Source organism: Petromyzon marinus, unplaced genomic scaffold (assembly GCF_048934315.1).
Source record: "Petromyzon marinus isolate PM22_M1 ecotype Great Lakes invasive population unplaced genomic scaffold, UKy_Petmar_22M1.pri1.0 PM_G_Scaffold_11, whole genome shotgun sequence".
Taxonomy (NCBI): Eukaryota; Metazoa; Chordata; class Hyperoartia; order Petromyzontiformes; family Petromyzontidae; genus Petromyzon; species Petromyzon marinus.
In genome coordinates this window covers 2618938-2690821 of record NW_027422662.1, presented here as the reverse complement: position 1 = coordinate 2690821, position 71884 = coordinate 2618938, and the positions used below count along the sequence as shown (strand labels likewise).

Here is a 71884-nt window from a genome sequence, read left to right as displayed (position 1 = left end):
GTAAATAAATAAATTAGAGTATGAACAAATTATGTTAATGTACCTTTCGATATTAGTTCATTTTAGTTCATTTGTTCATTTATTTGGTATAGCCCTGTGAGCCATTCGGCTCTTGAATCGGGTGCAACCGCAACAAACAAAAAACATGAACAAGAAAACATCTTAAAATGATTATGTGACTGTGCAAACAGAAAATACAGGAAAAAAATATCAAAATATTCCTGAAATAGCACCGTACACCAACTCTGTGTGCAAAAATCCCAGTGGGATGCAAGTCAAATAACAACAACAACAACCACAATAGAATCAGAATCAGAAAGGGTTTTATTCGCTATGAAAGTTCACACCGACACGGAATTTACTTTGGCAGGATGGTGCATACATTCAACATATAGGAATCTAAAATCTTAAATAAGTTTTAAACAAGTCTTACTATAATAATAAGGGTTAAAAGTCTAACACCAAGGGGCTGAAGTATATAAAATTGAATAAATATCGAATATAAAATAGCTTTAAGATATAATTAAAAAATAAAAAATACAAATAGGTTAACATAGTTAATATCGGCAACGTGTCATTATGTAGATAACTCAGATTAAGGCCATCAGTCTAACTCCGTACTACAATAAACATTAACATGGCCTAAACCAAAAAAACTTTTCGAAATCACCAAAATAAAAGCCATAAATGCAATGTAACAGTGATCATAGGGAGTGTGACCGAATTTTTTACAATAAACTACATAAATAAATTATAACACCAAAATCTAGAGCCATATTTCAGGCCACTAAATAGCAGTGGCAGCTAGGGGTGTACAACTCCTCTAGAGCAGTTTTGAGTGAAGATCTCATAGGTGGTGATTCAAGTTGCAGTTTATTGGCAATAGCATTCCAGACCCTGGGGTCATGAATAGCAAAGGCCCTTCCTCCAGTTTTTGTACGGCAATAGGGAATGTGAAGCTGGTAAATGAGCGAAGACCTGAGGTCAAATTTGTTCTTTGAAACAGAGAGGAGATCCAGTAGGTAGTCTGCGGAATTTTTTGTAAGTACATCGTGAATAAATAAGATCTGGTGCACAAGCCGTCGAACATTAAGAGATGTTAAGTTTGACCCAATGTAGAGATCACAGTGGTGAGTCTATGGGGCAGTGTTGAGTCTATGGGCAGTGTTGAGTCTATGGGCAGTGTTGAGTCTACGGGCAGTGTTGAGTCTATGGTGCAGTGTTGAGTATATGGTGCAGTGTTGAGTCTATGGGCAATGTTGAGTCTACGGGCAGTGTTGAGTCTACGGGCAGTGCTGAGTCTATTATGGTGCAGTGTTGAGTCTATGGTGCAGTGTTGAGTCTATGGGCAGTGTTGAGTCTATGGACAGTGTTGAGTCTATGGGCAGTGCTGAGTCTATGGGCAGTGTTGAGTCTATGGGCAGTGCTTAGTCTATGGGCAGTGTTTATCAATTCTACAGAATCTGAGCCTCGCTCGCACTGCGTATTCGCCTATCCGCACTACGGTTTATAAAAGCGCCCTGCTAAGGCCTCACGTGATAACAGCCCCGCCGAGTCGCCTGCCCGTGATTCGAGGCACGGAACGTCGAATCTCCTCCTCCACCACGACCACACGAGGACATTGTTTTGTTTGTAACCTCACCACGAAGGAGGATATAGCTCAAGACCCCCTCCCCAGACACCTACGCAGCGTTGCGCTGGTGAGTGCCGTGTTGAGGCCTATTCCGGGAGTGTCACCGGTCTCGGCTAGATTGCCCAGCCGACCGAGGCGGCACTTTGGCCGGCTACAGATGCCGCTGTCATGCGATGGCCTCCATAGAGACCTGGAAGATGGTCTCTAGGTTATGTTGTGGGCTAGCAAGCTTCCAAAGGATGCGTGAAGGCTGCCGCTCGGCTTTTGTAACGAATCTTTGCTGCGTGTTTTAAACTTGAATTATTTGCAATGCACGCGTGTCAATGTGCTCTAGAGGAGTTGTACAACCCTAGCTGCCACTGCTATTCAGTGGCCTAAATTATGGCTCTAGATTTTGGTGTTATAATTTTTTTATGTAGTTTATTGTTAAAAATTCGGTCACAGTCCCTATGATCACTGTTACATTGGATTTATGGCTTTTATTTTGGTGATTTAGAAAAGTTTTTTTTGTTTTGGCCATGTTTTTGTTTATTGTAGTACGGAGTTAGACTGATGGCTTTAATCTTAGTTGTCTTGTGGTTGTTATTTGACTTGCATCCCACTGGGATTTTTGCACACAGCGTTGGTGTACGGTGCTATTTCAGGAATATTTTGATATTTTTTCCTGTATTTTCTGTTTGCACAGTCACATAATCACTTTAAGATGTTTTCTTGTTCATGTGTTTTTTGTTTGTTGCGGTTGCACCCGATTCAAGAGCCGAATGGCTCACAGGGCTATACCAAATAAATGAACTATGAACTATGCGTCGCTCAAAGACTTCACTCGAGCGCGTCGTGTTCAAGCTCGATTTGTCTACCTTATGAGCTTACAAAGTGCCACCCAATAATTTACCGTGCGTCTGCCTCTTAGACCCGAGTGAATCGCTTGAACAAGTGCACATTCAGAAGCGTAAACTCTGCGAGTATCTCGTTTTGAATCTTGATGTGAAGCTTTCGTGACTGCAGTAATTCATATTCTTAGCTCTTTCGGTAAAGTCACGTTGAAGGGAAACAATAAAATAAAAAATATATAAAACAATTGAAAATTCTCACGACGTTTCGACCTGATGACGACCGTTTGTGTTATGGTCGAAACGTCGTGAGAATTTTTATTGTTTTATATATATTTTATTATTTTATTGTTTCCCTTCAACGTGACTTTACCGAAAGAGTTAAGAATATCTCGTTTTATTCATAGTCCGTGTTTCCAAGGACAAAAAAATTGCACATTCTCATTACCAACACATCGACCTGGCTGGCGGTCACAGTTGCCAGGAGCCCCTTTCCCTGTCGGCTTGACATTTTTTTCAACTCAATTGTTTTTTTACACAGCTCTTGGACAGACGTGCGGCAGTGTTGGTTTATACCCTGGGAGGTGCTCTCACTTCAGGGGCTGTTTCATTGATGGGAAAAAAACCTGAGCTGGGGCTGTAATCAATGTTGTTTTATTGATCTAGTTTAAAACAATCAGCACGAACATCGGTGCCAAACTAACACGATGTGAGGCGCTAGATTTGAAGCTTTCGCGATGTGCAAGGATTCATACTCTTTGGATTTTTTTCGGTAAAGCCGCGGAGGTAAAAAAAATAAAGTTAAACCCAAGTTAAACTTTAGCAGCCTTATAGTTTACAGCAGTATGCTCTGCAAGACAACCAGTTTGTCAGCTTAACTACTGCCTCCTGCCTCCGGTTCACGTGTGTAACGCTCTTCAACCTGCACACGGCCATCTCTCCGTCCCCCCCAACCCCCTGCAGCATAACAGAAGGCGGCTTAACTTAGCCCCCCCCCCCCACGGCCCTTCTTATCCCCCCCCCCTTAACCTGTATACAATCTCGGGTGTCTTAGAGTTCTCTTCACCTGATGCAGTAATTTTGCCGTGACGGTTTCCACCTCAAGACGGAAGCTTGTGCTGCTGCCTCCGAAACGTCGTGATTTTAATTGAGTTGTTTTTTTCATTTATTTATTGTATAGATTTTTTTTTACCTACGTGACTTTAGCAAAAAAAACAAAGAGTCCGATGCGAGGAGGCGTTTCCCCCAACGTTCGTTTTCTGCGGTGGCAAAAAATGCAGCCTCTGCGAAACGATGAGAACCTAAACATTTTGCTCAACACAGGAGGAACGTGTCCATCAGTGAGGGAGCCTTAGGCATGCATCCAATTGTCCCGTTGTGAAGGAGGAGGTCTTTAACCCGGCATGGTTGTCACCTGGTGTACAGGAGGTCGTGGGGTTTGATACCGACCCTGACACTCCCTGCTCTATCTTTGGAGTTGACGTTTCTCGCTCCCCGCGGCCGTGTGGATTTCTCTCCCAGAGTCCTCCGGTTTTTTCCCCTCCACATTCAGAAACGCCACGCGTTTAGAGTATTTTGCCCTGAATGTCCACTTGATATCAGCCCACCGTTTATGGGCCAATGTCTCTTCTTAAAAAGAGCTATGTAGCACGGTGGTGTGCTTCGCGTGGCAAGATTAAACATTGGTTAGTTTTATTAGTATATATATATTTTTAAAGTGATTTGTTTTACTCTTCCTGTAACTCTGCACTCACGCCGTGTTTTTGTTTTGTGTTTGTCGTCATGTTTCTGACCCAGTGCCACAGTTGGACATCTGTGAAAAAAAGAGCTTCATAGCGCTTTGGATTCCTCCTCTTGCAGTCTAAATAAATATCATTCCCACTGCTCCTCCTACTCCCTCCCCTTCACCCCTCCTAGCCAAGTGAAGGAAGCCGCCAGGCCGACCATCTGCCACCTCCCCCCAATGGAGGCTTTCCCCACCACCACCCGTTTAGTGGCCTTGCTGGTCGTTGTGCTGAGCGACCGTCACAACCCCTTCGCCCTGCCCCTTGACCGTGAGTAGCAAACAGCGCCGCTACCCCACTTGAGACGATGCCCCCTCTCAACGCTACTCCCACTAAAGGCCATCGACTAAACTCGACTCTTTTGACTTCACCAGGCAATGCCCACTGAGCTTCGTGGCTCTTTTTTTTTTCAGAAGCGCCCCGGCTCCTGCAAATGATGGCTTCAACGAAGCACTTCGACGTTCAAGCGGGGCCGAGTACTCGAAACACTTGTGGGTATCTGTGTGAGTAGTGTGTGGGTCTCTGTGTGAGTAGTGTGTGGGTATCTGTGTGAGTAGTGTGTGGGTATCTGTGTGAGTAGTGTGTGGGTCTCTCTGTGAGTAGTGTGTGGGTATCTGTGGGTCTCACACAGAGACACACAGACTACTCACACAGAGACCCACAGACTACTCACAGAGAGACCCATACACTACTCACAGAGAGACCCACCCACTACTCACAGAGATACCCACACACTACTCACACAGAGACACACACACTACTCACAGAGAGACCCACACACTACTCACTCAGAGACCCACACACTACTCACACAGAGACCCTCACACTACTCACATAGAGACCCAGACACTACTCACTCAGAGACCCACACACTACTCACACAGAGACCCACAGACTACTCACTCAGAGACCCACAGACTACTCACTCACAGAGAGACCCACACACTACTCACAGAGAGACCCACACACTACTCACAGAGATACCCACACACTACTCACACAGAGACACACACACTACTCACAGAGAGACCCACACACTACTCACAGAGAGACCCACACACTACTCACAGAGATACCCACACACTACTCACACAGAGACACACACACTACTCACAGAGAGACCCACACACTACTCACAGAGAGACCCACACACTACTCAGAGAGAGACTCACACACTACTCACACAGAGACACACAGACTACTCACACAGAGACCCACACACTACTCACACAGAGACACACAGACTACTCACACAGAGACTCACACACTACTCACTCAGAGACCCACACACTACTCACACACAGAGACCCTCACACTACTCACACAGAGACCCACACACTACTCACACAGAGACCCACACACTACTCACACAGAGAGACCCACACACTACTCACACAGAGAGACCCACACACTACTCACACAGAGACCCACACACTACTCACATAGAGACCCAGACACTACTCACATAGAGACCCACAGACTACTCACAGAGAGACCCACACACTACTCACAGAGAGACCCACAGTCTACTCACACAGAGAGACACACACACTACTCACACAGAGACCCACACACTACTCACACAGAGACCCTACTAACACTCTGCTGTATTTTCGCCCGCAGCTGCGGTTATCATCTCTGGCCACGTACGGTACCAAAGAAGCTCACATCAGGTGTATGCAGCAAAGCAGCAACCTCCGGACACACGACGGAAAGGTGCACGGTTGCGACATCACACACACACACACGTACAGGGCCCAGTTGAGTACGCAGTTTGTTAAGGTGCAGCACTGCAAGTACTTGCTCGGCCCGGAGCGACCCCCCCCCCACCCTCGGGAGCGACCTCTGCCCGCTTGCTGTCTCTGCCCCCCCCCCACCACCGCCTCACACAGCCAACCCCCCGTCGATGCTGTCGGAGCAAGACAGGATGTACAGGGCGAGAGAGGGAGAGGCGGTGTACATGGAGTGCTCGGTGTGGCCACCCGCCACCATCCTGTGGTGAGACCGAACGCCGCGCCTGAGCGTCCGTCCCTCTCCGCCTCTCCTCTCGCTCTCCACTCGCTGGAGACTCTTTTTGTTTATTTCACCGCCTGATGCCCACCGAGCCGTGCAGCTGTTTTTCAGAAGCTACCCAGCCATGTCGCAAACGACAGCCCTGACAACGAAGAGGCTCCTCGTTCATTCGGCACGCCGTCATCGCGCTTCGACGCTCCCTGTCGCGAGGACTGTACGTGCCCTGAACTTCTTTCGCACCCTACGTGGCCAACCGTGCTAATCAGAGGTACGGGAGCTGAGTCTGTTTTGTGAATGCCGCCAGCGGGTTTGCATGGCTGGCCACGTACGGAGCGAAAGAAGTTCAACATAGAACACTCCCATAGACTTCAATGTTAAAGGCTCCCATAGACTTCAATGTTAAAGGCTCCCATAGACTTCAATATTAAAGGCTCCCATAGACTTCAATGTTAAAGGCTCCCATAGGCTTCAATGTTAAAGGCTCCCATAGGCTAACATTTATAATTTCGCGCACGCGGGGGCGGGGTAGGGCGACTGTCGATGGCCACCACGCGGACGTGGCTCAGAGCGAGAGAGGGGCACTCAACGCGGCGGAGGGCCGCGTGAACCTCGCCGCTCCAACGTCCCCCGGGACGTTCGCTTCCGCGTCTCCCGAAGCCGCCGACCCCGGATCTCAAAACCCCCGACGGCATCGCCGTCAAACCTCAACGGTTCACGCCCCCCGCCTGCCAGGTTCAGGAACTACCGGAGGTTGAAAGTTAAGGGCGAGCGCTTCCAGATCTTCGAGAACGGCACCCTTCACATCGTGGACTTGCGGCGCGAGGACTCGGACACTTACACCTGCTTCGCCACCAACAACCTGAACACAGACCAGCTGCGGGCGCACCTCTCCGTCGAAGGTGAGCAAAGTCGCCGCCGACAACAAACCCGCCGGCCGGAATCCCTCTCCGATCCGGCGCCGAGCCGTTAACCGCCACCGTCGAAGACGAAGATCCCCCGCCGTGTAGCCTCAACAGGCCGCGGGGGCGAGGGCCGTTAGCGAGCGGCGCCTGTGAAGGCCGGCACGGCGCACGAGGGGGTGGGTGGCCGGCGCCACGCCCGACCGCCTTTGTCTCCCCGGTGCTGGCGATGTTCGCCACACACCGCGCCGGGTGCTCGTTTGAGGCCGAGTCGACCTAGGGGAGGCCCAAGACCGGTTCAGATAATCGTCACCGCGTGTTGGTGGCCGTGAGCGGGAATCGAACTCGGGTTCGCCGGGTTCGTAGCGCGGCGTAGCGCGGCGTAGACCGCTACACCCGCCGCCGCCACCACCGCCACCATTAACTACCACCACTATCACCCCCACAACCACCCCCACAGTGGCGCCGGGCGGTGAGGAGGAGGACGAGGAGGAGGACGAGGACGAGGCGGACGAGGAGGAGGACGAAGAGGAGGACGAGGAGGACGAGGAGGAGGACGAGGAGGACGAGGAGGAGGGCCAGGACGATGGCAAGGAGGCCTCTACGTCCTCGCCATCGGCCCCCAACGCCGGTAGCGGCCGTGACGGCGGTGCTGACGAGGGCGAGGATGACGACGACGAGCTGTTAGCTACCTCGCCAGGTACGCGGGAGGGCGGCGGCTTGGATCGTCTCACCACCCTGACGATGCAAATGGCCGTGGTCAGCCCAATGAGGTCGGCGGCGCGGAAAGTCCTGGGTTTTAAAAAAACTGGGTTTCTGGCCACTCCGTGAATCTCCATTGGCTGCTCGGGTTCCCAAATGCTTGCCCCATTCATGCTTGGATTCAATGTTAAAGGCTCCCATTGACTTCAATGTTAAAGGCTCCCATAGACTTCAATGTTAAAGGCTCCCATAGACTTCAATGTTAAAGATTCCCATAGACTTCAATGTTACAGGCTTCCATAGACTTCAATGTTAAAGGCTTTCATAGACTTCAATGTGAAAGGCTCCCATAGACTTCAATGTTAAAGGCTCCCATAGACTTCAATGTTAAAGGCTCCCATAGACTTCAATGTTAAAGGCTCCCATAGACTTCAATGTTAAAGGCTCCCATAGACTTCAATGTTAACGGCTCCCATAGACTTCAATGTTAAAGGCTCCCATAGACTTCAATGGTAAAGACTCCCATAGACTTCAATGTTAAAGGCTCCCATAGACTTCAATGTTAAAGGCTCCCATAGACTTCAATGTTAAAGGCTCCCATAGACTTCAATGTTAAAGGCTCCCATAGACTTCAATGTTAAAGGCTCCCATAGACTTCAATGTTAAAGGCTCACATAGACTTCAATGTTAAAGGCTCCCATAGACTTTAATGTTAAAGGCTCCCATAGACTTCAATGTTAAAGGCTCCCATAGACTTCAATGTTAAAGGCTCCCATAGACTTCAATGTTAAAGGCTCCCATAGACTTCAATGTTACAGGCTCCCATAGACTTCACTGTTAAAGGCTCCCATAGACTTCAATGTTAAAGGCTCCCATATACTTCAATGTTACAGGCTCCCATAGACTTCACTGTTAAAGGCTCCCATAGACTTCAATGTTACAGGCTCCCATAGACTTCAATGTTACAGGCTCCCATAGACTTCAATGTGAAAGGCTTCCATAGACTTCAATGTTACAGGCTCCCATAGACTTCAATGTTAAAGCCTCCCATAGACTTCACTGTTAAAGGCTCCCATAGACTTCAATGTTAAAGGCTCCCATAGACTCACGGAGGTGCACACATCGAGGGCAGTCAACCAATTTGCGGTCAAACGGAGATAACAGAACGCTTTGACAATAAAAAGATTCTCAGCATCGCAACTCTGGGCAGGGGTTTGCTGTTTTGGCAAAGAGCGTTGTTGACACGTGGGGGGTGGTGGCGGTGGTGGTGGTCGCTCACCGCAGAGCGGTGAGCGGTGGACCACCCGACGTCGATGATGTGACTGTCGGCGTTTTAATTTACCAAATAGTTTTAACCGTAATGTGATGGATCGTCTCTCTGAATGAGTGATTGGGTGGGTGGGTGAGTGGCTGAGTGAACAAGTGAGGAAGAGGTTTCAGTCTCAACTACCAACAACTTCCAACAAATCTTCCATCCCCTAGGAGGTGGTGGCGGTGGTGGTGTTAGTGGTGTTGGTGGTGTTGGTGTTGGTGGTGTTGGTGGTGTTGGTGGTGTTGGTGGTGGTGTTGGTGGTGGTGTTGGTGGTGTTGGTGGTGGTGTTGGTGGTGATGTTGGTGGTGTTGGTGGTGTTGGTGGTGATGTTGGTGGTGTTGGTGATGATGTTGGTGGTGTTGGTGGTGGTGTTTGTGGTGATGTTGGTGGTGGTGTTGGTGGTGTTGGTGTTGTTGGTGGTGGTGGAAATGGAGGAGGAGGCGGAGGGTTGTAGGAGGCCCCCCCGGTACTCGTACATCGCTCTCATCGTAGCGATGGCGACTGACGTCTCGTTTCTCCGCTTGCCCCTTTGCAGCGGCGACGACGTCATCAGCAGCGGCGACGACGTCAGCGGTGACGACGTCAGCGGGGCGGGCGTCCGCCACCAGCAAGGCGTCTTGCTGCCCCGGTGCCGCTTGGCCCACGGCGCTTCTGCTCACGCTGGTGCCCTCGTTGGCGCGCGGCGGCGACGTCTAGAAGGAAGCTTTTCTTTCTCGCTCTCGCAAAATCTTTACGATTTGCGATGCCCCGTTGCGTTCCGACATCGTTTCTCGTTTCCACGCATTCACGTTGTCCCGAGTTTTATTCGGGGAAAAAAGTAACGCGCCGTGTGCCCGCGACGTCTCGCGGAGAGCCGTCTTGCGTGACGATTTTAAACGCGAGTTGCGACTGAGTCATGCCCTGAAGTTGTTCCGTGCTGCTGCTGCCGTGCTGAAGACGTAATCATAAAGGCGCAAAGTTAGCTGTTGCTGCTGTTGTTGACACAAATGTTGCCGTTGTTGTTGGTCCAGCTGAGGCAGGGAGAAGGTGCCAGAGTCTTGCGGGGCGAACGCTGTTGTGGATCTGGGGGGGAGCGCTGTGGTGCTCTTTGAGTGATGTACAGCAAAGGGAGACTAGAGTCTTGTGCGTCCGTCTCGTCTCACACGCTTAGGTGAGGACATCACTCACGAAGAATAATATTTTGTTACCAGGTTAAGAAGGGCCCACAACTGGGGCCTATCGTTTGGCTTCGATTTCACCGATTTTCCTCGAGTCGAAATAAAAAACATCTGATTATGAATATAACAGCACGAGCTTTAACTACCCGGCTTCGCCCGGGACTTGGATTCACCACGCCCGGCCGCCTTTGTCTCCCGATGTTCACACCACAACATTTACTCGTTTGAGGCTGAGTCGACCTAGGGGAGGCCCAGGACCGGTTGAAATAATCGTCACCGGTGGTGGCCGTGAGCGGGAATCGAACTCAGGTCGCCAGGTTCGTAGCGCAGCGTAGCGCTAACCGCTACACTACAATGCGTTACGCTTCCACACACACACAGACACACACAGACACACACACAGACACACAGACACAAACACACAGACACAAACACAGGCACACAGACACACACAGACAACGCTAACCGCTGCACTACCGCTCCCCCCCCCCCCCCACACACACACACACAGACAGACACACACACAGACACACACACAGAGACACACACACAGACACACACACAGACACACACCCACAGACACACAGACACACACACAGACAACGCTAACCGCTACACTACAATGCGTTACGCTTCCACATGCGAGGGTCACGTGACAGATTTGACGTCACAGCTCACTTGCCATGCAAAAAATCTATACATTACTGAGCTCCCCCCCCCCCACCGTAAAAAAACACAAAAGTGTTTTTGTATAATGTTTGCACGGTGTACAGTCTGGAAAGTACCCACATGGCAAATTTCAAGTGTATTGCATGTCGGGAAGTACGCTAAACATTTTGAACAGACACACACATTCACAACTTTGCCTTTTATATACAGTATATGGAGATAAGGGAAACTACCGTTCGCAAACTATCACGGTTTGAAAGAGACGCATAACGACGCCTCGGTGGTGTTTAAAGAAGTTGTTACCACGTTAAATCTCCACATTCTATGGGGAACAAAATAAACACATCATGCTCCAGTTTAAATGCCCCGACCACCTCCACAGCCTGAGAAGCCATTCAAACACCGCCCGTGAGATCACCACGGAGCTTAGGCCAAGTTCGCTGACAGGTCACGGGACAGACCCAGATGCCATGGGTTGACTGAGACAATTGGCAGATGCATCACAGTACACATCCACACCCACCCTCCCACTCACCCGCCGACCGATTCACCCACCCTTTCACTCAATTACCCACCCACTCATCTACCCATCCAGTCGTTTGCCCACTCGCCTACCCACCCACTCATCTACACATCCAGTCATTCGCCCACTCACCTGCCCACCCACCTACCCACTCACCTACCTACCCACTCACCTACCCACTCACTCACCTACCCACCCACTCACCTACCCACCCACTCACCTACCCACCCACTCACCTACCCATCCACTCACCTACCCACCCACTCATCTACCCATCCAGTCATTCGCCCACTCACTCACCTACCCATCCACTCACCTACCCACTCACCTACCTACTCACTCACCTACCCACTTACTCACCTACCCACTCACCTACCCACCCACTCACCTACCCACTCACTCACCTACCCACCCACTCATCTACCCATCCAGTCATTCGCCCACTCACCTACCCATCCACTCACCTACCCACCCACTCACCTACCCACTCACTCACCTACCCACTCACTCACCCATCCACTCATCTACCTACCCACTCACTCACCTACCCACTCACTCACCTACCCACCCACTCACCTACCCACCCACTCATCTACCCATCCAGTCATTCGCCCACTCACCTACCCACCCACTCACCTACCCACCCACTCACCTACCCACTCACTCACCTACCCACCCACCCATCTACCCATCCAGTCATTCGCCCACTCACCCTCCCCACACCACACCGTACCGTTTGAACCTCTTCCTCCTGCGCTGATACGAGACATCATCAAAGATGTTCGCAGCCGCCGGGTCCACGACCCAGTGATTGCTTCTGCCCGGCCGGCCCGGCCTTCTGGGCACTTTAACGAAGCAGTCTCCAAACGTGAGGCAGCGACGGACAGAGTTTCCCCGCTTCTTGTCATTGTTCTGGTAGAAGGGGAAGTTCTCGGTAATTAAGCAACGGATGTCCCTCGCTGTCAGGCGCCCCTCGGCCGGGATGACAATTGCCATTGTGGTGCCACAACAGAGAAGCCGCTCCGTCGAAACCGGGGCCGTCGCTGTGCTGCTGCGACCGAGAAGCCACCCGGCTCCCATCACAGCACTTCCCCTGCCCCCCCCCCCCCCCACCTAAACACACACTCAAGTAGGGCCTCATGGGGAGGGGGGAGCACCTGCCCTGAGTTTTTACCCGAGAGGCCCCCTCGTGGGGGTGCTCCACGGTTTCTCAGGGTCAGGGGATTGGCAGGCACCCCCCCCCTCCACCCCCCCCAGGCCAAATGGCACTGCGGCGCCGTGGTTTAACTTAGAATTAAATGACCACGGAGAACTCGCTGAGAACCGCAGTGAGGAGATGCCCAAGACACACGCGGACCAGCAGCCAGGTGGGGAGCGGGGCAGCGCGGGTTAAGCGTCTCTGCCCATGGTGCACCGCGGGCTAGCGTCTCTACCCATGATGCACCGCGGATTACCGGCTGGACCCGTGATGGACCGCGGATGGGCGGTGCGAGGGCTTTGAAAGGAGGATAAAAAGGGATGCTTTGGGGAAGCACGGGGCCATTTTTTTATTTGGAGATCAACAGGAGGGAGGGATCGCGGAGCCGTCACCTGACTGTTACTCGCACGTCCGTGAGACGGGGCAGAGAACAGCCAGATGCTGGTTACAGCATCATCTATCCGCGACCTCCATCGCTGCGAGGTCGGACCGTAAGTACGAGGGAGAGAGGTAAGACAAAGGGACGAAATTCGGAGAGAAAATAGAGGGCAGACAGGTCCATTAAGTATCTGGCAGTAGCGAGATAGGTTAGACCTGTCCTGCTGGTCCGTACTGACACACACAGTCTAGTTCGATACTCGCGGGGAATAAAACCACTAATAGGATAAAGCTGTGTCGTGGTCACTGTGAGTGCGAGGAGGGAGACGGAGTGTTTGGTGTTCGCATACCGGTATGAGTGTGTACAGAGTGTTTTGTGTTCGCGCGCATACGCGGCTGTTTGCAGCGAATAAGGGAGTAGAATGTGCCTAGTGTCCGTACCTGTACGATCGTTTACAGTATTGTTCAGCGTGCGCGTACCTACACGAATATTTTCGGTGGTGCCCAGTGCTCGCGTACCTGCGCAATAGCCTACAGTAGCGCTTTGTGCTCGCGCGCCTGTCTGACGGGGTGGCGGGGTGGCGGGGTGGCGGGCGTGCACTCGCACGATTGTCTAATAGCGAATCAAGCGCCTGGTGTGCGCGAATACGCAGCTGTGTAAACAGCCCGTTAAATCGGAGCAAAGTAATCGCGGCGTGTTTGTTTTTGCTTAAGTGCGTGGAGCGTGGGTGGGAGGGAATCCCACGGGGGCGCGCCGCGCTTGTTTATTCCCGTGCAGGACAGGGTTTTACTTTGCGAGCGCGCTTACCGCGACACGCCGCCGTTGAACAGGGTAGCGCATCGCGAGCGTAAAGCGTACGAGCCGCTAATTAAGCTACGCAAACGCGGTCGACATCCCAGACAGAGGTACAGGGGGGCGAGGCATTAGGGGTCGGTAGTCTGGACCTGACAGAGCAGCCGGGGGGTAGCGGTATGAGTGGAATGGGGGAGTCGGTGGGCAACGGCCCCGACAATTCAGTGATGGCGGGGGACGGTAGCCCCCACATTTTCCCTCCCCCAGGACCTCACAGAAATGCTCAGAAAATCTACAAACCTGTTCCTGGGGGTCGAAGATTGGATCACCGTTTTTCCCCTAATGATGGTAATAGGTGTGGCCCTGCAGGTTACTTTTTTGATGGAGTTAAATAGAGATTTGTGATCGCGGGCCACTAAGGCAGACTTCATCTCCTCAGCAACCCGCGACCACCACCCATCCTTGCAGCGCCTCACGGCTCTCCGAACCTCCGAGGGAAGGCTGCGGTAAGCCTCCTCATTCTCTGACGTGGAATTCTGTTGCCAATAACAGTGGGCTTGTCGCTGTTTCTCAACCATCCTGAACACCTCTTCTGTCAGCCAGGGTCTCTTGGGAGGTCTGGAACGCGTACCCAAAGCAGCCATTGCAGCTGCATGAGTCACAGTCCTAAACGTCGCCCATTTACCCTCGACATCAGGAAGACTCGGGGACAATGCCAATCCCAGCCACACGCGATGATGAAATTCTCGCTTGCAACTTTCATCAGATAACTGAGACCATACCACTTTAGGTTGGAATGGGGTCCTGGGTGTACACCCACCACCGGAGTGGAAGAATGGTAGGCGCATCTGACAGATGACTAGTCGATGGTCAGAGGGCAGATCAGCTCCACGGTCGGTCCTGGTGTCAAGGACATGGGCTCGCATCCGCTGGTCCATCACTATGTAGTCCAGCAGATGTTCTTGCTTGGACCCGGCATGCATCCATGACATTGTGTGGATGCGCCGATGCCGGAACAGCGTGTTGGTAATTACAAGCCCATGGGCTGCACAAAAATCTAGCAGCCTCCTACCATTGTTATTGAGCTTATCTGGCCCATGCCCTCCAATCACTCCAGCCCAGGTGCCAGCATCATGGCCAACTCGGGCATTGAAGTCACCCAACATAATGACACTATCCCGAGGTGCCGCTTTAGCCAGCACCTGTGACAGGAGGTCATAGAAGGCATCTGACTCATCGGCTTTGCCTGCATCCCTCCACGGATGTTCGTCTTCGGTGGGGGCATAAATAACCACGACCACCACTCCTCACCTCCGGTTGATGGGAAGGCGAGCCCAAAGTAGCCTTGGGCTTACAGCTTCCCACACCTCACCGCCACGCTCCCACGCCCCCGATGCCGGAACAGCGTGTTGGTAATTACAAGCCCATGGGCTGCACAAAAATCTAGCAGCCTCCTACCATTGTTATTGAGCTTATCTGGCCCATGCCCTCCAATCACTCCAGCCCAGGTGCCAGCATCATGGCCAACTCGGGCATTGAAGTCACCCAACATAATGACACTATCCCGAGGTGCCGCTTTAGCCAGCACCTGTGACAGGAGGTCATAGAAGGCATCTGACTCATCGGCTTTGCCTGCATCCCTCCACGGATGTTCGTCTTTGGTGGGGGCATAAATAACCACGACCACCACTCCTCACCTCCGGTTGATGGGAAGGCGAGCCCAAAGTAGCCTTGGGCTTACAGCTTCCCACACCTCACCGCCACGCTCCCACGCCCCCTATCTCCTCGCGGTGCCGGACGGGCAACTCTGTCGTGGACAGTGCTGTGGGGGGAGGGCCAATTCCGATTGGCTCCTCCCCTCAAGGCGTCTGTGTCCAGCACAGTGGCTAAATGGGGGCTCTGGACGGGTGCGAGGGGCTGGTAACCCCTCCACCTTCAATTAATTACCACTAAACCACGAGTTAAACTGAAATATGTAACTAATAAGCTTGTGCCGGAGGCCCTGGGGGGACAGGCGTCTATGACATCTCCTGGCCAAACCCCAATTGGCGGAGCCAGGAGATTGAATCTCTATCCTCGGGGCTCCTCCAGAAACAAGGAAAAGCCACTACGGATGGCCACGTGGAATGTTCGAACACTCACTGCGGAGAAGAGCTGCCATTCCTCTGTCGGGAGCTGAACCGGTACCGCCTGGATCTCTGTTGCATTCAGGAGGTCCGGTGGACCGGTTCTGGCTCCTGCCACCATGAGGGGTGGACAGTTCTCTACTCAGGGCAGCAGACTGCCAAACAACAGGGTGTGGCTCTTCTAAGGCCCCCCACACACACACACAGACAAAGACAAAGATCCCCCATATAGCCTGTAACAGACTGTAGGGGCAAGTGCTGTTAGCGAGCACCTATGAAGGCCGGAACGGTACACGAGGGGGTGGGTGGCCAGCACCACGCCCGACCGTCTTTGTCTCCCTAGTGGCGATGTTTACACACCACACCAGGTACTCATTTGAGGCTGAGTCGACCTAGGGGAGGCCCAGGACCGGTTCAGATAATCGTCACTGGTGTTGGCCGTGAGCGGGAATTGAACCCGGGTCGCCAGGTTCATAGCGCAGCGCGCTAACCGCTACACTATCGCTCCCCACACACAGACACACACGCACACACACACACAGGGCACACACAGACACCCACACACACAGACACACACACAGATACACGCACAGACACCCACACACGCGTGTGCTCTTCTTCAAAGACTCTGTGAAGAATAATAGGAGCATTAAAAGCGGAGCCAAATGTTCAAACCGGCAAACGTTACAGAGTGGTGGTGTGTGTGTGCGTGTGAAACAAAGGCTGTCCACCTACCCCCCCCCCCTCCTCGTGTGCTGTTCCGACCTTCATAGGTGCTTCTCACTAACAGCACTTGCCTCTACAGTATGTTACAGGCTACACGGGGGATCTTTGTCTCCTTCATAGACATTGCTGCTGCTACTCGCTAACAGCATTTGCCCCTACAGTCTGTTACATATTCTTAGTTTTTTCGGTAAAGTCACGTTGAAGAGAAACAACAAAATTATAAAATATATATAAAACAATATGCAAACCAACACACAACACACCTGAAGATGACCGTTTGAGTTATGGTCGAAACGTCGTGAGAATTTTTTATTGTTTTATATATATTTTATTATTTTGTTGTTTCTCTTCAACGTGACTTTACCGAAAAAACTAAGAATATGAATTACTGCAGTCACGAAAGCTTTAAATCAAAAGTCTGTTACATGTTACACGGGGGACCTCTGTCTATTTACATGTGGGGGAGTGATGGCGCAGTGGTTAGCGCACTTAGCCACGATCCCAGGCAACCGGAGTTCGATTCCGCCAACATCAGTGACGAATTATCTGCACCGATCCTGGGTCCTCCCTTAGATAGACTCAGCCTCAAATGAGTACCTGGTGCGGTGTGTCGTAAACATCACCACTGGGGAGACAAAGGCGGCCGGGCGTGGTGTTGGCCACCCAACCGGCTCGTGTGCCGTACTGACCTTCATAGGTGCTCTCTAACAGCACTTGCCCCGGCAGTCTGTTGCAGGCTACACGGGGGATCTTGGTATTTTGTCTTGAAAGCACAAAGAATGTGTGTATGTCTGTGAGCAGAGTGGAGGATCGAGGTTTAGCAACTGGGGGGTTGGTAGGAAGAGGTAGTGATGGGTGGGACACGTAAAAAGAACTCGATTGGACGTGCAAGATGACATCATGTCACCCGGGGATTAACAGGCTTTGAGAAGATAAGAGGGGAGGGAGAGAGCAAATTGAATTCAGAGTTCACCTGGAGCCGCGCTGAATCCCAGCCGCCCTCAGCGTCCGCCTGACGCCCGTTGAGTGCAGCTGCGAACCATTGCCCAGGCAGAGTCTTCGCTGCCCAGCGTCCTCCCCAACTTCCACCGTGCGAGGTGAGTGATCGTTCAGTTGGTCAATTTCATTTGGCGTGACCCCGGGGTCCCGAAAAAATCAGGTCAATAATTATTATTTTTCAGTCCGCCCTCCGGTCAGCCATCGATCCTCAGCTTCTATGCCAAGGCGAGCCCGCGCCCGCAGTGAATTTAACGTGTTTATGTAATTTTTCAACTTTTTACGAAACTTAGTTCCCCGAGTAGCTCTCAACGAGGCCAATCGATTGACCACTAGTTTTGCTGTCGGTAAGGCAAGACTCGTGTCGCTACGCGTTTTTTCCCACCCCGGGGCAGTGATGAGACCCCCGGGGTCCTGCCAATTGCTTCAATTCAGCCCTCTGTTAGCCGTTAGCCCTAGCCTGAGAACAGTCGCACATCGCGAAGGGTGGGAAATAAGAGGCTAGGCGAGATCCGTGGAGTGTTCGCTGGGGGGGGGGGGGGCATAAACAGGGGTTCACTATTCACGCCGGGAATAAAACCTTGGTACAAGATTGATGGTCGACGCGTTGTGCATGTGTGTGTGAAGAGTGGTGGAACAGCGATTGGCACACTGCCGTGTGTGGGTGATATAAATTAGTGGGTTTGGTTTGGCCATGTTTGTTGTAGTACGGAGTTAGACTGATGGGATTTTTGCACACAGCGTTGGTGTACGGTGCTTTTTCAGGATTTTTTCCTGGATTTTCTGTTTCCACAAAGTCACAAAGTCACTTTAAGATGTTTTCTTGTTCGCGTTTTTGTTTGTTGCGGTTGCACCCGATTCAAGAGCCGAATGGCTCACAGGGCTATACACCAAATAAATGAAACTGAAACTGGGTGGTTATCCCGAGAGCGCAAACTAATGAGTATCCGTACAGCTGCGGAGTTTCTGCAGCTGCCAGCGAGTTAATAAATAACCACTCGAGGGCGGTCGCCGTGTTGACACAAGGGCTTAGCAGCTGGGGGGGGGGGCATCCCGCCCTCTCACGGGGAGCGGGGCGTCAGCCCCCACGAGAGCATAAACGTTGTGACGTTTACTAAGCGTTCCTGCTACATGTTTTTTTTCAGCTGTGGATTAACTTTCGAAAATCTGTGAAATCTGGATGCAAAAGTAACTGGCAATTCTTGAGAATATTTTTTTGTTTGTTAATCGAGAAATCTGGAGATAGTACGGCAAAGAGAAATCTGCAGAAAATCGGAGAGCTTTGTAAAAAAATATATTGGTAAATCTAGAGACTATATCTGAAATGTCTTGGATACAGTCTGCGAAACTCCTGAGAAATCTGGAGAGTCAAACAAAATCCCGAGATATCCGAAGAAAAAAATCGCTTCGAAAAATGCAGAGACATCTGTAGAAGGATCACACTCGTCCAAGACGTCCTTCCCACTTCCCGTGACTGCAGCCTCAAGGTGCACATGGCCTGGCACAAGCGTCGTGGTGACGTCACCGCCACTTAGTGGCGAATGGCGGTTGTTGTGTGTCTATGTGTGTGTGTCTACGTGTGTGCGTGTACACGTGTGTGTGTACACGCGTGTGTGTGTGTACACGCACGTGTATGTTTACACGTGTGTGTACACCTGTGTGTGTACACGTGTGTGTACACGCGTGTGTGTACACGTGTGTGTGTGTACATGCGTGCGTGTGTGTACACGTGTGTGTGTACACACGTGTGTGTGTACACGCGTGTGTGTGTACACGCGTGTGTGTGTATACGTGTGTGTACACGCGTGTGTGTACACGTGTGTGTATACGTAGGAGTTAGTTTCGGGTACTTTGTTGTTAAACAGTTGCTGAGCATAGGCACAAAAGTCAAACGAGCGGTCAGCAACTAACGGCAAATGTCAAAATGTAGTTAGAATGTAGTTAGGGTTCGATGTGTCTTGAATTGAGCCGAGGTCGTTGTCATCAAGAACTTGTGGGGATGAGGAGAAGAGGGGACGGGAGGGAATTCCAGAGCTGATAGCGGCAAGTGGGAATTTTCGTGTTGCTTCGGGAGCGTTTGGGGGAGGGGTGAGAGGTGTGCTTCGTCTATGCAGAGGATGATGCTCTGGGCAATAAAAAATAATTAATCGGGCGAGTGCGATTAGCGAGTGCGCGGCGTTTGTGGAGCCTTTTGGTAAGAGCACGGTTATCAGTTTGCTGAAGTTTGTAGTCGCTTACTGACCCCTGTGACCCCCCTACTGGACGTGTGTGGAAAAGAGCTTCATAGCTCCTCGGATTCCTCCTCCTGCAGTCTACATACAGATCGTGAGACTCTGCATCGCGAGGACTCGGGTGGTCAGCCTCTCTGAGTGCGCGGTGTTTCGGGGCTGCGTGGTGTACAAAGCAGCACGGTGTTGTAGCTTTGTACAGCCTCTTAAGTAGCAGTGCGCGTTGTTTAGCGACAGCGTGGTGAAGCAGTTTGTAACAGCGAAGACTATGGGGGGGTCAGCCTGGTGGGGGTGGGTAGGTGGTGGGGGTGGGTAGGTGGTGGGGGTGGGTAGGTGGGTGGGTGGTGGGGGTGGGTAGGTGGGTGGGTAGGTGGTGGGGGTGGGTAGGTGGGTGGGTGGTGGGGTGGGTAGGTGGTGGGTGTGTGGTGGGGGTGGGTAGGTGGGTAGGTGGGTGGGTGGTGGGGGTGAGTAGGTGGTGGGGTGGGTAGGTGGTGGGGGTGGGTAGATGGGTGGGTAGGTGGGTGGGTGGTGGGGGTGGTAGGTGGGTAGGTGGGTGGGTAGGTAGGTGGGTAGGTGGGTGGGTAGGTGGGTCGGTGGTGGGGGTGGGTCGGTGGTGGGTCGGTGGTGGGGGTGGGTAGGTGGTGTGGGTGGGTTAGGTGGGTGGTTAGGTGGTGGGGGGTGGGTAGGTGGGTCGGTAGTGGGGTGGGTAGGTGGGTGGGTGGTGGGGGTGGGTAGGTGGGTCGGTTGTGGGGGTGGGTGGGTAGGTGGTGGGGGTGCGTCGGTGGTGGGGGTGGGTAGGTGGGTGGGTGCTGTGTAGTGGGTGGGTGGTGGGGGTGGGTGGGTAGGTGGTGAGGGTGCGTCGGTGGTGGGGGTAGGTGGGTGGGTGCTGTGTAGTGGGTCGGTGGTGAGGGTGGGTGGGTAGGTGGTGGGGGTGGGTAGGTGGGTGGGTGGTGGGGGTGGGTAGATGGGTAGGTGGTGGGTAGGTGGGTTGGTTGTGGTTAGGTGGTCGTGGTGGTGGGTGGGGGTGGGTGGGTTGGTCAGCGTGTGTGAGTGCGCGGCGTCTATGAAGTACGCGGTAGGCGGAGTGGCCCCCCCACCCACCCCCACCACCCACCCACCTACCCAACCCCACCACCGACCCACCTACCCACCCCCACTACCGACCCACGTGTGTGTGTGCGTGCTTGTATACCATCAATAGGTAAACTCCCCCCCCCCCCCGCGCCAAACGGCAAGTCCACCGGCACGTACACCACCTCTTTCCTAAAATCCGCCAATCAAATGCTAATTTTTATGCTAATTTCTTCGTCAGAACACCTTGTTTGCTCGCACACAGTTTAAAGGTCCGCTGTCTGAGCGTGGTTGTGTTTCGCTAAATTCTCCTGTTTGATGAGTACTAGGTGCCTCGGTGAATGTATATGCTCTGACTTTAACATAGCTATTTCTGTGACCAGTTACAAGCTAATCACTCAGTTATTTCAATGCTAAATTCTATGCTAATTCCTTTGTCAAGGGGTACCTCTGCCGATGTGTATACTTTAACTTAGCTATTTCAATGAGCCATTTCAATGCTAAATTATATGCTAATTCCTTTGTCAAGGCGCTTTGTGTTTTTCTTCTCACACAGCTTAAAGGTCGTGATCTAAGTGTGGCTTCTCTCACTCCAGCGCTGTCCTCCAGACAGTCTCGTCCCTTCACCTGATGAAGGCTGCTTGTGTTGTGGCCGAAACGTCGTGATTTTTTGTTATTTTATTTTCACCTACGTGACTTTACCCAATAGAACCAAAGAGTATGCACTCACACACTCACACAAAGACCCACGGACTCACACAGAGACGCACAGAGACTCACACAGAGACCCGGAGACTCACACAGAGGCCCACACACTCACACAGAGACCCATGGACTCACACAGAGACCCACAGACTCACTCACACAGAGACCCACAGACTCACACATAGACCCACAGACTCACACAGAGACGCACAGAGACCCACAGACTCACACAGAGGCCCGGAGACTCACACAGAGACCCACATACTCACACAGAGACCCATGGACTCACACAAAGACCCACAGACTCACTCACACAGAGACCCATAGACTCACACATAGACCCACAGACTCACACAGAGACGCACAGAGACCCACAGACTCACACAGAGACCCGGAGACTCACACGAACCCACAGACTCATACAGAGACCCACAGACTCACACAGAGACCCGGAGACTCACACAGAGACCCACAGACTCACACAGACACCCACTGACTCACACATGGATCCACAGACTCACACAGAGACTCTCACAGAGACCCACAGACTCACAAATAGACCCACACACTCACACAGAGACCCACCGACTCACACAGAGACCCACAGACTTCCACAGAGACCCACAGCCTCAAACATGAATCTACAGACTCACACAGAGACCCACAGACGCACACAGAGAACCACACACTCACATAGAGACTCACACGAACCCACAGACTCACACAGAGACCCACAGACTCACACAGAGACCCACACACTCACAGAGACTCACACGAACCCACAGACTCACACAGAGACCCACAGACTCACAAGAACCCGCAGACTCACACAGAGACCCACAGACTCACACAGAGACCCACAGCCTCACACAGAGACCCACAGACTCACACAAAGACCCACAGACTCACACAGAGACCCACACTCACACAGACTCATACAGACACCCACAGACTCAAACATGGATTCACAGACTCACACAGACACCCACAGACTCAAACATGGATTCACAGACTCACACAGATACTCACACAGAGACCCACAGACTCACACATAGACCCACATACTCACACAGACACCCACAGACTCATACATGGATCTACAGACTCACACAGAGACCCACAGACTCACAGAGACCCGCAGACTCACACAGAGACCCACAGACTCACAATAACCCAAAGACTCACACAGACACCCACAGACTCACACAGAGACCCACAGCCTCACACAGAGACCCACAGACTCACACAGAAACCTACAGACTCACACAGAGACCCACAGACTCACACAGACACCCAAAGACTCACACAGAGACCCGGAGACTCACACAAAAACACCACGCACTCACACAGAGACCTACAGACTCGTACAGAGACCCACACACAGAGAGACCCACACATTCACACAGATACCCACAGACTCACACAGATACCCACAGACTCACACATGGATCCACAGACTCAAACAGAGACCCGCACACTCACATAGAGACTTACACGAACCCACAGACTCACACAGAGACCCAAAGACTCACACAGAGACCCACAGGCTCACACAGAGACCCACAGACTCACACAGAGACTTGCACACTCACACAGAGACTCACACGAACCCACAAACTCACACAGAGACCCACAGACTCACATAGAGATCCACAGACTCACACAGAGTACCCACAGACTCACACAGAGACCCACAGACTCACACAGAGACTCACACAGAGACCCGGAGACTCACACAAAAACACCACACACTCACACAGAGACCAACACACTCGTACAGAGACCCACACACACAGAGTCCCACACATTCACACAGAGACCCACAGACTCACACAGAGACCCACAGACGCACACATGGATCCACAGACTCACACAAAGACTCACACAGAGACCCGCACACTCACACAGAGACTTACACGAACCCACAGACTCACACAGAGACCCACAGACTCACACAGAGACCCACAGACTCACACAGAGACTCACACAGAGAGACTCACACAAAAACATCACACACTCACACAGAGACCTACAGACTCGTACAGAGACCCACACACAAAGAGACCCACACATTCACACAGAGACCCACAGACTCACACAGAGACCCACCGACTCACACAAGGATCCACAGGTTCACACAAAGACTCACAGAGCCCCACAGACTCACACATAGACCAACACACTCACACAGAGACCCACAGACTCACACGGCCTTGGTACACGTGTATATATATAGGCTGTAGTGTATACTGTAGTGTACACAGTATGTATATATACTATTATTCTGTAGTGTATACTGTAGTGTAAACACTGTATACTGTATAGGCTGTAGTGGGTCACAATAACACCGTGGACCTTAAAAACGGACAAAACATCTAACAGGCGATGTTTCAGGCAACAGTCGTCTATCACAGCACAATATAGCCGCCTCATAAATTACCTTGTAACTTGACTACACGGCAAAAAACAATACTCAATTCGCCTTTTTTTAATATAAATCGGTCCATTTAAAAACATTTGGTTCGGGACAAGAGTGTAACGTTTCTCTTAACTTTAATGAATCTTCGCTTTGCAGGTGGGTGTCGGCGTGGGAAACAAAACGCGAGAACGAGATGGACGGCAGCTGCCACCACAATGAGACGATCACCTTCTTCTACAACAACATCAAAAGGCCACTGTACGACGAGTGGTCTGTCACCAGCGTGCTGGTCATGGTGCTCGGCATCACCATGTGCCTCTTCATCATGCTGGCCAACGTCCTCGTCATGCTCGCCGTATACATCAACAAGAAACGCCACCACCCCATCTACTTCCTCATGGCCAACCTGGCCGTGGCGGATTTCTTTGCGGGAGCGGCGTACGTCTACCTGATGTTCAACACGGGACCCAACACTCACAAGCTGTCGCTGCCGACCTGGATGCTACGCCAGGGGCTGATCAACACGAGCCTCACGGCCTCCGTTGCCAGCCTCCTGGCCATAGCCATAGAGCGGCACATCACGGTGTTCCGGATGCAGATGCATTCGCGGATGAGCGAGCGGCGCGTCGCGGTCGTCATTGCGATCATCTGGCTCGTGTCCATCATCACCGGTGCCATTCCCAGCATGGGCTGGAACTGCATCTGCAACATCAGCACGTGCTCCACCATGGCGCCCCTGTACAGCACCAGCTACGTCATCTTCTGGGCCGGCTCCAATCTCTCCACATTCCTGATCATGGTGGGACTCTACAGTCACATCTTCGTGCACGTGTGGAGGAACACGATACCCGTGCCGCAGAATACCTCCAGGTCCACCCAGAGGAAAAAGGCCACCATGAGCTTGCTCATAACGGTCACCATCATGTTGGGTAAGTGTTGTGGGTCTGGGCAGCAGGTGCTCATATTCGACAACACGATTCACATTCGTCTTCGAGCGTGTGTGCATGTGTACAGCCCCTTGTGTCGATCCGGTGCATGTGTAGGGAGTCATTTTGTAGTGTGGGTTGTGTAAAGGTGGGGTAAATAGACGTGGGAGCATAGAAAGTGTAGCACAACAATGGAGATTGTTGCACTGGCCACCATGTAGCCTCCGGGGCAGGCTACATCAATCTGACGTGCGTGACAGTCGCCTAACCAAGCACCGTCTTGGCTCAACACTCTGCTCAGCTTCTGATCGGATTTGGTGAATGTTCTCTGGGTGATTTTGGTTGTGGGCAACATTCATGGCTCATATCGCATGCCGAACAGCTTTAGGGGAAACAGTGGCCCAGTGGTTAGCGTACTGGCGCTATGAACCCAGCGACTGCTGTTCGATTTCGAACCACGGCTAACGGTGGCGAGTCGTTATCGGCACCAGGTGCGGCACCTCCCCAGTCGTTTCACCAAACTGCACCGGCTAGGTTGAAGTACGCAGAGGATTGACGAAGGCCTGTGAATTATCATTCGTACGACGACTATTCTAGCACAGCGGTTGAAACAACGGGGCAAAGTTTTTTTTTTATCTCCCCCCCCCACCGCCTCTGTCCACCCGGCAGTACGTAGGGGTCTAGCCACAGTTTGTCGATCGGCAGGTCTGGGTGTAGCGAGGTAAAGTGTGGTTCCTTGTCTGGCCAACGGTGGAAAAGCAGGTGGGAAAAGAAGCCTCTAAAGGGCCTCTCCACAGTTCTCCTCTAGTGGAGGGGCCCTCCTTGCAGCAGTCATGGAGCAAGCCATTGCAGGGTTGTGCCTTGACCTTCCACGGGTTTCAGGGAACAACGCTGATCTTGTTCCACACGTTGCTATCAAAATGCCTGACTCGTGTGTCTCGTGCCGTCGCCTCTCAGGAGCCTTCATCGTGTGCTGGACGCCAGGCCTGGTGATTCTGCTGCTGGATTCGTTCTGCTCGGACTGCAATGTCCTGGCCTTTGATAAGTACTTCTTGCTCATAGCGGAGCTCAACTCCGCCATGAACCCCATCATCTACTCGATTCGGGACAAAGAGATTGTCGCCACTTTGCAGCGAATCCTGTACTGCCAAAAGGCAGAAGCCATCATCACCAATGGCTCCGATAACGTCTCCAATAAATCAACGTCCACGGCGAATCACAACCTGGTCACGCCTATCAGTCACGTGACCACCACAAGTGCGATGAAGATGAATCAGTTTAAATTTTGATTTAAAGCTTTCGTGACTGCAGTAATTCATATTCTTAGTTTTTTCGGTAAAGTCACGTTGAAGAGAAACAACAAAATAACAAAATATATATAAAACAATAAAAAATTCTCACGACGTTTCGACCATAACTCAAACGGTCATCATCAGGTGTGTCGGTTTGCATAAATTATTTTTTATAAATAAATAAATGTGCCGTTTTAAAAAATAATTTATGCAAACCGACACACCTGATGATGACCGTTTGAGTTATGGTCGAAACGTCGTGAGAATTTTTTATTGTTTTATATATATTTTGTTATTTTGTTGTTTCTCTTCAACGTGACTTTACCGAAAAAACTAAGAATATGAATCAGTTTGTCGTCTAATAACTAATTGGGCTAACGATGCATGGTTTTCCTACCTGATGATGATGATTGCTTGTGTTGCAATCGAAACGTCGTGATTTATTTTATTGTATTACCTACGTGACTTTACAAAAAGAACCAAAGAGTATGTTTCTCTTTGCGATAAGATTTCATTGAACCTGGGTACAATGTATGTGTGTGTGCACCCTTGTGGAGATAATGCATACTAGAATTTAAATACAAACCTAGTGGCATTTGGTACGCTTCGTACCAAGACAGTTATATATCCATACGGTTTTATTTTCTGGGTGAGATCACTTCAATATAAGTGTCGTTAAACCCGCCAACCAATTGGTATGGTGTCATGTAAATAGAACGTGGCCAATTCCTTACTAGTACAGCACACCGGTATGTTTGAGGGTAAATAGAACGTGGCCAATTCCTTACTAGTACAGCACACCGGTGCGTTTGAGGGTAAATAGAACGTGGCCAATTCTTTATTAGTACAGCACACCGATGTGTTTGAGAGTAAATAGACGTGGCCAATTCTTTACTAGTACAGCACACCGATTTGTTTGAGGGTAAATAGACGTTGCCAATTCTTTCCTAGTGTAGAGGAGTAGTGGAGGACGTCATGTCACTCAGGGGGGTGAAAAGGGATGATGTCAGAAGTTACGGGGGATATATAAGGGGGAACCCGTGATGTAGAGGGGGTTGTCGCGAAGGGCCAGGAACGGAGAGAGTTGTGGAGTTGGGATCCAGGTTAGGGGGAATCAGCGCCAGGCGAGTGTGCTACTTCACCCGGCCGACCGAGTTGGGTGATCCCTCGGTTGGTGCTGGGGGGGGGGAGATCACGTATAGCCTGGGTGGAGCTAGGGGCCTCCCGGTACCCTTTCCCCTGGGGAGAAATTAGGGTTGTCACCTGTTGGGCGTAAGCCTTTAATAAGTTACTGGCAGTAGCCCTTAATAAAACTTGGTATCAGCCACTACTAAAGAACCGTGTCCGTGTCGTCAATTGCACCTCAACAACTGGTGCCAGAAGTGGTTTCGTTCCGCGCCGCAATGCCTAGATCCGGCGCGAAACGAAAGACTACGCCTAGGGTGCACCAGGGCGACAAGGACGTCGGCGAGCTGGCGATGATCCCGGAGACCGGGGGCCCGGTGATGTTCCCCGTGGAGATGGTCCAGTCGGGGCCAGAAGAGGCGGCGGTCGGGGGAGCTGCCGCGCCGCCGTCGGACGAGTGGTGCGCCATCGCGGCCAGGCTGGAGACGCTGCAGCTCACGATGGCGCAGCTCGCCGTCGCTTTGGCAGAGGTGGGGGACCGCGTACACTCGGCGGGCGGTGATTTTTGCCAAAACCGCGGGATCGCCGACATCGCGAATCCTGCCAAAACCATAATTCCCGCCAACGCGCTGCCGGGTGTGCCGCGGCAATCGGGCGCCATTTTTTATGCGCCGCCGGATCCAGCCGCCATTGTCGCTGCGATGCAGGAACCGGCCGCCATTGTTGGCGCGACGCCGGAACCGGCTTCGCATCATACTATCGTCGGTTTCGTTCGCGATTTTGCGACTATTGCGAAGCCACTGCACGCCCTCTCGGCCAAAGGTACAAAATTTCGCTGGGGGATGGAGGAGGAAAACGCCTTTGTGGCGCTTCGCACGGCCCTGGCGGATGCGCCGCCCTTGGGGTATCCCGATTTCTCTAAACCCTTCTCGACACCGACGCCAGTGACACGGGCATTGGAGCCGTCTTGGCCCAGGTGATCGATGGGGTGGAACAGGTGGTGGCCTATTGTCTCCCACTGAGCAGCGGTACTGCGTCACCAGGAGGGAGCTGCTGGCTTTTGTTTTTTTTGTCCAGCTGTACCGGCCGTATTTGTATGGTCGCCGGTTCACCGTCCGGACTGACCATGCAGCCCTGCAGTATTCCCTGTGAATTGACCAGCCCTCGGGTCAGCTGTCCCGCTGGCTCGAGGCGCTCCAGGAGTACCCCTTCGATGTCATCCACAGGAAGGGGACTCGGCATGGGAATGCGGACGGCCTTTCCAGGCTGCCCCCGGACAGCGGGTGCGCTTGTGCCCTGGGTTCCAGCCGCTGTAAGGCCCCAGTGAACACTGCGGCCCAGTTGGTCGCATCGGCCCGAAGCGGCACCCCCTCCGGGTGTGGCATTGCATTGCCTGTTGATTTTGGCCTGGGACTCCCCCGGGAGGTATGGTCCAAGTTGCAGATGGAGGATTCCTCTCTGCTGAGGCTGCGACGCCGGGTTGGGTCAAAGGCCCGTAGCTCGGTTCCGTCGGCGGCCCCGGTGATCGTAGTACATGACGGCCTCCTCATGTGTTGGGATGCCCAGTTGGAATGCTATTGTGTGGTGGTGCCCATTGGCTTACGAGGAAAATTGACCCGGGTTATTCATGAAAAACTTATGCACTTCGGCTACCATACGACCTTGTTGACCCTTAAACGGAATTACTATTGGCCGGGTGTGGAGGATGATGTGGCTCTGATTTTGAAAGGTTGCCACGACTGTGCGCGGAGGAAGGCCCCTGTTGGTCAGGATCGGGCGCCGCTGCAGTCCATCCGGGTTTCTCGTGTCAATGAGCTCGTGGCACTCGACATTCTGGGGCCATTCCCTGCATCCCATCGGGGCCATAGGTACCTCTTGGTGGGCGTGGAGTATCTCACACGTTGGCCTATGGCGTGGCCTCTGGTGGACCAATCGGCCTCGTCCATCACTGAGGCGTTGTTCAGGGGTACGTCCTTGACAAAGGGGCGCCAGAACAGCTCTTGGCGGATCAGGGGCGGAATTTTTCTTCCCGTTTGCTCAAGAAGGTCTGTGACCTCCTTGGGACGAAGAAGGTCCACACCTCGCCCTACCACCCCCAGTCCGACGGGATGGTAGAGCGATTAAACCGCACGCTCACGTCCATGCTGTGTCATCATGTGAGCACGTCCAAATTGGACTGGGACCTGTTCATCCTGGGGGTGCTGGCCACGTACAGGTTAGCTCCTCATGCCTCGACGGGGTTCTCACCATTTTACCTCATGTATGGAAGAGAACCCGAACCCCTGATGCACATCCAACTGGACCTCGGGCCTGCCAAAAAGGGTTCGCCTGTTCCCATCCAGATGAGGATTGCGCTCGATCGGCTGCGCGAGGCGCGGTTGGCGGCGTTAGATAATTCGGCCAGCCGATAGGCGGCCTCCGAGCGTCTGCCCAAACACCAGGCTGTCGGCCGCCCGTGGGAAAAGGGCCAGTTGGCGTGGCTGCACTGCCCCCAAGTGCCGGTGGGTACGTCTCCTAAATTACATCGCCCATGGCAGGGCCCTGTCGAGGTCGTGGAGGTCCGCTGTCCGCAATGTGTCCGCATCCGGTGGGGCCGTCGTCACTGGACCGTGCACCCGTCGCAGCTCAAGCGGGTGGTGCCGCCGGGGCTCCCTGATTCATCCCCATTTTTGGAGCGGTCGGCGATTGCTGCGTCCGACGAGCCGGGCCGCAGGGGTCATGGAAATGCGAGCGATGCCCTGCCCTTGTGTATGCCCGCAGAGCCACCGACAGTGACGCCGCCAACAGCGGGCCGTCCGGGGGGTGTCCCGGCGGCGACCCTGCCTCCCTCCAGGCCACCGCCCGGTCCGGACACCGACGCCACAGGGAGCAGTGGGCTGCCGTTAGAGGCGCCAGCGGAGCCCCTGCCAGTGGTGCCGCCGGTGACACCTTAGCTCAGCCACGTGCCGGCGGGCTCGGCTTTGGCCGGCGCACCGTCGCCTCAGGCGGCCGACACCACACGGGGAGCAGGCCGCCGGCGGCGGGCACGCGCTCATGGGGCGTGCGCATACACTGACGGCCCGCGGAGTCGTCTACTTCGATCCCCTGCCTTGTCGCCACTTACGTTGCCGGGTGGTGACTGTCCAGACTTTTCTGATCCCGTGCTGCCCTAGTGTTGTGTTCTGCTAGCAGCCGGGGTTGTCTCTATACGCATGCGTCCTTGGGGTTTCTGGTAAGGGTGGCTTCCCGCCAAATGGACTCCTCTCGCATAATTGTTGCAGACGGTTCGGCTGGGTTTTTTTCACGGGGGGGGGGGGGGGTGAAAAGGGATGACGTCAGAAGTTACGGGGGATATATAAGGGGGAACGCGTGACGTAGAGGGGGTCGTCGCGAAGGGCCAGGAACAGAGAGAGTTGGGGAGTCGGGATCCAGGGTAGGGGGAATCAGCACCAGGCGAGTGTGATACTTCACCCGGCTGACCGAGTTGGGTGATCTCTCGGTCGGTGCTGGGGGGGGAGATCACGTATAGCCTGGGTGGAGCTAGGGACATCCCAGTACCCTTTCCCCTGGGGAGATGTTAGGGTTGTTACCTGTTGGGCATAAGCCTTTAATAAGTTACCGGCAGTAGCACTTAATAAACCTTGACATCAGCTCCTACTAAAGAACCATGTCGTCAGTTGCACCTCAACACTAGTACAGCACACCGGTGTGTTTGAGGGTAAATAGAACGTGGCCAATTCTTTACTAGTACAGCACACCGGTGTGTTTGAGTGTGATTAGAACGTGGCCAATTCTTTACTAGTACAGCACACCAGTGTGTTTGAGGGTAATTAGAACGTGGCCAATTCTTTACTAGTAAAGCACACCGGTGTGTTTGAGGGTAATTAGAACGTGGCCAATTCTTTAATAGTACAGCACACCGGTGTGTTTGAGGGTAAATCCATAACATTTACTATTTGAGGACGCTGTTTCACCAGTAATTACAGCCGGCATCGTCAGGCGACAGCCAGATTTGGCTCCCCAACACAGAACCGGTGTCGTGCTGCACTCGTAACGAATTGGCACGTCTTGTTCACGTGACAAACCTTCCTCATTGGCTGTCGGGTGGTGGCGGGTTTAACGACATATTTAAGTGATCTAACCCCCCCAAAAAACCCCCTCATGGATAAAATTGGTCGCAAAAGCTTCCTACTACTACCACGTGTTCAAGTGTTTATACATTTCGTATATTTTGATGGTAAAGTTTTTTTGACGTCTGTAGCAGTCGTGCAAAACCGAACATTAATAGGTTAATAACGGATATGAATACCGAGTCTGTGGTTTCTGATAGTCTCCCGTGACGGAACGTTCATATATCGCGACAATCGTCGTACCTAATAGCGAGAACTGGTATCGTACCATGCACAATGACACCATGACAACACTCGCCACAACCCAGCTGGTATAGCAGGTTATGGTTGCAGCTTGTTATGCTAAGTGCCTCTTGTAAAGCTGCCCTCTTGCCTTCCTTGAAGCAATGTCGGTTGAAAATAAATCACTGGAAGCCTTAGAGCAGGGGTGGGGAACCTTTTTTCTGCCAAGGGCCATTTGGATATTTATATAACATCATTCGCGGGCCATACAAAATCATCCACTTACAAATTTGCCCGTTATATTTGGTCAAACATTTTATTAACTCGCCCCTAATGCTATGGCTGGAACTGCTTCTCTTTGGTGAGGCGTGTGATGATGTTAGTTGGTATTGATGTTGCTGCTACTCGCAACTGCTTTTCCAGGTTTGCTCCTAGATTTATTTAATTTCGAGTCCCGACCGGGGTTGCCTTGGCAGGGCCAGACCCAAATGATTTTGCGGGCCTCATACGGCCCACGGGCCGAACGTTCCCCACCCCTGCCTTAGAGACTCAAACATAAACTCGGGTCCCACACACACACACACATACCGGAGATCAATCTTGAAATTGAATTGCTCTCAAAAATCACGCTACTTCGTCATAGTCACCACCTGCGACTGCTTTGTCCACATCCGAGCGATTAGTTGGCGCAGTAAGGAAACTCAACCTCGTGCTGTGTTCGGGAATGTGACGATACATTGCCGAGCAGATCGAGGCCTTAAGATGAAAGTTCATCCCGAACTGTAAGCAACCAATAAGCATATAGGCCTCAATTGTGGCAGCCAAACATACCGACGATAAATGTCGATTTAAAACTTTGGTGACGACGGTGGCATCGACGACTTTGTTGGGTCTCTCATTAAAGTCACGTGGATAGGTAAAGTCACGAGCAGGTGAAGTCACTCCACATGGGGGGTGGGGGGGGAGACGCCTCATCCCTCCTCAGCGTCAACTTACAACCCTCACTACAAAGGCAGAACCCTCATCACGTCACGCGATCTGCGTAACACTGTTGTTGAGACATCAAAGTAAAAAGGTCGTCACGATAAACAAGGGATTATAACCTTGACGTGAAACAGGTCTGTGTCACCGCGGCCTCACAAATTGCACACGAATTGATGCAATTAATAAGACGCCGCGATCTGCCTTTCGCTTGAATGTTTCAGATTTACTGCAATACACCTGTCCTTGGATGGGCAAAAGGTGAGTTTAACAATATTAACACTGTAAATTGCCAATAACAATTTAATTATTATGAAACCATTAACAAATAAGTGTACACACAAATATATATCAAACCTCTAACATCAACGTGCTAGCGTCACGATTGCCCCCCCCCCCCCCCCCAGCTCCCCATATAAATATCTCCCCGTCTTAAAAATCCTTAGGGAATACGTCTCACACCATGAATGTTACCAGTAACGAGATTAGGAGCACACTCTTAAAGGGAGTGCTCCGAATCTCAGCTTGTTACCTGTATAAAAGACACCTGTCCACAGAAGCAATCAATCAGATTCCAAACTCTCCACCATGGCCAAGACCAAAGCGCTCTCCAAGGATGTCAGGGACAAGATTGTAGACCTACACAAGGCTGGAATGGGCTACAAGACCATTGCCAAGCAGCTTGGTGAGAAGGTGACAACAGTTGGTGCGATTAGTCGCAAATGGAAGAAACACAACATAAATGTCAATCGCCCTCGGCCTGGGGCTCCATGTAAGATCTCACCTCGTGGAGTTGCAATGATCCATGAGAACAGTGAGGAATCAGCCCAGAACTACACGGGAGGATCTTATCAATGATCTCAAGGCAGCTGGGACCATAGTCCCCAAGAAAACACATTAAGGTCCGGGAGTGGCCTAGCCAGTCTCCAGACCTTAATCCCATAGAAAATCTATGGAGGGAGCTGAAGGTTCGAGTTGCCAAACATCAGCCTCAAAACCTTAATGACATGGAGAATATCTGCAAAAAGGAGTGGGACAAAATCCCTCCTGAGATGTGTGCAAACCTGGTGGCCAACTACAAGAAACGTCTGACCTCTGCGATTGCCAACAAGGGTTTTGTCACCAAGTACTAAGTCATGTTTGCAGAGGGGTCAAATACTTATTTCCCTTATTAAAATGCAAATCAATTTATATCATTTTTGACATGCGTTTTTCTGGATTTTGTTGTTATTCTGTCTCTCACTGTTCAAATAAACCTACCATTAAAATGATAGACTGATCATTTCTTTGTCAGTGGGCAAACGTACAAAATCAGCAGGGGATCAAATACTTTTTTTCCCTCACTGTACAGCCCAGCCTGGCACAAGCGTCGTCGTGACATCACTGCCACTTAGCGGCGAATGGTGGTTGTTGTTGTTGATATACTGCTGCCGCTCGTCAGTTTGGCGTTGCTGGTCATTGTGGTGGTGGTGCAGGTGGTGGCGGTTGTTGTTGTTGTAGGTATACTGCTGCCGCTCGTCAGTTTGGCGTTGCTGGTCATTGCGGTGGTGCAGGTGGTGGTGCAGGTGGTGGTGGTTGTTGTTGTGGCTGTTGGTGACGCACAGTCGCGGGTTGATGTCAGGGCTCGACCTCGAATGTCCTCGTCACCGTGAAACGGTCGCCTCCTCTTCTGCTCCAAACGTTCTGCCTCAGCAGACCCAGCTCTGCAACGTGCACACGGCACGACGGCATTTGACGTATTGACATCACTGACGCGTCTTTGTGCACGTGTTGGTTTACACACCGATACTCATGGCACATGCCCTTGAAAGGGGCGCGATGCAAATCCTCAACAGAATCTGTTTGTTCGCGTGAGAGCGCTATGGGTGGAGCCTATATTTGTTTTTACGAGACGTTATTTTGTAACTTGTATCAGGGGGTTAGTCTCAGTGCTGAATCTGTTCAGAGCTGCAGGGGATATTAATATTTAGCTTCGATTTAACGTCGATTTGTTCGTTTTTACAAGACGAAATTTTGTAACTTGTATCAGGGGGTTAATCTCGGTGCTGAATCTGTTCAGAGCTGCAGGGGATTTAATATTTAGCTTCGATTTAATGTCAATTTGTTCGTTTTTACAAGACGTAATTTTGTAACTTGTATCAGGGGGTTCGTCTCAGTGCTGAATTTGTCGGAGCTGCAGGGAATATTAATATTTATCTTCGATTTAACGTCGATTTATGTTCGTTTTTACAAGACGTAATTTTGTAACTTGTATCAGGGGGTTAGTCTCGGTGCTGAATCTGTTCAGAGCTGCAGGGGATTTAAATATTTAGCTTCGATTTAACGTCGATTTATGTTCGAGCAATACTTTCTATGGCTCGTAGGCCTTATTTTAGTTTCCGTTTGCTATTTTTACATAATTTCTCTGCTTGGTTTTCACCGTCTTCGTTTCGGGGCCGTAGGTCACCTCGCCCGGTGTCCCGAGCGCTCGCCTGGTTGAACTTCATCAGCTTGCAACTTAAACACGCGGCGAAGCGCATGTCGAGGCGTGGTTGAATTCGGACATCTCTAATGACAACCCCGAATGATGAGAGTGCACGGTGTGGTTGATATTAATGTGGATGTGTGAAAGTTATTGATGGAACCGATGCGGTAACGTTGCACTCGGATTACACGTAAAAAAATGTATCAATGTTGGCCAACGTTTTCGTGATAAACGCTAAATATAATTGCAATTTCGCAAGCAGAACGATACACAACCCAATACAGCATGCTGTCGCAATGTATAATTGCATTGACGATTATTGTTCACGAAGCGCCGTTGAGGACACATGTGTTAATGCACCGGTCACGTAATATCAGCTGTGATGAATGGAAACGCAACGATGGTGACAACGATGGGAATCTACCGATCGTATCAACGATTACAATTGCATCCAATGCGGGCAGCGTCATCGATTACGATGACAAGGATGACGATGATGATAGATCAAAGATCCTCACCATCCCCGGGGCAAACCGGGGCTGCACGCGGCAGCGCCGAGCCTGCCGGAGTGGCGGGCAGCGCTGCCCATGGGGGGCAGTGGGGGCACTCTTCTTCACACTGCGCCTCCTCTCCTGGGCCCCCCACATGAAGCTGCACATCCTCCCCCCCCCTTTCACACGTGGACCATGGCCCCCACGTGGACACCTCGCAGTCCCCTGGGGGTTCAAACATCAGTCTCGCCAGCAGCAGCAGCAGCAGAATTATCATCCTCACCAAACCACCAAGACGACCACCACCACCGGCATCATTCCCATTAACCTCAGAAGCATCCATCAGCATCAGCGTCAGCAGTGGCATGACCACGATTATAACAACAACCAAGTTCATCATCAGCACAACAAACAATTGCGAATTTCACCAACACCAAGGCAGCAATCCTATACGGTACACTCAAAAACAATTTCGACCACGCACAGAGACCACCTCCACAGCTACTGAATGTAAATATAGCGTGTATCATTTCAGGGTTACTCATGTCCCCCTCATGCCCCCCCTCCTTGTGCCCCACCAGTGGCCCCACCAGTGCCCCCCACCCAAGTGCTCCGTTCAGTAATGAAATCATGAACAAGCAAGAGTCTCTCAACATGAAATTACAACAGCATTCCACTCCCACAGTCTATGTGCATTCTGGACCAACATTTTCCAGTAGAGTTTGCAGTTTAGGCGACAAACTTTGGACCAGTGTAAGTTCTGTTTTTAAAGACAGGCCATACACTGCTGCATGAGACTCTGGTCAAGTTAGAAACCAGCCCAGGGATTGCTTATGGAAAAAACTTTGTTCCAAGAGAATCTTAATGCTTTGAGCCGAACGTCAACCTTTTTTTTCCACACGGCGGAAACCGACCCTTGCCCCTTTACGATTTTATTTACGGACGCTGCCGGCCCACGTGTGGGGACACGGCAAGGATGACGGCAACGCAGGCAACAAGAGCAAACTCCACGAAGCAGCTGTAGCCGTGAAGACTCGAGGCGTTTGTTGCAGTTGACGACGCCACCACCGGTGGCGGTGGTGGAGCGGTTAGCACGATGCTGCGCCAGGAACCAGCGGCCAGATTACGATGCCCGTTCACGGCCAAAACCACTGACGATTATCTGAACCCGTCCAGGGCCTCTCCTAGGTCGACTCGGCCTCAAATGAGTACCTGGTGCAGTGTGGAACATTGCCCCCTGGGATGGGGCGCTGACCACCCACCGCGTTCTGGCCTTCAAAAAAGGTGCTCGCTAACAGCACTTGCCCCAAGTCTGCTAAGGCTACACGGGGGATCTTTGTCTTTATCTTTCGTAATAGCAATAGGGAGGGGTGCTGTATTGGTCCCCCACCTCAATGCCCTACCAACTTTGACCTCTAGGTCACGGCCAACTTCTCTGGGTAGTGATATCTCACAGTTCCGGGCCTCCTTTGGGTCAACTCGGCCTTAAAATTACAACCTGGCACGGGATGCGGACATCGGAGCTGGCGAGCCAAAGGTCACTGGCCGGGCATTGCACCCACCATAACGCCTCACCGGCATTCATAGATCTTGGCTGAACCGCACTTGTACCCAACGGCCTATAATGTGGCTACGTGGTGAACCATTGCCCTGGTGGTGGCGATGTTTATGCTGTTGTTAACGTGGTCAAACAGACAGGAGTCTTTGTTTTATTATCCACGATATTCCGCGAAGGGTGAACTCGGACATTTGCGGTTGTCCCCAACTCCCTTCACCCCCCGGCGTGTCTCCCGTATAGCGGTGGGCAGACCTGGCTGTGGCTGTGTGTTCAAACCTCCCCCCCCCACCACCACCCCGACTAACCATATCCCAATGGCTCGGTTTGTAACTGCAGTGGTTGGGTCCCCGTGTCGTGATCCGTACGAGTCGGCAGGCGGGTCCACATCCATTGCGTCCCCCATGTCCTCTCTCTCCCTCTCTCTCGTCATTCCGTACGGTTGCATGTACGCGAGTTGAACTTTATTTTTGTTTAAACACTTCGGCTTTCGCGACGAATATCATTCACAATAAAGGTGTGTTTGGGTTAGATCGCGTACTTAGCCAGCCATGACGATCAGCAGCGGTTGCGCGTCCCTCTGGTCACAATGACCCCGCGATGTCCATAGTCCCCACCTCCCCCCCACCCGCCCAGCGTACCTGCGGGGAGACAGCCCTGCGTGAGGCTGTTCCCCTCGTGTCCGCTGGGACAGCCGGTCACGCAGCGGCCACGGTGCTGGAAGTGCCCCCGCGAGCAGCGCTCGCACGACGATCGTCCGGAGCAGCTGTCGCAGTGCGGGACCTGGCAGCCTGCGGGGGACAGCGGGCCGAGTGCTAGCGAGCGCCCGGTAAAGGTCGGCACGGCGAGCGGGTGTGTCGGCGAGCACCCATCAAGGCCTGCACGGCAGCCCGACGAGTACGGGGCGCTCGTCTAAGTCGGCGAACAACAGCCGGCGGGCACCGAGGAGCTAGTGGGTGAAGTTCAGTTCAAGTGAGTGCAAGCGGGGGACCGCAAGGTCGTGTCGGCTGAAGGTCAGGAGCTCACAGTCTGGCGAGGGGCTTTGGGTCAGCACGGGCCACCAGAGACGAGCGGTTGGGTTAGCGTCGGCAGGGCTGCCGCATACACGAAGCTCGTGGAGATCGGTGCCGGACATTGGCGGTGCAGCGAGGGACGTGCGAGTTCAGTGAAATCCCAGGTCAATTGTGGCACACTGCATGCAATGGGGACGCGCATCTCGAGGAGGGCGTTGGGGAGGGGGCGCAGCTCACGCAAGCAGCGGGGTCCGATGACGCCGCCGCCCTTGCCGTAGTGGCCGGCGGGGCAGGCGAGGAGGCACCGGCCCAGCTGCCGCATGCCCAGGCGCTGCAGGTGCAGGAAGAGGCGCGGGGCGCACTGCAGGCAACCATTGGCGGCCGAGCAGACGGAGCAGCCCGGCGGGCACGAGAGCGGCGCCTTCCCCGCCGACAGATCTGGTCACGGCAGCCGGGGCAGGGCAAAGACAAAGACCCCCCTCCCCCCACCGTGTAGCCATGACAGACTGCGGGAGGAGGGGGGGCAAGTGCTGGTAGCGAGCAGCACCTGTGAAGGCCGGTAACGGTACGCGAAGGGGTGGGTGGGCCAGCAACCACGCCCGACCACCTTTGTCTCCCCGGTGGCGATGTTGACTACACAGCGCTACACCAGGTGCTCATGTCAGGCCGAGTCGACCTCGGGGAGGACCGGGACCGGTTCAGATAATCGTCACTGGGCGTTGGCAGTGAGTGGGAATCGAACCCTGGGTCGCCAGGTTCGTAGCGCAGCGTAGCGCTGACTACTACACCACCGCGCCAGGGCACACGCGATCACACGGTGGGGGGGGCGGGGACGATGGGTCACCCACACGACCATGGGAACGTTGAGGGGGGCGATGGGCAACATGTGGGGCAGCCGTAGGTCACCCGCCGCATGGCGTTGGGTCACACGGTTGGGGCGATTGGTCACCCGCAAGTGATGCAACCAGTAGGTTATAGTCCCACATGGTCACCGATGGATTAAAGATCCCCTTCCCGGCATATCGCCGCATCTACACTGACCTGCGATTCCTAAAGTCTCACTCTACAATAGCCCCAAAATATTAAAACCTAATTATAAATATCAACGTCACTGCCCTTTGGGTGTACGAGCTTCATACATGAACAGTGAACTAAATAAACTAAATAAATTATTTGTTTACGGTGATTCCAGTCACCAGGCATTAACGTTGAACATTAAGAATTAAAAACAACTTTCTTGATTTGGCTCCAGGCCTCGTATATCAACACCGAAGCTTCTTCAGTATGCCCAAAAAAGCCTCAGGCATCAGCAGCTCTCGGAACCTGGTGGGGGGGCTGGGAGACAGACCCACGTGGATTGTCGCGGTGCAAGATGAAGAGGCATGAGAGGGGACAACAACAACAACCGCCATTCACCACTAAGTGACGGTGACGTCACCACGACGCTTGTGCCAGGCTATGTGCACCCTGAGGCCACGTGAAGTGTTGAACGCCCGCTGGCAGGAGGTCACGGGGCAGACCCAGGTGCCACGGGTCGACTGACTGAGATGACTGGCTGATGCACCACCTGTGCCCCCTACTGTGCCAACCTGCTGTGCTTTAGCCACCCGGCGCTCCGCTCGTTGATCTGAGCGTCGCTCCTCCGCCCTCCGTTGTTGTTGGAGGGCGACTGTCTCCAACTGCCCAGTAGCATCCTTCACGAGCCTCCTCCACAGAGGCCGATCTGGACACCGCTGGTACCAGTCATCGGCAAGTCCACTCAGCTCCACGTCCTCCTGTACCACATCACTCCATCTCTTCTCTAGCCCGTGCCGCGCCCGCTTAGCCCCCTCGATCCGGCCAAACAAAAGCTGTTTTGGCATGCGGTGGCTGGGCATGCGGGCTACATGACCCAGCCATCGCAGCCTTGCCTGCCGGAGGAGCTCACCGATGGGACCCTGCCCAGATCTTTCAAGGATTTGTGAGCTCCTCACACAATCCAGTCTGGTTAAACCCAGGATGGATCGTAGGCAGGCCAGCCTAAATGTTTCTAACCGGCGAAGATGTTCCATTAGGGGGGTCCACGTTTCGCAAGCGTAGAGAAGGGAGGGAATGACCGTGGCCAAGAAGACCTGAAGCTTAGTGCGGAGCGACAAACCAGGTAGCTTCCACACAGCGTTACGCAACCGATGAAAATATATTGCCGCTCGACTGATTCGGAGTGAAACCTCTGCTGTTAAACCGGAGCCAGTCATAAGCACACTGCCCAGGTATGGGAAACTCTCCACTCTCTCCACAACTGCCCCATCACCGTTTGGGAGTTGTGGGGGTGGAGTGTCCGATGGTACAAAATAACCAGGCATACATACATACAACAACAACCGCCATTCGCCACTAAGTGGCGGTGACGTCACCACGACGCTTGTGCCAGGCTATGTGCACCCTGAGGCCACGTGAAGTGTCGAACGCCCGCTGGCAGGAGGTCACGGGGCAGACCCAGGTGCCACGGGTCGACTGAGATGACTGGCTGATGCACCACCTGTGCCCCCTACTGTGCCAACCTGCTGTGCTTTAGCCACCCGGCGCTCCGCTCGTTGTTCTGAGCGTCGCTCCTCCGCCCTCCGTTGTTGTTGGAGGGCGACTGTCTCCAACTGCCCAGTAGCATCCTTCACGAGCCTCCTCCACAGAGGCCGATCTTGACACCGCTGGTACCAGTCATCGGCAAGTCCACTCAGCTCCACGTCCTCCTGTACCACATCACTCCATCTCTTCTCTAGCCCGTGCCGCGCCCGCTTAGCCCCCTCGATCCGGCCAAACAAAAGCTGTTTCGGCATGCGGTGGCTGGGCATGCGGGCTACATGACCCAGCCATCACAGCCTTGCCTGCCGGAGGAGCTCACCGATGGGACCCTGCCCAGATCTTTCAAGGATTTGTGAGCTCCTCACACAATCCAGTCTGGTTAAACCCAGGATGGATCGTAGGCAGGCCAGCCTAAATGTTTCTAACCGGCGAAGATGTTCCATTAGGGGGGTCCACGTTTCGCAAGCGTAGAGAAGGGAGGGAATGACCGTGGCCGAGAAGACCTGAAGCTTAGTGCGGAGCGACAAACCAGGTAGCTTCCACACAGCGTTATGCAACCGATGAAAATATATTGCCGCTCGACTGATTCGGAGTGAAACCTCTGCTGTTAAACCGGAGCCAGTCATAAGCACACTGCCCAGGTATGGGAAACTCTCCACTCTCTCCACAACTGCCCCATCACCGTTTGGGAGTTGTGGGGGTGGAGTGTCCGATGGTACAAAATAACCAGGCATACATACATACAACAACAGCCATTCGCCACTAAGTGGCGGTGACGTCACCATGACGCTTGTGCCAGGCTATGTGCACCCTGAGGCCACGTGAAGTGTCGAACGCCCGCTGGCAGGAGGTCACGGGACAGACCCAGGTGCCACGGGTCGACTGACTGAGATGACTGGCTGATGCACCACCTGTGCCCCCTACTGTGCCAACCTGCTGTGCTTTAGCCACCCGGCGCTCCGCTCGTTGTTCTGAGCGTCGCCCCTCCGTCCTCCGTTGTTGTTGGAGGGCGACTGCCTCCAACTGCCCAGTACCATCCTTCACGAGCCTCCTCCACAGAGGCCGATCTTGACACCGCTGGTACCAGTCATTGGCAAGTCCACTCAGCTCCACGTCCTCCTGTACCACATCACTCCATCTCTTCTCTAGCCCGTGCCGCGGCCGCTTAGCCCCCTCAATCCGGCCAAACAAAAGCTGTTTCGGCATGCGGTGGCTGGGCATGCGGGCTACATGACCCAGCCATCGCAGCCTTGCCTGCCGGAGGAGCTCACCGATGGAAACCCTGCCCAGATCTTTCAAGGATTTGTGAGCTCCTCACACAATCCAGTCTGGTTAAACCCAGGATGGATCGTAGGCAGGCCAGCCTAAATGTTTCTAACCGGCGAAGATGTTCCATTAGGGGGGTCCACGTTTCGCAAGCGTGGAGAAGGGAGGGAATGACCGTGGCCGAGAAGACCTGAAGCTTAGTGCGGAGCGACAGACCAGGTAGCTTCCACACAGCGTTACGCAACCGATGAAAAGATATTGCCGCTCGACTGATTCGGAGTGAGACCTCTGCTGTTAAACTGGAGCCAGTCATAAGCACACTGCCCAGGTATGGGAAACTCTCCACTCTCTCCACAACCACCCCATCACCGATTTGGAGTTGTGGGGGTGGAGTGTCCGATGGTACAAAATACCCAGGCATACATACATACAACAACCGCCATTCGCCACTAAGTGGCGGTGACGTCACCACGACGCTTGTGCCAGGCTATGTGCACCCTGAGGCCACGTGAAGTGTCGAACGCCCGCTGGCAGGAGATCACGGGGCAGACCCAGGTGCCACGGGTCGACTGACTGAGATGACTGGCTGATGCACCACCTGTGCCCCCTACTGTGCCAACCTGCTGTGCTTTAGCCACCCGGCGCTCCGCTCGTTGTTCTGAGCGTCGCTCCTCCGTCCTCCGTTGTTGTTGGAGGGCGACTGCCTCCAACTGCCCAGTAGCATCCTTCACGAGCCTCCTCCACAGAGGCCGATCTTGACACCGCTGGTACCAGTCATCGGCAAGTCCACTCAGCTCCACGTCCTCCTGTACCACATCACTCCATCTCTTCTCTAGCCCGTGCCGCGCCCGCTTAGTCCCCTCAATCCGGCCAAACAAAAGCTGTTTCGGCATGCGGTGGCTGGGCATGCGGGCTACATGACCCAGCCATCGCAGCCTTGCCTGCCGGAGGAGCTCACCGATGGGACCCTGCCCAGATCTTTCAAGGATTTGTGAGCTCCTCACACAATCCAGTCTGGTTAAACCCAGGATGGATCGTAGGCAGGCCAGCCTAAATGTTTCTAACCGGCGAAGATGTTCCATTAGGGGGGTCCACGTTTCGCAAGCGTAGAGAAGGGAGGGAATGACCGTGGCCGAGAAGACCTGAAGCTTAGTGCGGAGCGACAGACCAGGTAGCTTCCACACAGCGTTACGCAACCGATGAAAAGATATTGCCGCTCGACTGATTCGGAGTGAGACCTCTGCTGTTAAACTGGAGCCAGTCATAAGCACACTGCCCAGATATGGGAAACTCTCCACTCTCTCCACAACCACCCCATCACCGATTTGGAGTTGTGGGGGTGGAGTGTCCGATGGTACAAAATACCCAGGCATACATACATACAACAACCGCCATTCGCCACTAAGTGGCGGTGACGTCACCACGACGCTTGTGCCAGGCTATGTGCACCCTGAGGCCACGTGAAGTGTCGAACGCCCGCTGGCAGGAGATCACGGGGCAGACCCAGGTGCCACGGGTCGACTGACTGAGATGACTGGCTGATGCACCACCTGTGCCCCCTACTGTGCCAACCTGCTGTGCTTTAGCCACCCGGCGCTCCGCTCGTTGTTCTGAGCGTCGCTCCTCCGTCCTCCGTTGTTGTTGGAGGGCGACTGCCTCCAACTGCCCAGTAGCATCCTTCACGAGCCTCCTCCACAGAGGCCGATCTTGACACCGCTGGTACCAGTCATCGGCAAGTCCACTCAGCTCCACGTCCTCCTGTACCACATCACTCCATCTCTTCTCTAGCCCGTGCCGCGCCCGCTTAGTCCCCTCAATCCGGCCAAACAAAAGCTGTTTCGGCATGCGGTGGCTGGGCATGCGGGCTACATGACCCAGCCATCGCAGCCTTGCCTGCCGGAGGAGCTCACCGATGGGACCCTGCCCAGATCTTTCAAGGATTTGTGAGCTCCTCACACAATCCAGTCTGGTTAAACCCAGGATGGATCGTAGGCAGGCCAGCCTAAATGTTTCTAACCGGCGAAGATGTTCCATTAGGGGGGTCCACGTTTCGCAAGCGTAGAGAAGGGAGGGAATGACCGTGGCCGAGAAGACCTGAAGCTTAGTGCGGAGCGACAGACCAGGTAGCTTCCACACAGCGTTACGCAACCGATGAAAAGATATTGCCGCTCGACTGATTCGGAGTGAGACCTCTGCTGTTAAACTGGAGCCAGTCATAAGCACACTGCCCAGGTATGGGAAACTCTCCACTCTCTCCACAACCGCCCCATCACCGATTGGGAGTTGTGGGGGTGGAGTGTCCGATGGTACAAAATACCCAGGCAGGTGCTTAGTTTTGGTGGGGCTGATGGTAAGGCCCCACCTCTTAGTGGCACGCTCCAGTCCCAGCAGCAGCGTCTCCAACTCCTCCTCTGACTGAGCAGCTATTACATACACACACACATACACTACACACCACACATACACACATGCATACACACACATACACACACACTACACACACACACGAACACACATACACACACACTACACACATACACATTACACACACTACATACACACACATACACACCACACACACACCACACATACATACACACACATACACACCACACACTACATACACACACTACACATACACTACATACACACACCACACATACACACACACACTACATACACACACCACACATACATACACACACGCGCACACTCCGCACCTCTCCGGCTCCTGTAGGAGAGGCGCGGCGCCGTGGCCTCGCGCGACCCCACAGAGCCGCGGAGCAACAGGGCGACGGCCAACACCAGCAGCAGCAGCAACCTCATCGTGAAGAGGACAGAGCTGGCGACGACGACGACGAGGAGGGAGTTTTGACGATGACGGGAGGTCTCCTCCAGGGCTTCTCCTCTTTTCGGTGCCGAGTGGCTCTCGTCACGGGATCTGAGTTCGTGTGCAACGTGTGGCATTGATTGGACATGTGGCATTGATTGGACAACATGTGGCATTGATTGGACGTGTGGCATTGATTGGACGTGTGGCATTGATTGGACGTGGCATTGATTGGACAATATGTGGCATTGATTGGACATGTGGCAGTGATTGGACATGTGGCATTGATTGGACATGTGGCATTGATTGGACAATATGTAGCATTGATTGGACAACATGTGGCATTGATTGGACATGTGGCATTGATTGGACATGTGGCATTGATTGGACGTGTGGCATTGATTGGACAATGTGGCATTGATTGGACAACATGTGGCATTGATTGGACAATATGTGGCATTGATTGGACAATATGTGGCATTGATTGGACAATATGTGGCATTGATTGGACATCATGTGGCATTGATTGGACATCATGTGGCATTGATTGGACATGTGGCATTGATTGGTCAATGTGGCATTGATTGGACAACATGTGGCATTGATTGGACATGTGGCATTGATTGGACAACGTGTGGCATTGATTGGACAACATATGGCATTGATTGGACAATATGTAGCATTGATTGGACAACATGTGGCATTGATTGGACAACACGTGGCATTGATTGGACAACACGTGGCATTGATTGGACAACATGTGGCATTGATTGGACATGTGGCATTGATTGGACAACATGTGGCATTGATTGGACAATGTGGCATTGATTGGACAACATGTGGCATTGATTGGACAACATGTGGCATTGATTGGACAACATGTGGCATTGATTGGACGTGTGGCATTGATTGGACAACATGTGGCATTGATTGGACATGTGGCATTGACTGGACAACATGTGGCATTGATTGGACGTGTGGCATTGATTGGACAATGTGGCATTGATTGGACATGTGGCATTGATTGGACAATATGTAGCATTGATTGGACAACATGTGGCATTGATTGGACAACACGTGGCATTGATTGGACAACACGTGGCATTGATTGGACAACATGTGGCATTGATTGGACAACATGTGGCATTGATTGGACATGTGGCATTGATTGGACAACACGTGGGATTGATTGGACGTGTGGCATTGATTGGACAACACGTGGCATTGATTGGACATGTGGCATTGATTGGACAACACGTGGCATTGATTGGACAACACGTGGCATTGATTGGACAATATGTGGCATTGATTGGACAACATGTGGCATTGATTGGACAACGTGTGGCATTGATTGGACAACATGCTGCAGTATCTCCTGATGCAGCTGCAGCAGGAGATACTGCAGCAGCCACTGGGGCATGCCCTGGAGCATGCGGAGCAGCAGCAGCAGCAGCTGCTGCTCCTGCTTCAGCAGCTCCTCGGCCAGCGTCCAAACGACGTCAATCAGCCCACACTGACACTGACGCTGGCGCTGGTGGTGGTGTCAAGAAGGCGCTGTTCGTCTCTCTTGGAGAGCTGCTTGGCATGCAGCACGATTACAACCAGATGCTGAGAGAGCTCTTGAGTCGGAAGTGATGGGGGGAGGGGGATCAATAAGCAAATTGCTTTGCTGTGTATTTGGAGTCTGGATGCTCTCCCCATGGTCGTCTGGATTTGTCTCTGGGTCCTTCGGTTTCTCCCCTCCACATTTGGAACCAACAACAACGTGCGTCTAGAGTCTATGTGGAACCAACAACAACGTGCGTCTAGAGTCTATGTGGAACCAACAACAACGTGCGTCTAGAGTCTATGTGGAACCAACAACAACGTGCGTCTAGAGTCTATGTGGAACCAACAACAACGTGCGTCTAGAGTCTATGTGGAACCAACAACAACGTGCGTCTAGAGTCTATGTGGAACCAACAACAACGTGTGTCTAGAGTCTATGTGGAACCAACAACAACGTGCGTCTAGAGCAGTGGTTCTTAACCTGGGTTCGATCGAACCCCAGGGGTTCGGTGAGTCGATCTCAGGGGTTCGGCAGAGCCCCCGCCACGGAGGTCCGGACACACTTGAATTATTGTGTAAATTTGTGATGACACACACGGCCCGCTTGGCCATCACTGGCTGCAGATGATCATGCTACACTGCTTGGCCAATCAGCGCTGCGGGGAATTTAGTGCGTACTCAGTAGTCAACGTGTGACTGTTGTTGTCGTATGTCGTGTGATTTCTTTAATATTTTATCCATACTATGTCGGGCAAAAGAAGAAAGTGGTCGGACGAATATGTACAACATGGATTCTCATGTATCACGGAACGTGATGGGAGTGAGCGTCCTATCTGCATGATTTGCAACGCCAAGTTGAGCAACTCTAGTCTTGCACCGGCAAAACTAAAGGAACACTTCTTGAAGCTGCATGGAGACGGGGAATACAAGAACACAACACTTGCTGAATTCAGGGTGAAGAGAGCCAGATTCGATGAAAGGGCCACTCTGCCTGCTCTTGGATTTGTACCTGTTAACAAACCAATCCTGACAGCATCGTACGAAGTTGCTTACCTGATCGCAAAGCAGGGCAAGCCACACACCATTGGTGAAACACTTGTGAAACCAGCTGCATTAAAGATGGCGAATCTGATACTCGGAACAGCGGCCGAAGGTAAATTATCCCAAATTCCCCTTTCAAATGACACCATCAGTGACAGAATAGAAGACATGAGTAAAGACATCTTGGCTCAAGTAGTCGCGGATCTGATTTCAAGCCCGGCAAAATTCAGCCTTCAACTCGACGAAACCACAGACGTTTCTGATCTAAGCCAGCTTGCTGTTTTTGTACGCTATGTGAAAGACGACATGATAAAAGAAGAGTTTTTATTTTGTAAGCCTCTTACAACAACAACGAAGGCAGCCGATGTGAAGAAGCTTGTGGATGACTTCTTCAGAGACAACAATCTTTCATGGGATATGGTTTCTGCAGTTTGTACGGACGGAGCTCCAGTCATGCTGGGAAGAAAGTCTGGTTTTGGTGCGCTAGTAAAGGCCGATGCACCACACATCATTGTGACGCATTGTATTCTGCACAGGCATGCGTTGGCAACAAAAACCTTACCTCCAAAAATGGCAGAAGTATTAAAAACTGTGGTGGAATGTGTGAACTATGTGCGAAAAAGTGCTCTGAGGCACCGCATCTTCAGTGAGCTGTGTAAAGAAATGGGCTCTGAATTTGAGGTACTTCTGCTCCATTCTAATATTCGGTGGTTATCCCGGGGACAGGTGCTGAATCGTGTTTTTGCCATGCGTGTGGAATTAGCCCTGTTTTTGCAAGAGCACCAACACTGCCATGCAGATTGCTTCAAAAATCCTGAGTTCATTCTCATTTTAGCGTACATGGCTGATATATTCGCAGCTCTCAATCATCTCAATCAGCAGATGCAGGGTGGTGGAGTCAATATCATGGAAGCGGAAGAACACCTGAAGGCTTTTCAAAAAAAGCTACCGTTATGGAAACGACGAACAGAGAACAATAACTTCGCAAACTTCCCGCTTCTGGACGACTGTGCAAGTAAGATCGAAGATGTGTCTGGAATCGGAGATATTTCTGTATTCACGGAACTGAAGCAAACAATTGCCACGCACTTAGATGAGCTTGCAAAGTCTCTCGACGGATATTTCCCTACAAGAGAGTCATATCCAGCATGGGTGAGACAGCCGTTCACGTTTGCTGTTGAAACAGCAGATGTCAATGATGAATTCCTCGACGAAATCATTGAAATTCAGCAGAGCCAGGTTCAACAGCAACTCTTCAGAACAACAACGCTCTCAACGTTTTGGTGTCGACAAATGAACAAGTATCCAGTTATTGCTAAGAAAGCCCTGGATTTTTTTATACCATTTGTTACAACATATCTTTGTGAGCAATCCTTTTCGAGGATGCTGGACATAAAAACGAAGAAAAGGAACAGACTTTGCTGTGAAAATGACATGAGAGTGGCACTTGCCAAGGTGAAGCCACGCATATCTGAACTGATCTCTCAAAGGCAACAGCAGAAGTCACATTGATTTCCAGGTATGTAATTTGTTGTGAGTTTATGCATTGTGTTGGTTTTATTCTTTGAACAAGGTAATGTTCATGCACGGCTCATTTTGTGTACCAGTAAAAAAACATATCTATGTCTTGAATTTGAAAAAAATCACATTTTATTTTTCACTAAAGAGGGGTTCGGTGAATGCGCATATGAAACTGGTGGGGTTCGGTACCTCCAACAAGGTTAAGAACCACTGGTCTAGAGTCTATGTGGAACCAACAACAACGTGCGTCTAGAGTCTATGTGGAACCAACAACAACATGCGTCTAGAGTCTATGTGGAACCAACAACAACGTGCGTCTAGAGTCTATGTGGAACCAACAACAACGTGCGTCTAGACTCTAGAGTCTATGTGGAACCAACAACAACGTGCGTCTAGAGTCTATGTGGAACCAACAACAACGTGCGTCTAGACTCTAGAGTCTATGTGGAACCAACAACAACGTGCGTCTAGAGTCTATGTGGAACCAACAGGGGCAGCTGCCACTAGGGGGCGCCCTTCGATTGTTTGAGATGAGATTCGATATGAAACACCGAGTTGCTGAGGCAATTAGGCAAGCGACTTATGAGTGCAAATATGTTGTTTATAACGTAGTGAATGCTTGGGAGCTTAATTGTCTCTCGCTCCTGCTCACAGATTTACCCAGCCCACAGATCATACATATGAAAAGCTAATGGTCAGTGAGGTCAGCAGCACTGTAGGTTCTGGTGTCAAGGACATGGGCCTGCATTCGCTGGTCCACTGGCTATATAGTCCAGCGGATGTTCTTGCTTGGACCCGGCGTGAATCCATGATGTTGTCTGGATGCATAGATGCCAGAACAGCGTGTTGGCAATGACAAGCCCACAGGCTGCACAGAAGTCTAACAGCCTCCTACCGTTGTTATTGAGTTGATCTGGCCCATGCCTTCCAATCGCTCCAGACCAGGTTCCAGCATCATCACCAACTCGGGCATTGAAGTCACCCAACATGATGACTCTATCCCGAGGGGCCACTTTTAGCTAACACCTGTGACAGGGGGTCATAGAAGGCATCTGAATCCTCGGACATGCCTGCATCCAGGCCAGGTACACTTTGAGGCCACGTGAAGTGTCAAAGGCTCGCTGGAAGGAGGAAGTCGCGTGACAGACTCAGCAGTTGTGATGGGTTAACTGACAGATGGCTATCGATTAGAAATCACATATCCCCGAGTCTCACCTGTGAGTGGCACCGCCTCACGCTGTTGTGGATCCCCACGTGGCTCGGAGCCTCAAAAGCTCTGTGACTCCTGGGTGGTGATGCAAAGACAAAGATCCCCCGTGTAGCCTTAACAGACTGTTGGGGCAAGTGCTGTTAGCAAGTAGCAGCACCACTTATGAAGGCCGGAACGGTACACGAGGGGATGGGTGGCCAGCACCGTGCACGACCGCCTTTGTCTCCCAAAGTGGCGATGTTTCCACACCACACCGGGTACTCATTTGAGGCTGAGTCGACCTAGGGGAGGCCCAGAACCGGTTCAAATAATCGTCACTGGGTGTTGGCTGTGAGCGCGAATCAAACTCGGGTCGTTATGTTCGTAGAGCAGCGTACTAACCGCTAGACTACCGCCACACACGTTACACACACACGCACAGTACACACACACACGGTGCACACACACACGGTACACACACACACGCACGGTACACACGCACAGTACACACACACGGTGCACACACACGCACAGTACACACGCACGGTACACACACACGGTACACACACGCACAATACACACACACACACGCACAGTACACACACACGCACAGTATACACACACACAAACGGTACACACACACACGCAGAGTATACACACACGCACGACACGCCCACACTCCTTCAGTCACGTGACTAAGGTTAACGCGCCGCACCGTCTCCCGAGGTGACCTCTTGGCTCTCTCCTCTCTCCTCGACATGTAGATTCATTTCTTAGTTTTACCTATAAACATTATTATTTGTCTGTCTGTCTCTGTATCTGTGGACGCAACTTGCGAGGAATTGTACTCACAAACTGTGGGGTTTACGATTCAAATAAAGTGCCCAGATACCACGCGATAAGCCCCGTGGTGAGCCAGTGCTATTCCTATTTCCAATCCGTAAACTTGAAAGTAGTTAAATTAACAATTTATTACTAATCTCCATATATATCAAAGGCAAAGTTGTGATTGTGTGTCTGTTCAAAATGTTTAGCGTACTTCCCGACACGCACCAAACTTGAAATTTGCCATGTGGGTAATTTCCAGACTGTACACCATGCAAACATTATAAAAATACACTTTTGTATATATATTTTTGGGGGGGGCGCGTAATAATGTATAAGCATGAAAACACCACGATACATAGGACTTACTTTGATAAGAATCTTGGAATTGATTGTGTACATGTTGAAATTGGTAAATTTGCATTTTGAGCACACTGCTGTTGTAATAGATTCTGAGAATATAAGTGTAATTCTGAGCATCATAATGACCACATTGGAATTGTCATCATGAATGGCGGTTCAATGATTTTTATAATAGGAATGCGGTTTTGAGCATGACTATTGATTGATATTTCGGACTCATTTATGACAATAGATTGATGATTAAAGTGCGATTTTGTTTTGCTCATCAATCAGGATACTGTTAATGATGCGCATGCCCATAAATTGTTGAAATGACTAGAAATGCAAGTTGTGTATACTCTCCAACCCCATTCCTCTACCTACCCATTCCCTTGACGGGCTCCGTGCCCACTTAAACCCATGACGATGGCGGTGATGATTCCACCTCTCGCTGTAACAATCAAAGCACCTCCAACTTCTGAATGCAAAGGTGCTGGTTGGTGCAACGCCAAAACACATCGTCAACGCCGCTCCCAAGCCCGCCCTACGTTAGTTCAATCGTTAGAATCAACAAAATAAAAAGTTCCACAGAGGAAACTAAAATGACATTACGCAATCCCCAAAGTCGCACGAGGTAGGCTACACGACTCAGAGAACAACGTCAGACTTCAACACTTGCATCGCCATCATCATCATCATTCTTCCTCTCCACAAGTCATCGCACGTCAATATTCAATAAGCTGCACACACGTGCAAGTAACCTCTCGACCCGCCACCTGCATAGTTAACGCGATCAGACCCGGGGGTCAAATTAAAATTGTGTCGTCTTTGGTGACGTATTGCAATCGGTGTAATTTTAATGATGTACGTACAGCAACTGGTGTACGTACATCAAATTATATCGTTGACAACGGGGTCCGCTTTTGTGATATCTGCGTGCGGTCTTTTAATAATATATAGATACGTAGTCAGTTCATTAGTATGGGGTTCCTCTATAAGGAATTGTAATTGTAAAATGTATTACTTAATAATACGATTCCAGGCCGCACTTAGCTTGAAGCAGTCAGAGCAGTTAAAATGACTGTACATGTGTAGGTATGAAATAAGATACATTTAATTTAAATACATTTTATTTATTAAAGCATTTAATTTAACGTAGGTATAAAATAAATGTAATTTAAATAAATTTACTAAAAAAAATTTAACATAGGTATCAAATAAATGTAAATAAATGTATTTCGATTTAAAGCTTTCGTGACTGCAATGATTCATCTTCTTTGGTTCTTTCGGTAAAGTCACGTAGAATGAGAATAAAATAATAAATTGATAAAATAAAATAACACAATAATATTCTCACGACGTTTCGGCCACAACACAAGCGGCCTTCATCAGGTGAAGGGAGCGAGACTGTCTGGTAGGACAGCGCTGGAGTGAGAGAGCCACGTTCAGATCACGGCTTTTAAGCTGTGTGAGAGGAACAAAGAGCCTTGACGAAGGAATTAGCATAAAATTTAGCATTGAAAAGGCTGAATGATTAGCTTGTGACTGGTCACAGAAATAGCTATGTTAAAAGTTAAAGCATACACATCCGCAGAGGCACCCATTGTTAAAAGGAATTAGCATAGAATTTAGCATTGAAATAGCTAAATTAAGGCATTCGCTTGTAACTGCTACAGAAATAGTTACGTTGAAGTCAGAGCATACACATTCACCGAGGCACTTAGTACAAATCAAAACAGGAGAATTTAGCATTGAAATAACTAGGCGAATTTAGCATTGAAATAACTGGTTGATTTGCTAGTGACTGGTCACAGAAATGACTACACATCTGAGCTATTCACAGTACTATATAGTGAACCAATAAAAACTAAAATATAAATTACCTTCATGTTATCAATAAACTCTATATTCTCCAATCAGCTAAGCTACCAACCATAAGTCGTTATATATCACAATGCTATATGGCGAAAAAATGGGTGGATTCTTACCCTCAAATTTCCGTACCACGGATAGCTACGGGCCCCGTTCAGACGGACGAGTTCGTCCATGGTCGGAACAGAGGAGGGGGAGAGAGACAGCTGCGAAGCCCTAGTATACTCCATGTTGTAAACCATACCATTAACCGTGGTGTGAGAGGTATTAAGAGGCAATGCTGGCGAAAGAGCTGCGGTCTGAAGGTCATCGTAAAATTACAATTAATTAAGAACAGAAATGATTTAACACATCTTTCCAGTGGTTACTAAGCCTGAATCCATCTTCTCGGTTGAAATTGTCTCTGTGCTTGCATATGTGAATGGCCTCATGAACGAATCTCTCATGGTAGCCAGTTGGTTTGCAAAGAACCTCCGTCTTGGAGAAGTCAATGTCATGTGAGCCCACTGAATTGTAACAGTGATCTGCCACGGCAGAGGAGTTCGTCTTACCGTGTTTCAAGTCTGCTTTATGTTCGCGGATGCGGTCCGAGATATGTCTTTTGGTTTCTCCAATGTAGCTACTACCACAGAGGCACTTTAGTTTGTAAACGCCCGGGTACTGTATGTCTGGAAGAGCATCTTTTACAGATGGAACTAAATCACGGATTTTGTGTACTGTGTTGAATCGGACCTGGATCTTGTGTTTATTCAGGATTTTGGAGATCTTTTTAGTGACCCCTGCAATGTAGGGTAAGGTGATGGTTTTGAGTGGCTCCACAAGAGGATCCTTCTTCATGACTGGAGTGATGGCTTTGCGGATTGTGTAGTCGGAGTAGCCATTAGCCCTGAGAGCCTGGTGTACGTGCTTGAGTTCACTGGTAATGTGTTCCTGGTCGGAAATGCATTGGGCTCTATGGTATAGAGTCTTGATGAGGCAGTTCTTCTGGGATGGATGGTGGTGGGAATCCGGTTTCAAGTAAGCATCTGTATGGGTAGCTTTCCTGTAGACAGAGTGGCTCATTGAACCATCATGTCTCCTTTTAATTAAGACATCCAGAAAGGGTAGTTTGCCATCTTTTTCGACCTCCATGGTAAATCTGATGGCTGGGTGTATGGAATTGATGTGGTCGCGGAATTGGTCTAGAGCAGGCTGGCCATGTGGCCAGATGACAAAGGTGTCATCAACGTACCTCTTCCATAAGGTCGGGCGTAGAGTGGCAGTCTGGATGGCGCCAGTTTCAAATTTTTCCATGAATACGTTGGCTACAACCGGAGATAGGGGGGAGCCCATTGGGGTGCCCTCAGTTTGTTTGTAGAAAGTTCCATTCCAGGTGAAGTATGTGTTGGTTAAGCAATGTCTCACCAGGGGGGGTACATCAGTATGCAGTCCTTGATGAACCAGGTCTTCAATGATAGTGATGGTGTCAGGTACCGGGACTTTGGTGAACAAGGACACCACATCAAAACTGACAAGCAGGTCGTTTGGGGACAGGAAAATGTCTTTGATTGTCGATACCAGGTGAGTAGAATTTAGTACCGCAGAGGTGGTTTTTCCAGTGAAAGGTCGCAGTATATCAGCCAGAAAACGTGCCAGTTTGTAGGTGGGGGAGCTGATAGTAGAGACGATGGGACGAAGGGGTGTATCTTCTTTGTGTATCTTTGGAAGGCCATATAATCTTGGTGGTCTGGCAGCAGAGGGTTTCAACAAGAACTGTTTGTTCTCATCAATTAATGCTGTTGAATCAGAGATAATTTTGTTCGTTTTGGTGACCAGGCTGTTGGTGGGATCTCTTTTTATTTTTGTATAGCTGCCATCGTTGAGTAGTTCTTGAATTTTGTTGTTATATTCTGTTTTGTCCATGATGACAGTGGCATTGCCTTTGTCGGCTGAGAGAACGACAATATCATCCCTCTTTTTTAATTGAGATAATTCAAAACGTTCGTCTTTGCTGATGTTGCTAGGTGGCAACTTAGCGTTTTTGAGGGTTGCAGCGATTTCAGATCTTGCTACGTCTGCAGAGACGTGACTCAAGCCCTTGAGTGCAACGTCGACATGGGCAATGATATCATTAACCGGTAAGTGTCTCGGTGTGACAGCAAAGTTTAGACCTTTAGCTAAAACGGATTTCAGACCATCAGAAATGGAACTGTTACTGCGATTAATTACGACTTTGTTGACGTCTATCTTTTCGGTGTGTGGATCCGATTTTTTGCTGGAGAGGTGATTGAATTTGGAAATCAAATTGTCCCTACATTTGTTCGACATAGTGGCAGCCGAAGAGGTAGTCATATTGTCTACATGTTCCCAATCCGATGTAGACATTGTTGCTGTCAATTTTAAGTGTGATTTGTAGAGTGTCTTGTCTAACTGATCGAGTTCGGTGCGTGTAAGTCTGATTTTTTCCAAGATAAGAGCGAAGCTAGTTCTAGCTAGAATTCGTTTTGCATTGAGAGAAGTTGCAACAGCAGAGGTTAGTGTAAATGCGGTTGGTATTACCTTAGAGTCGCGGCATCTCTTCAGAAAGGTGAGAGACTCGATTAGTTGAGCCTTCTTATCCCGAAGTCTGTTGAATGATCTTAAGGATGTGTGGAATCCCTCCCCGTAGAGGCGGTTAAATTTCGATTTAAAGCTTTCGTGACTGCAATGATTCATCTTCTTTGGTTCTTTCGGTAAAGTCACGTAGAATGAGAATAAAATAATAAATTGATAAAATAAAATAACACAATAATATTCTCACGACGTTTCGGCCACAACACAAGCGGCCTTCATCAGGTGAAGGGAGCGAGACTGTCTGGTAGGACAGCGCTGGAGTGAGAGAGCCACGTTCAGATCACGGCTTTTAAGCTGTGTGAGAGGAACAAAGAGCCTTGACGAAGGAATTAGCATAAAATTTAGCATTGAAAAGGCTGAATGATTAGCTTGTGACTGGTCACAGAAATAGCTATGTTAAAAGTTAAAGCATACACATCCGCAGAGGCACCCATTGTTAAAAGGAATTAGCATAGAATTTAGCATTGAAATAGCTAAATTAAGGCATTCGCTTGTAACTGCTACAGAAATAGTTACGTTGAAGTCAGAGCATACACATTCACCGAGGCACTTAGTACAAATCAAAACAGGAGAATTTAGCATTGAAATAACTAGGCGAATTTAGCATTGAAATAACTGGTTGATTTGCTAGTGACTGGTCACAGAAATGACTACACATCTGAGCTATTCACAGTACTATATAGTGAACCAATGAAAACTAAAATATAAATTACCTTCATGTTATCAATAAACTCTATATTCTCCAATCAGCTAAGCTACCAACCATAAGTCGTTATGATATTGTCGTTCTCTCTGCCGACAAAGGCAATGCCACTGTCATCATGGACAAAACAGAATATAACAACAAAATTCAAGAACTACTCAACGATGGCAGCTATACAAAAATAAAAAGAGATCCCACCAACAGCCTGGTCACCAAAACGAACAAAATTATCTCTGATTCAACAGCATTAATTGATGAGAACAAACAGTTCTTGTTGAAACCCTCTGCTGCCAGACCACCAAGATTATATGGCCTTCCAAAGATACACAAAGAAGATACACCCCTTCGTCCCATCGTCTCTACTATCAGCTCCCCCACCTACAAACTGGCACGTTTTCTGGCTGATATACTGCGACCTTTCACTGGAAAAACCACCTCTGCGGTACTAAATTCTACTCACCTGGTATCGACAATCAAAGACATTTTCCTGTCCCCAAACGACCTGCTTGTCAGTTTTGATGTGGTGTCCTTGTTCACCAAAGTCCCGGTACCTGACACCATCGCTATCATTGAAGACCTGGTTCATCAAGGACTGCATACTGATGTACCCCCCCTGGTGAGACATTGCTTAACCAACACATACTTCACCTGGAATGGAACTTTCTACAAACAAACTGAGGGCACCCCAATGGGCTCCCCCCTATCTCCGGTTGTAGCCAACGTATTCATGGAAAAATTTGAAACTGACGCCATCCAGACTGCCACTCTACGCCCGACCTTATGGAAGAGGTACGTTGATGACACCTTTGTCATCTGGCCACATGGCCAGCCTGCTCTAGACCAATTCCGCGACCACATCAATTCCATACACCCAGCCATCAGATTTACCATGGAGGTCGAAAAAGATGGCAAACTACCCTTTCTGGATGTCTTAATTAAAAGGAGACATGATGGTTCAATGAGCCACTCTGTCTACAGGAAAGCTACCCATACAGATGCTTACTTGAAACCGGATTCCCACCACCATCCATCCCAGAAGAACTGCCTCATCAAGACTCTATACCATAGAGCCCAATGCATTTCCGACCAGGAACACATTACCAGTGAACTCAAGCACGTACACCAGGCTCTCAGGGCTAATGGCTACTCCGACTACACAATCCGCAAAGCCATCACTCCAGTCATGAAGAAGGATCCTCTTGTGGAGCCACTCAAAACCATCACCTTACCCTACATTGCAGGGGTCACTAAAAAGATCTCCAAAATCCTGAATAAACACAAGATCCAGGTCCGATTCAACACAGTACACAAAATCCGTGATTTAGTTCCATCTGTAAAAGATGCTCTTCCAGACATACAGTACCCGGGCGTTTACAAACTAAAGTGCCTCTGTGGTAGTAGCTACATTGGAGAAACCAAAAGACATATCTCGGACCGCATCCGCGAACATAAAGCAGACTTGAAACACGGTAAGACGAACTCCTCTGCCGTGGCAGATCACTGTTACAATTCAGTGGGCTCACATGACATTGACTTCTCCAAGACGGAGGTTCTTTGCAAACCAACTGGCTACCATGAGAGATTCGTTCATGAGGCCATTCACATATACAAGCACAGAGACAATTTCAACCGAGAAGATGGATTCAGGCTTAGTAACCACTGGAAAGATGTGTTAAATCATTTCTGTTCTTAATTAATTGTAATTTTACGATGACCTTCAGACCGCAGCTCTTTCGCCAGCATTGCCTCTTAATACCTCTCACACCACGGTTAATGGTATGGTTTACAACATGGAGTATACTAGGGCTTCGCAGCTGTCTCTCTCCCCCTCCTCTGTTCCGACCATGGACGAACTCGTCCGTCTGAACGGGGCCCGTAGCTATCCGTGGTACGGAAATTTGAGGGTAAGAATCCACCCATTTTTTCGCCATATAGCATTGTGATATATAACGACTTATGGTTGGTAGCTTAGCTGATTGGAGAATATAGAGTTTATTGATAACATGAAGGTAATTTATATTTTAGTTTTTATTGGTTCACTATATAGTACTGTGAATAGCTCAGATGTGTAGTCATTTCTGTGACCAGTCACTAGCAAATCAACCAGTTATTTCAATGCTAAATTCGCCTAGTTATTTCAGCTTAAAAGCCGTGATCTGAACGTGGCTCTCTCACTCCAGCGCTGTCCTACCAGACAGTCTCGCTCCCTTCACCTGATGAAGGCCGCTTGTGTTGTGGCCGAAACGTCGTGAGAATATTATTGTGTTATTTTATTTTATCAATTTATTATTTTATTCTCATTCTACGTGACTTTACCGAAAGAACCAAAGAAGATAAATAAATGTAATTTATAAAAAATTTAATTTAACGTAGGTATAAAATAAATGTAATGTAAATAAATGTAATTGATTAAAAATTTAATTTAACGTAGGTATTAAATGTAAATAAATGTAATTTATTAAAAATTGAAATTAAACGTAGGTATAAAATAAATTTAAATAAATGTAATTTATAAAAAAATTCAATTAATTTAACGTATGAAATAAAATTTAATTTATTACACATTTAAATTAAATTAAACGTAGGTATAAAATACATTTTAATTTAAATTACATTTAACGTAGGTAAAAAAATGTAATTAAATTAAATAATAAATAACTTTTATTTTCTACCTCCGTGACTTTACCGAAAGACACAAAGAGTGTGGACCCACGTGACATCAAGGCTGTCCTAGTCTAGGCAAGGCCTCAGGGTGTACCGGGCCTTTCACAACAACAGCAGCAGCAACAACGGTTCTCTTGAGGAAATGTTTAAAAAAATAAAGTCAACGTAGCTTACCTTGACACTCGCGAACTTTAATAATTAAAATAATTAAAACAAAACTAAACACTCACACGCACTTGGGCGCGCGGCGTTCAGCGTGCAGGGCATTAAAAACTACAGGGGCATCTCACTCCTCAGTGTGCGGGAAAGGTCCTGGGGAATCTCCATATGGTACAGATATAATGGAAGGCTGATCGACGCCCGGGTGCGGTCAAGGGATGGCTCCCTATTGCTCAACCACGTTATGTATGCTGATGATTTGGTAATAGCTGCTCATTCAGAGGAGGAGTTAGAGACGTTGTTGCTGAGACTGGAGCGTGCCACTAAGAGGTGGGGCCTTACCATCAGCCCCACCAAAACTAAGCACCTGCCTGGGTATTTTGTACCATCGGACACTCTGCCCCCACAACTCCCAATCGGTGATGGGGCCGTTGTGGAGAGAGTGGAGAGTTTCCCATACCTGGGCAGTGTGCTTATGACTGGCTCCAGTTTAACAGCAGAGGTCTCACTCCGAATCGGTCGAGCGGCAATATCTTTCATCGGTTGCGTAACGCTGTGTGGAAGCTACTTGGTCTGTCGCTCCACACTAAGCTTCAGGTCTTCTCGGCCACGGTCATTCCCTCCCTTCTCTACGCTTGCGAAACGTGGACCCCCCTAATGAAACATCTTCGCCGGTTAGGAACATTTAGGCTGGCCTGCCTACGATCCATCCTGGGTTTAACCAGACTGGATTGTGTGAGGAGCTCAAAAATCCTTGAAAGATCTGGGCAAGGTCCCATCGGTGAGCTCCTCCGGCGGGGAAGGCTGCGATGGCTGGGTCATGTAGCCCGCATGCCCAGCCACCGCATGCCGAAACAGCTTTTGTTCGGCCGGATTGAGGGGGCTAAGCGGGCGCGGCACGGGCTAGAGAAGAGATGGAGTGATGTGGTACAGGAGGACGTGGAGCTGAGTGGACTTGCCGATGACTGGTACCAGCAGTGTCAAGATCGGCCTCTGTGGAGGAGGCTCGTGAAGGACGCTACTGGGCAGTTGGAGGCAGTCGCCCTCCAACAACAACGGAGGGCGGAGAAGCGACGCTCAGAACAACGAGCGGAGCGCCGGGTGGCTAAAGCACAGCAGGTTGCCGCAGTCAGTCGACCCGTGGCACCTGGGTCTGCCCCGTGACCTCCTGCCAGCGGGCGTTCGACACTTCACGTGGCCTCAGGGTGCACATAGCCTGGCACAAGCGTCGTGGTGACGTCACCGCCACTTAGTGGCAAATGGCGGTTGTTGTTGTTGTACGTGCGTGTGCGTGCGTGCATGTACGTGCGTGTGTGTTCGTGCGTGCATGTACGTGCGTGTGTGTGCGTGTGCGTGCGTGTACGTGTGTGTGTACGTGCGTACGTGCGTGTGCGCGTGCGTGCGTTCGTTACCCAGCACGGTGAGCCTGATGGTCTCCTGCTTGATGAAAGTGCCGAACTTCACCTTGCACGTGTAGACGCCGGCGTCGCTCGCCCGCAGCCCGGCGATCTGCAGCGACGCGTCCCTCCGCGTCACGTTGCGGGCGAAGCGCACGCGGGACGCGAAGTCCGGGTAGATGTGCCCCTCGCCCCCGGCGAACGTGGCCACCTGAGGGCAGGGGGGTGGGGGACGGACAAAAAGGGCTCCGCCATCGCCACCGCCGCCGCCGTGAGGCTATCCGCACGTACAAACACGGAGACAATTTCAACTGAGGAGAAGGATTCTGGGCTTAGCAATCGTTGGAAGGATTTGATAAACCAATTCGGGTCTTGATTGATTGTTCACGCTTACGGTTACCAAGAGAGATTCGTTCATGAGGCTATCCGCATATACAAACACGGAGACAATTTCAACCGAGGAGATGGATTCTGGGCTTAGCAATCGTTGGAAGGATTTGATAAACCATTTGGGGTCTTAATTGCTTGTTCACCCTTACGGTTACCAAGAGAGATTCGTTCATGAGGCTATCCGCACGTACAAACACGGAGACAATTTCAACCGAGGAGATGGATTCTGGGCTTAGCAATCGTTGGAAGGATTTGATAAACCATTTGGGGTCTTAATTGATTGTTCACGCTTACGGTTACCAAGAGAGATTCCTTTTCCGAACATAGATGGACTCGTCCATCTGAACAAACTTCCAAATCGCTCTCCGTGGTGCTGACGTTAAAAAAAACCCGCCACTTTTATTCAAATTGTTCTTGCTGTGGTTTTCACACCTGACGATGATGATTGCTTCTTGTGTTGCAGTCGAAACGTCGTGAGAATTTTATTGTTTTATATTTTTATTATTTTATTGTTTCCCTTCTACGTGGCGGTGACTTTACCGAAAGAACCAAGAATAAGACCCTAATAGTTCAGTGGGCTTTACCAGGTTTAAATTTATATTTATTTTTATACTGTTCAATTGATTTGTTTTCCTATACGTTGCACTCCTGTCACGTGTTCTTGTAGCCGTTTGTTGTTGGAACGTTTTGACCCACCCCATCTGTGAACAAAGAGCTTTACAGCTCATTGGATTCCTCCTGCAGTGTAGATACATATTCCGATTCTGTTTCGATTTAAAGCTTTCGTGACTGCATGGATTCACATTCTTGGTTCTTTCGGTAAAGTCACCGCCACGTAGACTGGAAATAAAATAATGAAGTCAAGTAATAATGCAATTCTCACGACGTTTCGGCCACAACACAAGTGGCCTTCTTCAGGTGAAGAAACAGGGCTATCAAGAAGACGGAGCTTGAATGAATGCTGTTAAGCAAGGACCGCGTCTTTTGAAGCTGTGTGGGCGGAATTTTGATTTAAAGCTTTCGTGACTGCAGTGATTCATATTGTTAGCTCTTTCGGTAAAGTCACGTTGAAGGGAAACAATAAAATAATAAAATATATAACAATAAAAATTTCTTGTTATATATTTGATTATTTAAATATATTTTATTATTTTATTGTTGCCCTTCAACGTGACTTTACCGAAAGAGCTAAGAATATGTGTGGGCAGAGTTGAATTAGCATGTTACCATCCCACCTCCCTCTCCGGATGTGAGGCTGGTAACATGCTAATTCAACTCCGCCCACACAGCTTCAAAAGACGCGGTCCTTGCCTGACAGCGTTCATTCAAGTTCCGTCTTCTTGATAGCCCTGTTTCTTCACCTGAAGAAGGCCCACTTGTGTTGTCGCCGAAACGTCGTGAGAATTGCATTATTATTCTTTTATTTCATTATTTTATTTCCAGTCTACGTGGCGGTGACTTTACCGAAAGAACCAAGAAGGTGAATTCTGATTCTGTACGAGCCTGGGGGGGCGGCTTCTGTGTAGGAGCCTGCTGGTGTCTGTGTAGGAGCCTGCTGGTGCCTGTGTACGAGCCTGTGGGGGCGGCTTCTGTGTAGGATCCTACGGGCACCTGCATAGGAGCCTGCTGGTGTCTGTGTAGGAGCCTGCTGGTGCCTGTGTAGGAGCCTGTGGGGGCGGCTTCTGTGTAGGAGCCTGCTGGTACCTGTGTAGCAGCCTGCTGGTGTGTGTGTAGCAGCCTGCTGGTGCCTGTGTAGGAGCCTGCTGGTGTCTGTGTAGGAGCCTGCTGGTGTCTGTGTAGGAGCCTGCTGGTGTCTGTGTAGGAGTCTGCTGGTGCCTGTGTAGGAGCCTGCTGGTGTCTGTGTAGGAGCCTGCTGGTGCCTGTGTAGGATCCTACGGGCGCCTGCGTAGGAGCCTGCTGGTGCCTGTGTAGGAGCCTGCTGGTGCCTGTGTAGGAGCCTGCTGGTGTCTGTGTAGGAGCCTGCTGGTGCCTGTGTAGGAGCCTGCTGGTGCCTGTGTAGGAGCCTGCTGGTGCCTGTGTAGGAGCCTGCTGGTGTCTCTGTAGGAGCCTGCTGGTGTCTGTGTAGGAGCCTGCTGGTGCCTGTGTAGGAGCCTGCTGGTGTCTGTGTAGGAGCCTGCTGGTGCCTGTGTAGGAGCCTGCTGGTGCCTGTGTAGGAGCCTGCTGGTGTCTCTGTAGGAGCCTGCTGGTGCCTGTGTAGGAGCCTGCTGGTGCCTGTGTAGGAGCCTGCTGGTGCCTGTGTAGGAGCCTGCTGGCGCCTGTGTAGGAGCCTGCTGGTGCCTGTGTAGGAGCCTGCTGGTGTCTCTGTAGGAGCCTGCTGGTGTCTGTGTAGGAGCCTGCTGGTGCCTGTGTAGGAGCCTGCTGGTGTCTGTGTAGGAGCCTGCTGGTGCCTGTGTAGGAGCCTGCTGGTGCCTGTGTAGGAGCCTGCTGGTGCCTGTGTAGGAGCCTGCTGGTGTCTCTGTAGGAGCCTGCTGGTGCCTGTGTAGGAGCCTGCTGGTGCCTGTGTAGGAGCCTGCTGGTGCCTGTGTAGGAGCCTGCTGGCGCCTGTGTAGGAGCCTGCTGGTGCCTGTGTAGGAGCCTGCTGGTGCCTGTGTAGGAGCTACAGGCGTCTCTGAGTAGGAGCTACGGGCGTCTCTGAGTAGGAGCTACAGGCATCTCTGAGTAGGAGCTACGGGCATCTCTGAGTAGGAGCTACGGGCGTCTCTGAGTAGGAGCTACAGGCATCTCTGAGTAGGAGCTACGGGCGTCTCTGAGTAGGAGCTACGGGCGTCTCTGAGCAGGAGCTACAGGCGTCTCTGAGTAGCGATGTGCGTCTCTGAGTAGGAGCTACAGGCATCTCTGAGTAGGAGCTACAGGCGTCTCTGAGTAGGAGCTACGGGTGTCTCTAAGTAGGAGCTACAGGCGTCTCTGAGTACGAGCTACAGGCGTCTCTGAGTAGGAGCTACAGGCGTCTCTGAGTAGGAGCTACAGGCGTCTCTGAGTAGGATGTACGGGCGTCTCTGCGTGTGCGATGGGCATCTCTGAGTAGGAGCTACGGGTGTCTCTGAGTAGGAGCTACAGGCGTCTCTGAGTAGGAGCTACAGGCGTCTCTGAGTAGGAGCTACGGGCGTCTCTGAGTAGGAGCTACAGGCGTCTCTGAGTAGGAGCTACAGGCATCTCCGAGTATGAGCTACAGGCGTCTCTGAGTAGGAGCTAAGGGCGTCTCTGAGTAGGAGCTACGGGCGTCTCTGAGTAGGAGCTATGGGCGTCTCTGAGTAGGAGCTACAGGCGTCTCTGAGTAGGAGCTACAGGCGTCTCTGAGTAGGAGCTATGGGCGTCTCTGTGTAGGAGCTACAGGCGTCTCTGAGTAGGAGCTACGGGCGTCTCTGAGTAGGAGCTACGGGCGTCTCTGAGTAGGAGCTACGGGCGTCTCTGAGTAGAAGCTACAGGCATCTCTGAGTAGCGATGTGCGTCTCTGTATCCCTCTCTCTTCCTCACGTAGATGTTCGTAGTGGGCATCTGCAGGAACCACTCCACGTCCAGGACCTCGGTGTCCGTGGGGTCGCCCGTCCAGGTGCAGCCCAGCACCACCGTCTCCCCCTGCACTTTCTCTATCCAAGAGACGGCTGCAAAGAGGGGGGAAAGGGGGTGGTGGTGGTGACACGGTTGTGAAGTAATATCTTCAAGTAGACTCACACAGAGACCCGTAGACTCACACAGAGACCTGTAGACTCACACGGAGACCCATAGACTCACAGAGACCCATAGACTTTACAGATACCCGTAGACTCACACATATACCCATAGACTCACACAGAGACCCATAGACTCACACAGATACCCGTAGACTCACACAGACACCCGTAGACTCGCACAGACACCCGTAGACTCACACAGAGACCTGTAGACTCACACGGAGACCCATAGACTCACAGAGACCAATAGACTTTACACAGATACCCGTAGACTCACACATATACCCATAGACTCACACAAACACCCGTAGACTCACACAGATACCCGTAGACTCACACAGAGACCCGTAGACTCACACAGAGACCCGTAGACTCACACAGAGACCCGTAGACTCACACAGAGACCCGTAGACTCACACAGAGACCCGTAGACTCACACAGAGACCCGTAGACTCACACAGATACCCGTAGACTCACACAGAGACCCGTAGACTCACACAGAGACCCGTAGACTCACACAGATGCCCGTAGACTCACACAGAGACCCATAGACTCACACGGAGACCCAAAGACTCACAGTGAGCCATAGACTTTACACAGATACCCGTAGACTCATACAGAGAACCGTAGACTCACACAGAGACCCGTAGACTCACACAGAGACACGTAGACTCACACAGATACCCTTAGACTCACACAGATGCCCGTAGACTCACACAGAGACCCATAGACTCACACAGAGACCCGTAGACTCACACAGAGACCCATACCCAGAGAATTACATGGGGACCGATAAGATTCTATCGTGGCCTCTTGCGTTTTCACCCGCTTGAAACAAAATCAGCTAAGGTGACCCACTCCTGGGCGGAGGGGTACGTCTATATGCACGCTGAACTTCTTTCGCACCACCGTAACGTAGCCAACCGTGCGAATCGGAGGTGCGGGGGAAGGACAAAAAACTAAACGTTAAAAGCAGATTGTTGTTGTGGTGGTGGTGGTGGCTAGACTCTCGTCGCGAAAGCTCCCTCCTCGCGGTGGCCATGAACAACACAGAGCTGCCTCTGAGCTGCCTGCTTCTTCAAGTGACTCTCTGTGGTTCACTGGGAACGGAACCCGCGGAAGTGGACATCACAGAGCTGCCTCTGAGCTGCCTGCTTCTTCAAGTGACTCTCTGTGGTTCACTGGGAACGGAACCCACGGAAGTGGACATCACACATTGAAGTATCACCTATGAAGTGTCACCTATGAAGAGCTACGGGCGTCTCTGAGTAGGAGCTACGGGCGTCTCTGAGCAGGAGCTACAGGCGTCTCTGAGTAGCGATGTGCGTCTCTGAGTAGGAGCTACAGGCATCTCTGAGTAGGAGCTACAGGCGTCTCTGAGTAGGAGCTACGGGTGTCTCTAAGTAGGAGCTACAGGCGTCTCTGAGTACGAGCTACAGGCGTCTCTGAGTAGGAGCTACAGGCGTCTCTGAGTAGGAGCTACAGGCGTCTCTGAGTAGGATGTACGGGCGTCTCTGCGTGTGCGATGGGCATCTCTGAGTAGGAGCTACGGGTGTCTCTGAGTAGGAGCTACAGGCGTCTCTGAGTAGGAGCTACAGGCGTCTCTGAGTAGGAGCTACGGGCGTCTCTGAGTAGGAGCTACAGGCGTCTCTGAGTAGGAGCTACAGGCATCTCCGAGTATGAGCTACAGGCGTCTCTGAGTAGGAGCTAAGGGCGTCTCTGAGTAGGAGCTACGGGCGTCTCTGAGTAGGAGCTATGGGCGTCTCTGAGTAGGAGCTACAGGCGTCTCTGAGTAGGAGCTACAGGCGTCTCTGAGTAGGAGCTATGGGCGTCTCTGTGTAGGAGCTACAGGCGTCTCTGAGTAGGAGCTACGGGCGTCTCTGAGTAGGAGCTACGGGCGTCTCTGAGTAGGAGCTACGGGCGTCTGTGAGTAGAAGCTACAGGCATCTCTGAGTAGCGATGTGCGTCTCTGTATCCCTCTCTCTTCCTCACGTAGATGTTCGTAGTGGGCATCTGCAGGAACCACTCCACGTCCAGGACCTCGGTGTCCGTGGGGTCGCCCGTCCAGGTGCAGCCCAGCACCACCGTCTCCCCCTGCACTTTCTCTATCCACGAGACGGCTGCAAAGAGGGGGGAAAGGGGGTGGTGGTGGTGACACGGTTGTGAAGTAATATCTTCAAGTAGACTCACACAGAGACCCGTAGACTCACACAGAGACCTGTAGACTCACACGGAGACCCATAGACTCACAGAGACCCATAGACTTTACAGATACCCGTAGACTCACACATATACCCATAGACTCACACAGAGACCCATAGACTCACACAGATACCCGTAGACTCACACAGACACCCGTAGACTCGCACAGACACCCGTAGACTCACACAGAGACCTGTAGACTCACACGGAGACCCATAGACTCACAGAGACCAATAGACTTTACACAGATACCCGTAGACTCACACATATACCCATAGACTCACACAAACACCCGTAGACTCACACAGATACCCGTAGACTCACACAGAGACCCGTAGACTCACACAGAGACCCGTAGACTCACACAGAGACCCGTAGACTCACACAGAGACCCGTAGACTCACACAGAGACCCGTAGACTCACACAGAGACCCGTAGACTCACACAGAGACCCGTAGACTCACACAGATACCCGTAGACTCACACAGAGACCCGTAGACTCACACAGAGACCCGTAGACTCACACAGATGCCCGTAGACTCACACAGAGACCCATAGACTCACACGGAGACCCAAAGACTCACAGAGAGCCATAGACTTTACACAGATACCCGTAGACTCATACAGAGAACCGTAGACTCACACAGAGACCCGTAGACTCACACAGAGACACGTAGACTCACACAGATACCCTTAGACTCACACAGATGCCCGTAGACTCACACAGAGACCCATAGACTCACACAGAGACCCGTAGACTCACACAGAGACCCATACCCAGAGAATTACATGGGGACCGATAAGATTCTATCGTGGCCTCTTGCGTTTTCACCCGCTTGAAACAAAATCAGCTAAGGTGACCCACTCCTGGGCGGAGGGGTACGTCTATATGCACGCTGAACTTCTTTCGCACCACCGTAACGTAGCCAACCGTGCGAATCGGAGGTGCGGGGGAAGGACAAAAAACTAAACGTTAAAAGCAGATTGTTGTTGTGGTGGTGGTGGTGGCTAGACTCTCGTCGCGAAAGCTCCCTCCTCGCGGTGGCCATGAACAACACAGAGCTGCCTCTGAGCTGCCTGCTTCTTCAAGTGACTCTCTGTGGTTCACTGGGAACGGAACCCGCGGAAGTGGACATCACAGAGCTGCCTCTGAGCTGCCTGCTTCTTCAAGTGACTCTCTGTGGTTCACTGGGAACGGAACCCACGGAAGTGGACATCACACATTGAAGTATCACCTATGAAGTGTCACCTATGAAGTGTCACCTATGAAGTGTCACCTATGAAGCGTCACCTATGAAGTGTCAACTATGAGTATCACCTATGAAGCGTCACCTATGAAGTGTCACCTATGAAGTGTCACCTATGAAGTGTCACCTATGAAGTGTCACCTATGAAGCGTCACCTATGAAGTGTCACCTATGAAGCGTCACCTATGAAGTGTCACCTATGAGTATCACCTATGAAGTGACACCTATGAAGTGTCCCCTATGAAGTGTCACCTATGAAGTGTCACCTATGAAGTGTCACCTATGAGTATCACCTATGAAGCGTCACCTATGAGTGTCACCTATGAAGTGTCACCTATGAAGTGTCACCTATGAAGTATCACCTATGATGTATCACCTATGAAGTGTCACCTATGAAGTGTCACCTATGAAGTATCACCTATGAAGTGTCACCTATGAAGTGTCACCTATGAAGTATCACCTATGAAGTATCACCTATGAAGTGTCACCTATGAAGTGTCACCTATGAAGTGTCACCTATGAGTATCACCTATGAAGTGTCACCTATGAAGTGTCCCCTATGAAGTGTCACCTATGAAGTGTCACCTATGAAGTGTCACCTATGAGTATCACCTATGAAGCGTCACCTATGAGTGTCACCTATGAAGTGTCACCTATGAAGTGTCACCTATGAAGTATCACCTATGATGTATCACCTATGAAGTGTCACCTATGAAGTGTCACCTATGAAGTATCACCTATGAAGTGTCACCTATGAAGTGTCACCTATGAAGTATCACCTATGAAGTGTCACCTATGAAGTGTCACCTATGAAGTGTCACCTATGAAGTATCACCTATGAAGTATCACCTATGAAGTGTCAACTATGAAGTGTCACCTATGAAGTGTCACCTATGACGTGTCACCTATGAAGTATCACCTATGAAGTGTCACCTATGAAGTATCACCTATGAAGTGTCACCTATGAAGTGTCACCTATGAAGTGTCACCTATGAAGTATCACCTATGAAGTATCACCTGTGGTATCACCTATGAAGTGTCACCTATGAAGTGTCACCTATGAAGTGTCACCTATGAAGTGTCACCTATGAAGCGTCACCTATGAGTGTCACCTATGAAGTGTCACCTATGAAGTGTCACCTATGAAGTATCACCTATGAAGTATCACCTATGAAGTGTCACCTATGAAATGTCACCTATGAAGTATCACCTATGAAGTGTCACCTATGAAGTGTCACCTATGAAGTGTCACCTATGAAGTGTCACCTATGATGAAGGTCTGACACGCGAGGGAGACTGTGTCCAGGAAAGACAAAGCTCCCCCGTGTAGCCTTCAACAGGCTGTAGGGGCAAGTGCTGCTAGCGAGTCAGCAGCAGCTGCTACAACATGTGACACAGCACCACGCCCGGCCGCCTTTGTCTCCCTCCCTCCCACCCCCCCCCCCCCCAGTGGCGACGTTCAACCCAGTCGCTAACCACTGCGCCACCGCTCCCCGTTACCGCACCAGCCTCGTGTCAGGCTAGGTTCACTTTGAGACATCGAACACCTCCTCACAGATCCGCACCGCCCGCACCGACCACCACCGTTACCAACGCCGCTCGTGCCAGGCTAGGTGCACTTGGCAAAACAGAACAAACGTACCTAATAAACACACACACAAAGCCTCGCCAATAAGATGGCACGACCACCGAGACAGCCGCCGACTCACCGCTCATAGCGATCGCAGTCGTCTGCAGCAGCGGCAGCAGCAGCAGCGCAGAGCGAGACACCGCCATAGCCGTCATCTTGTCTCCTCGTCTCTCTCGCGCCCTGACGTCACGCATCACGTGGGCGAGGGGCGGAGCTCCGGTGGATTCACCCCTTCACCCCCCCCCCACACGCAACCCCCACCCACGACACTACCCCCACCCACGCCCCTCACCCCATTCACCCAACCCCCTCTCTCTCCCACCCCTACGCTCTCAACACGTCACGTGGGTGAGGGGCGGAGCTCCGGTGGATTCACCCCTTCACCCCCCCTCACGCAACCCCCACCCATGAAACTACCCCCACCCACCCACGGCCACGCCCCTCACCCCATTCACCCAACCCTCTCTCTCTCCCACCCCTACCCTCTCTCTCTCCCACCCCTACCCTCTCAACACGTCACGTGGGCGAGGGGTGGAGCTCCGGTAGACCCCCGCCCCAACCACGCCCCTCTTTACAAGGACCCTCCCCCTTCCCTAAGACCTCGGCAAGGTTAAAGGTTAAAAGCAACGAGCCGACTTTTGCCCGACCTTTGACCCTTACCGTCATCATTCACCATCATCACCATCATCGTCATCACCATCATCGTCATCATCATCACCATCACCGTCAACATCACCGTTATCATCATCACCATCACTGTCATCACCGTCAACATCATCATTACCATCATCACCGTTATCATCATCACCGTCATCACTGTCACCGTCATCATCACCGTCACCATCATCATCACCACCACCGTCATCGTCACTGTCACCGTCACGATCATCACCGTCATCATTACCATCATCACCATCACCGTCAACATCATCATTACCATCATCACCATCACCGTCAACATCATCATTACCATCATCACCGTCATCATCATTACCATCATCACCATCACCACCATCATCATCACCATTACCGTCATCGCCGTCACCGTCATCATCACCGTCGTCACCATCATCATCATCATCGTCATCATCACCATCACCATCATCAACCTCATCACCGTCATCATCACCATCATCACCATCACTGTCATCATCACCACCATCATCACCGTCATCATCACCACCATCATCACCGTCATCATCACCACGTCATCACCGTCATCACCGTCATCATCATCACCGTCATCACCGTCATCACCATCACCGTCATCATCACCATCACTGTCATCACCACCGTCACCATCATCATCACCGTAATCATCATCATCACCGTCATCATCATCATCACCATCACCGTCATCATCACCATCATCATTACCATCACCATCATCACCGTCACCATCATCACCATCATCACCGTCATCATCGTCACCGTCATCATCACCATCACCGTCATCGTCACCGGTGGACCAAGCAACTCTCCTCACGTGACCCCTCAACAACAATGGACTACACCCACGGGCGGAGTTTTGGGGTGGGGTGGGGGGCAATGCCCCTCCTAACCTGCACACCTTCATCAATGTATGTTCAGTAGTTTACAAGTTAGGGGCGGGGGGGGTGGAAGTTTTATTAAATGGACCTGCGATTCCGAACGCGAGGGACAAAGCGAACTGGAACCCAACTGTGCTTCCATTCCGCTGCATCTTGCATAGAGAGCGATGCAAAATAATCCACCGCATTCTCCTGTTCAAACTCGACAAGTACTTATTAAATTATTACACAAACCCCCTGCCACTAACTACCACCCCACCACCCCCCCCCCCCCCCCCCCCGGTAAATATGAAAATCAAACGCTGCCTATGAATACGACGCAAAT

At 51.0% G+C, this 71884-nt stretch overlaps 3 protein-coding genes and 1 long non-coding RNA gene across 6 annotated transcripts; 2 read left to right on the top strand and 2 right to left on the bottom strand.

Moving 5' to 3' along the window:
• Positions 1–1509: 1509 nt before the first annotated feature.
• Positions 1510–10457, top strand: LOC142908929 (uncharacterized). 3 transcript variants are annotated; one of them, XM_076059600.1, is made up of 8 exons: positions 1510–1700; positions 4381–4517; positions 4661–4738; positions 5871–5963; positions 6140–6245; positions 6993–7159; positions 7620–7859; positions 9709–10457. In XM_076059600.1, the coding sequence occupies exons 2-8, from the start codon at positions 4427–4429 to the stop codon at positions 9867–9869; spliced, it is 936 nt and encodes a 311-aa protein (XP_075915715.1). In that variant the 5' UTR covers positions 1510–1700; positions 4381–4426; the 3' UTR covers positions 9870–10457. The 3 variants fall into 3 exon arrangements, with proteins under 3 accessions (XP_075915715.1, XP_075915714.1, XP_075915716.1); XM_076059599.1 differs by having other exon boundaries at positions 4661–4750; XM_076059601.1 differs by lacking the exon at positions 4381–4517 and having other exon boundaries at positions 4661–4750.
• A 7264-nt stretch (positions 10458–17721) lies between these two features.
• LOC142908928 (lysophosphatidic acid receptor 1-A-like) lies at positions 17722–26492 on the top strand. Its single transcript, XM_076059598.1, has 3 exons — positions 17722–17840; positions 24319–25091; positions 26046–26492. The coding sequence occupies exons 2-3, from the start codon at positions 24356–24358 to the stop codon at positions 26375–26377; spliced, it is 1068 nt and encodes a 355-aa protein (XP_075915713.1). The 5' UTR covers positions 17722–17840; positions 24319–24355; the 3' UTR covers positions 26378–26492.
• Positions 26493–36860: 10368 nt separating this feature from the next.
• Positions 36861–65698, bottom strand: LOC142908967 (CXADR-like membrane protein). Its single transcript, XM_076059651.1, has 6 exons — positions 65695–65698; positions 64734–64861; positions 60864–61059; positions 38578–38778; positions 37969–38118; positions 36861–36871 (listed from the first exon to the last, which is right to left on the bottom strand). The coding sequence occupies exons 1-6, from the start codon at positions 65696–65698 to the stop codon at positions 36861–36863; spliced, it is 690 nt and encodes a 229-aa protein (XP_075915766.1).
• Positions 65699–66999: 1301 nt separating this feature from the next.
• LOC142909000 (uncharacterized) lies at positions 67000–70180 on the bottom strand. Its single transcript, XR_012932056.1, has 2 exons — positions 70089–70180; positions 67000–67050 (listed from the first exon to the last, which is right to left on the bottom strand). It is a non-coding gene; the product is annotated as an uncharacterized LOC142909000 (long non-coding RNA).
• Positions 70181–71884: the final 1704 nt, after the last annotated feature.

Coding starts and splice junctions, on each gene's coding strand:
- LOC142908929 (XM_076059599.1), top strand. CDS start 4,427: ATGGAGGCTTTCCCCACCACCACCCGTTTAGTGGCCTTGCTGGTCGTT. Junction 4,518..4,660: donor CTTCGCCCTGCCCCTTGACC/GTGAGTAGCAAA, acceptor TTTTTTTTTCAG/AAGCGCCCCGGCTCCTGCAA. Junction 4,751..5,870: donor AAACACTTGTGGGTATCTGT/GTGAGTAGTGTG, acceptor TTTCGCCCGCAG/CTGCGGTTATCATCTCTGGC.
- LOC142908928 (XM_076059598.1), top strand. CDS start 24,356: ATGGACGGCAGCTGCCACCACAATGAGACGATCACCTTCTTCTACAAC. Junction 25,092..26,045: donor AACGGTCACCATCATGTTGG/GTAAGTGTTGTG, acceptor GTCGCCTCTCAG/GAGCCTTCATCGTGTGCTGG.
- LOC142908967 (XM_076059651.1), bottom strand. Junction 61,060..64,733: donor TGCCCACTACGAACATCTAC/GTGAGGAAGAGA, acceptor CCCTGCCCTCAG/GTGGCCACGTTCGCCGGGGG. Junction 38,779..60,863: donor CATCAGGCTCACCGTGCTGG/GTAACGAACGCA, acceptor TGCCGTGACCAG/ATCTGTCGGCGGGGAAGGCG.